Here is a 72,089-nt window from a genome sequence, read left to right on the forward strand (position 1 = left end):
TTGGGCCTAGAGGAAGGCATTGGGAAGTAATAAGTAGATGATGGGTTGCTAGAGTGACAGAAGCTTAAACCCTAGTTTATGCGTTGCTTCGTAAGGGGCTGATTTGGATCCATACGTTTCATGCTATGGTTAAGTTTACCTTAATACTTTTGTTGTAGTTGCCGATGCTTGAAATAGAGGTTAATCATAAGTGGGATGCTTGTCCAAGTAAGGACAGTACCCAAGCACCGGTCCACCCACATATCAGATTATCAAAGTACCGAACGCGAATCATATGAGCGTGATGAAAACTAGCTTGACAATATTCCCATGTGTCCTCGAGAGCGCTTTCCTTTATATAAGAGTTTGTCCAGGCTTGTCCTTTGCTACAAAAAGGATTTGGCCACCTTGCTGCACTTTATTTACTTTTTGTTACTTGTTGCTCGTTACCAATTATCTTATCACAAAACTATCTGTTACCACTTATTTCAGTACTTGCAGAGAATACCTTGCTGGAAACCGCTTATCATTCCCTTCTGCTCCTCGTTGGGTTCAACACTCTTACTTATCGAAAGGACTATGATAGATCCCCTATACTTGTGGGTCATCACCCACCGGATGCGATTCCAGGGGCCTATATGGCTCCAGAATCAAGGAGGAAGCCTCCTTCGGCTGGAGGGGGCGTGCCTGTTCCGCCGGCAACCTTTGTCCATCCAGAGGTGTCGGATGCTTTGTTGGTGGCCTTACAAGACGCCTCCATCATTGACGAACACCGTGCCCTTATGGGTGCGGTGATTGAGAAGATTCGGTCAACTGAGAGTGGACTGAACGAAGCCTGTATCAGCCTTATAAGAGGCTTTGAGGTATGTTTTATAAGTTGTCGAAGAGTGTCATAGTATAGATAGTAGCCCCTGATACACTGTTCGGTGAAAGAATGAATCAGACAGGGGATCGCATTGATGATCACAGGAAGACTCATTGAATGATATTGAGTTCTCTTCTGTTTCAAGCAGATACCTGTAGCGGCTGCTGCCTCTCGTACTACCGAGATCTCCGGACTGAATCAAAGTCTGGAGCGGGCCATAGAAGAAATTGGCCAATTGAAAATGCAGTTGAGGGATAAACAAGGTATGCACAAGTGTTGCGCGCATTTATTGTGAAATGAATGTTCAGTATGAAATAAGCCGCATAATTTGTGCTAGGGATTATGACCGAAGTCGAGGCCCTCAAAAGGGTCATTGCCGAGGCCGAGGAAAAGGCAGCCACGGAGCGGACTCTTCGTGAGAAACACGAGGCCAGATTTATTAAAGCTGAGTAGGAGCTGCAAGAGGTCGTAAGTAAATGCGAGACCTTGGAGCAGAGTTTAACAGAGAAAGAGTCCGAAGTCACCAAGGCGCATCAAGCCACGAGTGACGCCCGGGGGGAAACCCAAAGCGCCCTGCAGGGGATCCAAGAGGCGAGGAAGATCACGATGTGTAAGCTTTTCCAATGTAAAGCAAGTATTTGATGGGAAAACTATGTTTCTGATTGTGAATCCGGACTTCTCAGGTGTATTTGCCGAGCTACCTCACAGCATATCAGATGCCGCTCAGTTCTACCAAGTCAAAGGAAGGAACACCGCCGATAAGCTCTTTTGGTCGCAGTATTTGGCGCCGAATTATCGGGTGCCTTTTGCCGATCAACTGAAACAGCTAATCGAACTGCATAAGGCGGCGGAACTAGCCATTAAAGATATGGTTGTCCGGCTATGGCCTGCCGAGCCGATTCCAAGTAGCTACTTCGGGCTCGTGAGGCGGCTTGTAAGCGCTTGCCCTCGACTTGACGTCATCAAGTGGCCGGTCTGTATAGAAGGAGCGCGAATGGCCTTCGCCCTCGCAAAGGTGCACTGGGGGAAGATGGATGCCGAAAAGCTAGTGACCGAGGGACCGCCAGAGGGGAAGGAGCACCGCAAGCCCAAATTATATTATAAGAGTGTCCTCAAAGGATCCTACCTTGCAGCGGAGCTATGCACCAAGGACATTATATTTCCATGAATGCCGATCATGTTGTCCTTTGTAATGTTTGAACAAGGTCGTTTATATGTCGCATGTTATATAAAAGTTTACCCTCCTGTGTGGCCGTTTGTATGTTAAGGCTGAGAGATGGCCAGTCGTCGGCTTCTGCCCCCACATAAGAAGTACGAGGGTTCTCGGGATAAACCTGAGCACTCTTTATCCCAGTTTTGGGTCCTCCGAAGGAGGTACTCTGCACAATGAACCAGGCAATCGGACTATAGGGCTTTATCGCTCTCACTTAGCCATAGGAGCTTTAGTATGATCGGCGCAACCCCTTGTGTTCGGGAGACCGTACTGGGGGCTCTATAAGCGTCTGATCGGAGAAAAAGCCGATCCATCACACGCTGCATTGGTTATGGCATTATGCGGGAGAAATCCTTAAAGATTTTGTGACCGCTCGAACAGCTGACCAGCTCTCGCCGTATCATGACAGTCAGTTTTCGGCTTTCTCTACTGAGGTGCTCATCCGGAAGAACCGAGACACAATCACAGTAGTTCTCCCAGTGCTACCTTAGCTGATATAGCGGAACGTAAGGTACCAAAACATGGGAGCCGGGCAAACCCAACTATTGACTCAAGACATGATTCGGAGCTGATGCATATGATGTTATAGGTTCGGGGTGCCGAACTTACACGAAGGTGTTCGGACTTTTATTGCCGTGTTACGGGAAAAACGAAGCCCCTGGCATATTTAAGGCATATCGCTGCGTACGGATGCCACTTGACGAAATGATTTCGATAAGAAATAATCAGTAGGTAGACGTCATATAAATCCACATGTTGTATTTGAATAATACGTATATGCGTATGGGTACAAGTAATGTGATAAAAAAAGGAGTTGTGATAGCAGAACCTGCTATGACCAGGGGGAAGAGGTTGAGTGCGGATCCCTATTATAGACGGGCGTTCGCTGCGGGGAATGTCTAAGGATCCCCTGACGCGTTCGAGCTGCCTCTGTGGAGTCCGTCCTGGTCGGTGCAAAGGTGAACCTGTGAAGGAAATATAAGAAATGTTTGCGTGCCGGAGGGCAGTTGAACTGCTGAGTTCGGCCTGTCATGGCCTTCGCCGGAGTGTTTAGTTGAGCTCTGGACGAGTCGGGGTATCCGTCTGTGAAGTAGTTCGGAGCCCCTTGATGGTGTCCAGGAGCCTGGGCGTCAACTCGAGGTTCGGCTGCAATGTGCTGCTCATTGTTTCTGCTGCTAAGGCAGTGATGTATTTGTTGGTACCGAAGGAAGGTTTGGCCTTGCCATGAACCATGATGACGCCGCGTGGACCGGGCATTTTGAGCTTACGGTAGGCATAATGTGGCACCGCGTTGAATCGAGCGAACGCGGTTCGCCCGAGCAGTGCTTGATAGTCACTGCGGAAAGGGGCGATTTCGAAGAGTGACTCTTCGATACGGTAATTTTTTGGTGATCCAAAGATTACCTCGAGGGCAATGGAGCCTGTACAGCTAACCTCCATACCTGGTATGATGCCTCTAAAAGTGGCTTTAGTGGGCTTGATCGTTGAATGATCGGTGCCCATCTTGCGCATTGTGTCCTGGTAAAGCAGATTTAAACTGCTACCTCCATCCATAAGGACTCGAGTGAGGTGGAACCCGTCTACTATTGGGTCGAGGATTAGTGCGGCTGGATGATAACCCACAAGTATAGGGGATCGCAACAGTTTTCGATAAGTAAGAGTGTCGAACCCAATGAGGAGCTAAAGGCGGAACAAATATTCCCTCAAGTTCTATCGACCACCGATACAACTCTACGCACGCTTGATGTTCGCTTTACCTAGAACAAGTATGAAACTAGAAGTACTTTGTAGGTTTTGTTGGATAGGTTTGCAAGATAATAAAGATTACGTAAATAAAAAGTAGGGGCTGTTTAGATCAAGACACAACTAAGTTAGTTTTAGTAAAGAGCTTTTTGTTACGAGAAAGTTATTTGTCCCTAGGCAATCGATAACTAGACCGGTAATCATTATTGCAATTTTATATGAGGGAGAGGCATAAGCTAACATACTTTCTCTACTTGGATCATATGCACGTATGATTGGAACTCTAGCAAGCATCCGCAACTACTAAAGATCATTAAGGTAAAACCCAACCATAGCATTAAAGTATCAACTCCTCTTTATCCAATACGCAACAACCCCCTTACTCAGGTTTGTGTTTCGGTCACTCACGCAACCCACTATAAGCGAATCATGAACGTATTGCAACACCCTACAGCGGGGATCCCTCATGCTTGCGCGACACGGAGAGCACCATAGGACAGCACCAATAATAAAACATGCAACTCAAACCAATCTTGATCATCAAATAGCCCATAGGACAAAACGGATCTACTCAAACATCATAGGATAGCCATACATCATTGGGAAATAATATATAGCGTTGAGCACCATGTTTAAGTAGAGATTACAGCGGGTAAGAGAGAGGTTACACCGCTGCATAGAGGGGGGGAGAGTTGGTGATGATGGCGGTGAAGTTGTTGGTGAAGATTGCGGTGATGATGATGGCCACGGCTGCGTTCCGGCGCCACCGGAAGAGAAGGGGAGAGGGGCCCCCTTCGTCTTATTCTTCCTTGACCTCCTCCCTAGATGGTAGAAGGTTTTCCCCTCTGGTCATTGGCCTCCATGGCGTGGGAGGGGCGAGAGCCCCTCCGAGATTGGATCTGTCTCTCTGTCTCTCTTTGTTTCTGCATTCTCAGATTCTACCCTTTCACCGTTTCTTATATTCCCAGAGATCCGTAACTCTGATTGGGCTGAAATTTTAACACGATCTCTATCCGGATATTAGCTGTATTGCGGAAAAAGAAGGGCACCAACCGCCTTATGGGGTGGCCACAAGGATCAGGGGCGCGCCTACCCCCCTTGGGCGCGCCCCCCTGCCTCGTGGCCCCCTCGGGCATCGTCTCGTGTGGACTTTCACAAAGCACATACCTTGACAATGTTTTGAAGAAGTTCAAAATGAACCAAGCAAAGAAAGGGTTCTTGCCTGTGCTACAAGGTGTGAAGTTGAGTAAGACTCAATGCCCGACCACTGCAGAAGATAGAGAGAAAATGAAAGATGTTCCCTAAGCTTCAGCCATAGGCTCTATCATGTATGCAATGCTGTGTACCAGACCTGATGTGTGCCTTGATATTAGTTTAGCAGGGAGCGAGGTACCAAAGTAATCCAGGAGTGGATCACTGGACAGCGGTCAAGAACATCCTGAAATACCTGAAAAAGACTAAGGATATGTTTCTCATTTATGGAGGTGACAAAGAGCTCATCGTAAATGGTTACGTTGATGCAAGCTTTGACACTGATCCAGACGATTCTAAATCACAAACCGGATACGTGTTTAGATTGAACGATGGAGCTGTCAGTTGGTGCAGTTCTAAACAAAGCGTCGTGGCGGAATCTACGTGTGAAGCGGAGTACATTGCTGCTTCGGAAACAGCAAATGAAGGAGTCTGGATGAAGGAGTTCATATCCAATCTAGGTGTCAAACCTAGTGCATCGGGTCCAATGAAAATCTTCTGTGACAATACTGGTGCAATTGCCTTGGCAAAGGAATCCATATTTCACAAGAGGACCAAGCACATCAAGAGACGCTTCAATTCCATTCGGAACCAAGTCCAGGTGGGAGACATAGAGATTTGCAAGATACATACGGATCTGAATGTTGCAGACCCGTTGACTAAGCCTCTTCCACGAGCAAAACATGATCAGCACCAAGGCTCCATGGGTGTTAGAATCATTACTGTGTAATCTAGATTATTGACTCTAGTGCAAGTGGGAGACTGAAGGAAATATGCCCTAGAGGCAATAATAAAGTTATTATTTATTTCCTTATATCATGATAAATGTTTATTATTCATGCTAGAATTGTATTAACCGGAAACATGATACATGTGTGAACACATAGACAAATAGAGTGTCACTAGTATGCCTCTACTTGACTAGCTCGTTGATCAAATATGGTTATGTTTCCTAGCCATAGACAAAGAGTTGTCATTTGATTAACGGGATCACATCATTAGGAGAATGATGTGATTGACTTGACCCATTCCGTTAGCTTAGCACTTGATCGTTTAGTATGTTGCTATTGCTTTCTTCATGACTTATACATGTTCCTATGACTATGAGATTATGCAACTCCCGTTTACCGGAGGAACACTTTGTGTGCTACCAAACGTCACAACGTAACTGGGTGATTATAAAGGTGCTCTATAGGTGTCTCCAAAGGTACTTGTTGGGTTGGCGTATTTCGAGATTAGGATTTGTCACTCCGATTGTCGGAGAGGTATCTTTGGGCCCACTCGGTAATGCACATCACTATGAGCCTTGCAAGCATTGCAACTAATGAGTTAGTTGCGGGATGATGCATTACGGAATGAGTAAAGAGACTTGCCGGTAACGAGATTGAACTAGGTATTGAGATACCGACGATCGAATCTCGGGCAAGTAACATACCGATGACAAAGGGAACAAGGTATGTTGTTATGCGGTTTGACCGATAAAGATCTTCGTAGAATATGTGGGAGCCAATATGAGCATCCAGGTTCCACTATTGGTTATTGACCGGAGACGTGTCTCGGTCATGTCTACATAGTTCTCGAACCCGTAGGGTCCGCACGCTTAAAGTTCGATGACGGTTATATTATGAGTTTATGTGTTTTGATATACTGAAGGTAGTTCGGAGTCCCGGATGTGATCACGGACATGAAGAGGAGTCTGGAAATGGTCAAGACATAAAGATCCATATATTGGATGACTATGTTCGGAAATCGGAATGGTTTCGGGGAGTTTCGGGCATATACCGGAGTACCGAGGGGTTACCGGAACCCCCCAGAGAGACTAATGGGACTATTGGGCCCTAGTGGAGAAGAGGAGGGGCGGCCAAGGGCAGCCGCGTGCCCCCTCCCCCCCCCCCAATCTGAATTGGACAAGGAGGGGGGCGCCCCCATTTCCTTTCCCCCTCTCTCTCCTTCCCTCTCCTCTCCTACTCCCACATGGAAGGGGGGAGTCCTACTCCTAGTGGGAGTAGGACTCCTCATGGGGCGCGCCTAGGGTGGCTGGCCCCTCCCTCTCCTCCACTACTTTATATACGGGGAGGGAGGCACCCCTTGGAGACACAACAATTGATCTCTTGGATCTCTTGGCCGTTTGTGGTGCCCCCCTCCACCATAATCCACCTCGATAATATTGTAGCAGTGCTTAGGTGAAGCCCTGCATCGGTAGAACATCATCATCGTCACCACACCGTCGTGCTGACGGAACTCTCCCTCAAAGCTTGGCTGGATCGGAGTTCGAGGGATGTCATCGAGTTGAACGTGTGCAGAACTCGGAGGCGCCGTGCGTTTGGTACTTGATCGGTCGGATCGTGAGGACGTACGACTACATCAACCGCGTTGTGCTAACGCTTCCGCCTTCGGTCTACGAGGGTACGTGGACACACTCTCCCCTCTCGTTGCTATGCATCACCATGATCCTGTGTGTGCGTAGGAATTTTTATGAAATTACTACGTTCCCCAACACATCCATGCTTGGATCCAAATACTAAAGAGACTAAAATCAAGTCAATGAGCATTTATTATCCTACAAACCCTCCAATCCAGAACTCGCCTGTGTTAAAGGAGATGACTTAAATAACGAGAGAGAGGACTAATCTACATTTTAGTAGGGGTACCCCTGACTAAAAAATTTTAGTCTCCAGACTAGTTTTAGCCCCTCTTTAGTCAAGGGTGCTTGGAACTTTAGCCTCTTAAAGAGACTATTTTTAGTCAGACTAAAATAAGTCTCTTGGATCCAAACACCCTATAATAGTAGCACTTGGGGTACTCATCATTACCATCATGAGAACTTTAATCCTTTATGTCAGAATATGTTCTTCACACACAAGCATGCGTTCGTCTAGGTATTTTTTTACTGAATCGAGAATATTTCGGTACTGCACTACCACTCTCAAACTGTAGGCATTTTTAGATCAAACCAAGGGACTGATACAGTAGTGAATCGAGAATATGAGTGCAAGATATAATACATCTATACCCAAGTAATTAAGTTAGGTATTGAGACGATCCTGCAATAACGATGCTCCCCCCCTCCGCCCCCGCGTCGTCTCCTTTGAGGCGACTCGGGGGTTGCCCTAACCGCTGTCGCTGCCACCCCTCCCTCCCCCTTCCCTATCCTTCGCCGCCGCCCGAGGTGCCCTACGGCATGCGCGCGCGACACCGATGAAGGTGGCGGTAGGGATCTGGTGGCTTCACCTGCGTGGAGGGCCTAGGCAGCCGGGGCGGCGGCCCCGGATATGGCAAGGCGGCGGTGCCTGGGCGGCAGGTGATACGTCTCCAATGTATCTATAATTTTTGATTGCTCCATGCTATATTATCTACTATTTTGGACATTATTGGGCTTTATTTTCCAATTTTATATTATTTGTGGGACTAACCTATTAACAGGAGGCCCAACCTAGAATTGTTGTTTTTTGCCTGTTTTAGGGTTTCAAAGAAAAGGAATATCAAACGGAGTCCAAACGGAATGAAACCTTCGGGAACGTGATTTTCTCAACGAACAAGACCCGGGAGACTTGGACCCTACGTCAAGACACAAAAGAGGAGGCCACGAGGTAGGGGGTGCGCCTACTCCCCCAGGCACGCCCTCCACCCTCGTGGGCCCCCTGTTGCTCCACTGACGTACTCCTTCCTCCTATATATACCTACGTACCCCCAAACGATCAGATACGGAGCCAAAAACCTAATTCCACCACCGCAACTTTCTGTATCCACGAGATCCCATCTTGGGGCCTGTTCCGGAGCTCCGTCGGAGGGGGCATCGATCACAGAGGGCTTCTACATCAACACCATAGCCCCTCCGATGAAGTGTGAGTAGTTTACCTCAGACCTATGGGTCCATAGTTATTAGCTAGATGGCTTCTTATCTCTTTTTGGATCTCAATACAATGTTCTCCCCCTCTCTTGTGGAGAACTATTTGATGTAATCTTCTTTTTGCGGTGTGTTTGTTGGGACCGATGAATTGTGGGTTTATGATCAAGTCTATCTATGAATAATATTTGAATCTTCTCTGAATTATTTTATGTGTGATTGGTTATATTTGCAAGTCTCTTCGAATTATCAGTTTGGTTTGCCCTACTAGATTGATCTTTCTTGCAATGGGGGAAGTGCTTAGCTTTCGGTTCAATCTTGCGGTGTCCTTTCCCAGTGACAGTAGGGGCAGCAAGGCACGTATTGTATTGTTGCCATCGAGGATAACAAGATGGGGTTTTCATCATATTGCATGAGTTTATCCCTCTACATCATGTCATCTTGCTTAAGGCGTTACTCTGTTTTTAACTTAATACTCTAGATGCATGCTGGATAGCGGTCGATGAGTGGAGTAATAGTAGTAGATGCAGGCAGGAGTCGGTCTACTTGTCTCGGACGTGATGCCTATATACATGATCATACCTAGATATTATCATAACTATGCTCAATTCTGTCAATTGCTCAACAGTAATTTGTTCACCCACCGTAGAATACTTATGCTCTCGAGAGAAGCCACTAGTGAAACCTATGGCCCCCGGGTCTATCTTTATCATATTAATCTCCTACTACTTAGTTATTTCCTTTGCTTTTTTACTTTGCCTTTATTTTACTTTGCATCTTTATCACAAAAATACCAAAAATATTATCTTATCATATCTATCAGATCTCACTCTCGTAAGTGGCCGTGTAGGGATTGACAACCCCTATTCGCGTTGGTTGCGAGGATTTATTTGTTTTGTGCAGGTACGAGGGACTCGCGTGTAGCCTCCTACTGGATTGATACCTTGGTTCTCAAAAACTGAGGGAAATACTTACGCTACTTTGCTGCATCATCCCTTCCTCTTCGGGGAAAACCAACGCAGTGCTCAAGAGGTAGCAAGAAGGATTGCTGGCGCTATTGTCGGGGAGGTCTACGCAAAAGTCAACATACCAAGTACCCATCACATACCCTTATTGTTGGGGAACGTAGCAGAAATTCAAATTTTTCCTACGTGTCACCAAGATCTATCTATGGAGAAACCAGCAACGAGGGGAGGGAGAGTGCATCTACATACCCTTGTAGATCGCTAAGCGGAAGCGTTCAAGAGAACGGGGTTGATGGAGTCGTACTCGTCGTGATCCAAATCACCGATGATCCTAGTGCCGAACGGACGGCACCTCCGCGTTCAACACACGTACAGCCCGATGATGTCTCCCACGCCTTGATCCAGCAAGGAGAGAGGGAGAGGTTGAGGAAGACTCCATCCAGCAGCAGCACAACGGCGTGGTGGTGGTGGAGGAGTGTGGCAATCTTGCAGGGCTTCGCCAAGCACCACGGGATATGAGGAGAAAGAGAGGGAGGGCTGCACCAACGAGAGAGATCAAATCGCGTGTATTGGGCAGCCCCTAGGCCTCATATATATAGGGGAAGGGGAGGAGGGTGCGCCCCCTCTAGGGTTCCCATCCCTAGAGGGGCGGCAGCCCTAGATGGGTCTTGGGGTGGCGGCCAAGAGGGGGAGAAGGGGGGCGCCTCCTAGGGTGGGCCTTAGGGCCCATCTAAGCCTAGGGTTTCCCCTTCTCATCCTTTGCTGCGCCTTGGGCCTTGTGGGAGGCGCACCAGCCCACTCAGGGGCTGGTCCCTCACCACTCTTGGCCCACGCAAGCCTCCGGGACTGGTGGCCCCACTTGGTGGACCCCCGGGACCCTCCCAGTGGTCCCGGTACGTTACCGATAAACCACGAAACTTTTCCGGTGACCAAAACAGGACTTCCCATATATAAATCTTTACCTCCGGATCATTCCGGAACTCCTCGTGATGTCCGGGATCTCATCCGGGACTCCGAATAACATTCGGTAACCACATACAAACTTCCTTTATAACCCTAGCGTCATCGAACCTTAAGTGTGTAGACCCTACGGGTTCGGGAGACATGCAGACATGACCGAGACATTCTCCGGTCAATAACCAACAGCGGGATCTGGATACCCATGTTGGCTCCCACATGTTCCACGATGATCTCATCGGATGAACCACGATGTCAAGGACTTAATCAATCCTGTATACAATTCCCTTTGTCTATCGGTACGATACTTGCCCGAGATTCGATCGTCGGTATCCCGATACCTTGTTCAATCTCGTTACCGGCAAGTCTCTTTACTCATTCCGTAACACATCATCCCGTGATCAACTCCTTGATCACATTGTGCACATTATGATGATGTCCTACCGAGTGGGCCCAGAGATACCTCTCCGTCACACGGAGTGACAAATCCCATTCTCGATTCGTGCCAACCCAACAGACACTTTCGGAGATACCCGTAGTGTCCCTTTATAGCCACCCAGTTACGTTGTGACGTTTGGCACACCCAAAGCACTCCTACGGTATCCGGGAGTTGCACAATCTCATGGTCTAAGGAAATGATACTTGACATTAGAAAAGCTTTAGCATACGAACTACACGATCTAGTGCTATGCTTAGGATTGGGTCTTGTCCATCACATCATTCTCCTAATGATGTGATCCCGTTATCAATGACATCCAATGTCCATGGTCAGGAAACCGTAACCATCTATTGATCAACGAGCCAGTCAACTAGAGGCTTACTAGGGACATGGTGTTGTCTATGTATCCACACATGTATCTGAGTTTCCTATCAATACAATTCTAGCATGGATAATAAACGATTATCATGAACAAGCAAATATAATAATAACTAATTTATTATTGCCTCTAGGGCATATTTCCAACAGTCTCCCACTTGCACTAGAGTCAATAATCCAGTTCACATCGATATGTGATTAACACTCAAGGTCACATCCCCATGTGACTAACACCCAAAGAGTTTACTAGAGTCAATAATCTAGTTCACATTACCATGTGATTAACACTCGATGAGTTCTGGGTTTGATCATGTTATGCTTGCGAGAGATGTTATAGTCAACGGGTCTGAATCTTTCAGATCCGTGTGTACTTCGCAAATCTCTATGTCATCTTGCAGATGCAGCTACTACGCTATATTTGGAGCCATTTCAAATAACTGTTCTACTTGGAGCTATTCTAAATTGTTGCTCCATTATACGTATCCGGTATCTCTAATCAGAGCTATCCGGATAGGTGTTAAGCTTGCATCGGCGTAACCCTTTACGACGAACTCTTTTACCACCTCCATAATCGAGAAAATTCCTTAGTCCACTAGTTACTAAGGATAACTTTGACCGCTGTCTGTGATCCATTCTTGGATCACTCTTGTACCCCTTGACTAACTCATGGCAAGGCGCACTTCAGGTGCGGTACACAGCATAGCATACTGTAGAGAGCCTATGATAAAAGCATAGGGGACGACCTTCGTCCTTCCTCTTTCTTCTGCCATGGTCGAGCTTTAAGTCTTAACTTCATACCTTACAACTCAGGCAAGAACTCCTTCTTTGACTGATCCATCTTGAACACCTTCAAGATCATGTCAAGGTATGTGCTCATTTGAAAGTACTATTAAGCGTTTTGATCTATCCTCATAGATCCTAATGCTCAATACTCAAGCAGCCTAATCCAGGTTTTCCATTGAAAAACATTTTTCAAATAACTGTGCATGCTTTCCAGAAATTCTACATCATTTCTGATCAACAATATGTTAACAACATATACTCATCGGAAATTCTATAGTGCTCCCACTCACTTCTTTGGAAATACAAGTTTCTCATAAACTTTGTATAAACCCAAAAACTTTGATCATCTCATCAAAGCATACCTTCCAACTCTGAGATGCTTACTCCAGTCCTTAGAAGGATTGCTGGAGCTTTGCATACTTATTAGCATCTTTCAGGATTGACAAAACCTTCTGGTTGTATCACATACAACCTTTCCTCAAGAAAATGTCGAGGAAACAATGCTTTGACATCCTATCTGCAAGATTTCATAAATAATGCAGTAGTTGCTAATATAATTCCAACAGACTCTTAGCATCGCTACGAGTGAGAAAGTCTCACCGTAGTCAACTCCTTGAACTTGTCGGGAAACTTCTTAACGACAAGTCGAGCTTTCTTAATGGTGACATTTACCATCATTGTCCGTCTTCCTTTTAAAATCCATATGTACCTAATAGCCTTACGACCATCAAGCTGTTCTGCCAAAGTCTACACTTTGTTTTCATACATGGATCCTCTCTCGGATTTTATGGCCTCGAGCCATTTATCAGAATCCGGGCCCACCATCGCTTCTCCATAGCTCGTAGGTTCATTGTTGTCTAGCAACATGACTTCCAAGACAGGATTACGTACCACTCTGAAGTAGTATGCATCCTTGTCATCCCACGAGGTTTGGTAGTGACTTGATCTGAAGTTTCATGATCACTATCATAAACTTCCACTTCAATTGGTGTAGGTGCCACAGGAACAACTTCCTGTGCCCTGCCACACACTAGTTGAAGAGACGGTTCAATAACCTCATCAAGTCTCCACCATCCTCCCACTCAATTCTTTCGAGAGAAACTTTTCCTCGAGAAAGGACCCGATTCTAGAAACAATCCCTTATTGCTTTCGAATCTGAGACAGGAGGTATACCCAACTGTTTTGGGTGTCCTATGAAGATGCATTTATCCGCTTTGGGTTTGAGCTTATCAGCCTGAAACCTTTTCACATAAGCGTCGCAGCCCCAAACTTTTAATAAATGACAGCTTAGGTTTCTCTAAACCATAGTTCATACGGTGTCATCTCATCAGAATTATGTGGTGCCCTATTTAAAGTGAATGTGGTTGTCTTTAATGCCTAACCCATAAACTATCGTGGTAATTTGATAAGAGACATCATGGTATGCATCATATCCAATAGGGTGCAGTTATGATGTTCGGACACACCATCACACTATGGTGTTCCAGGCTGTATTAGTTGTGAAACAATTTCCACAATGTCTTAATTCTGTGCCAAACTCGTAATTCAGATATTCATCTCTATGATCATATCATAGATATTTTATCCTCTTGTCACGATGATCTTTCAACTTCACCCTGAAATTACTTGAACCTTTCAATAATTCATACTCGTGATTCATCAAGTAAATATACTCAATATCTACTCAAATCATCTGTGAAGTAAGAACATAACGATATCCACTACATGCCTCGGCACTCATTGGATTGCACACATCAAAATGTATTACTTCCAACAAGTTGCATTCTAGTTCCATTTTACTGAAAACGAGGCTTTCAGTCATCTTGCCCATGTGGTATGACTTGCATGTATCAAGTGATTCAAAATCAAGTGAGTCCAAACGGTCCATTTGCATGGAGTTTCTTCATGCATATACACCAATAGACATGGTTCGCATATCTCAAACCTTTCAAAACAAGTGAGCCCAAAGATCCATCAACATGGAGCTTCTTCATGCGTTTTATACCGATATGACTTACGTGGCAGTGCCACAAGTAGGTGGTACTATCATTACTATCTTTTGGCATGAACATGTGTATCACTACGATCGAGATTCAATAAACCATTCATTTTAGGTGCAAGACCATTGAAGGTATTATTCAAATAAACAGAGTAACCATTATTCTCCTTAAATGAATAACCGTATTGCGATAGACGTAATCCAATCATGTCTATGCTCAACGCAAACACCAAATAACAATTATTTAGGTTTAAAACCAATCTCGATGGTAGAGGGAGCGTACGATGCTTGATCATATCAACATTGGAAACACTTCCAACACATATCGTCAGCTCACCTTTAGCTAGTCTCCGTTTATTCCGTAGCCTTTTGTTTCGAGTTACTAACACTTAGCAACCGAACCGGTATCTAATACCCTGGTGCTACTAGGAGTACAAGTAAAGTACACATCAACATAATGTATATCCAATATACTTCTATCGACCTTGCCAGCCTTCTAATCTACCAAGTATCTAGGGTAATTCTGCTCCAGTGGCTGTTCCCCTTATTACAGAAGCACTTAGTCTCGGGTTTGGGTTCAACCTTGGGTTTCTTCACTAGAGCAGCAGCTGAATTGCCGTTTCATGAAGTATCCCTTCTTGCCCTTGCCCTTCTTGAAACTAGTGGTTTCACTAACCATCAACAATTGATGCTCCTTCTTGATTTCTACTTTCGTGGTGTCAAACATCGCGAATATCTCAAGGATCATCATATATGTCCCCGATATATTATAGTTCATCACGAAGCTCTAGCAGCTTGGTGGTAATGACTTCGGAGAAACATCACTATCTCATCTGGAAGATCAACTCCCACTCGATTCAAATGATTGTTGTACTCAGACAATCTGAGCACAAGCTCAACAATTGAGCTTTTCTCCCTTAGTTTGCAGGCTAAGAAAATCGTTGGAGGTCATATACCTCTTGACGTGGGCACGAGCCTGAAATCCCAATTTCAGCCCCCAAAACATCCCATATGTTTCGCGACGTTTCAAAACGTCTTTGGTGCCTCAACTCTAAACCGTTTTAACCGAACTATCACGTAGTTATCAAATGTGTATGTCAGATGTTCGCAACATCCACAGACAACGTTCGAGGTTCAGCACACTGAGTGGTGCATTAAGGACATAAGCCTTCTATGAAGCAATGAGGACAATCCTCAGTTTACGGACCTAGTCCGCATAATAGCTACTATCAACTTTCAACTAAATTTTCTCTAGGAACATATCTAAACCGTAGAACTAAAGCGCGAGCTACGACATAATTTGCGAAGACCTTTTGACTATGTTCAGGATAATTAAGTTCATCTTATGAACTCCCACTCAAATAGACATCCCTCTAGTCATCTAAGTGATTACATGATCCGAGTCAACTAGGCCATGTCCGATCATCACGTGAGACGGACTAGTCATCATCGGTGAACATCTTCATGTTGATCATATCTACCATACGACTCATGCTCGACCTTTCGGTCTCTTGTGTTCCGAGGCCATGCCTGTACACATGCTAGGCTCGTCAAGTCAACCTAAGTGTTTCGCGTGTGTAAATCTGTCTTACACCCGTTGTATGTGAACGTTAGAATCTATCACACCCGATCGTCACGTGGTGCTTCGAAACAACAAACTGTCGCAACGGTGCACAGTTAGGGGGAACACCTTCTTGAAATTTTAGTGAGGGATCATCTTATTTACTACCGTCGTTCTAAGTAAACAAGATGCATAAACATGATAAACATCACATGTAATCAAATAGTGACATGATATGGCCATCATCACTTTGCTCCTTTTGATCTCCATCTTCGGGGCTCCATGATCATCATCGTCACCGGCATGACACCATGATCTCCATCATCATGATCTCCATCATCGTGTCTTCATGAAGTTGTCTCGTCAACTATTACTTCTACTACTACAGCTAACGGTTAGCAATAAAGTAAAGTAATTACATGACGTTTATGTTGACACGCAGGTCATAAATAAATTAAGACAACTCCTATGGCCCCTGCCGGTTGTCATACTCATTGACATGCAAGTCGTGATTCCTATTACAAGAACATGATCAATCTCATACATCACATATATCATTCATCACATCCTTTTGGCCATATCACATCACATAGCATACCCTGCAAAAACAAGTTAGACGTCCTCTAATTGTTGTTTGCATGTTTTACGTGGCTGCTATGGGTTTCTAGCAAGAACGTTTCTTACCTACGCAAAAACCACAACGTGATATGCCAATTGCTATTTACCCTTCATAAGGACCCTTTCCATCGAATCCGATCCGACTAAAGTGGGAGAGACAGACACCCGCTAGACACCTTATGCAACTAGTGCATGTCAGTCGGTGGAACCAGTCTCACGTAAGAGTACGTGTAAGGTCGGTCCGGGCCGCTTCATCCCACGATGCCGCCGAATCAGGATAAGACAAGTAACGGCAAGCATATTGAACAAAATCAACGCCCACAACTACTTTGTGTTCTACTCGTGCATAGAAACTACGCATAAACCTAGCTCATGATGCCACTGTTGGGGAACGTAGCAGAAATTCAAAATTTTCCTACGTGTCACCAAGATCTATCTATGGAGAAACCAGCAACAAGGGGAGGGAGAGTGCATCTACATACCCTTGTAGATTGCTAAGCGGAAGCGTTCAAGAGAACGGGGTTGATGGAGTCGTACTCGTCGTGATCCAAATCACCGATGATCCTAGTGCCGAACGGACGGCACCTCCGCGTTCAACACACGTACAGCCCGACGATGTCTCCCACGCCTTGATCCAGCAAGGAGAGAGGGAGAGGTTGAGGAAGACTCCATCCAGCAGCAGCACAATGGTGTGGTGGTGGTGGAGGAGTGTGGCAATCCTGCAGGGCTTCGCCAAGCACCACGGGATATGAGGAGAAAGAGAGGGAGGGCTGCACCAACGAGAGAGATCAAATCGCGTGTATTGGGCAGCCCCTAGGCCTCATATATATAGGGGAAGGGGAGGAGGGTGCGCCCCCTCTAGGGTTCCCACCCCTAGAGGGGCGGCAGCCCTAGATGGGTCTTGGGGTGGCGGCCAAGAGGGGGAGAGGGGGGGCGCCCCCTAGGGTGGGCCTTAGGGCCCATCTAAGCCTAGGGTTTCCCCTTCTCCTCCTTTGCTGCGCCTTGGGCCTTGTGGGAGGCGCACCAGCCCACTCAGGGGCTGGTCCCTCACCACTCTTGGCCCACGCAAGCCTCCGGGACTGGTGGCCCCACTTGGTGGACCCCCGGGACCCTCCCGGTGGTCCCGGTACGTTACCGATAAACCCCGAAACTTTTCCGTGACCAAAACAGGACTTCCCATATATAAATCTTTACCTCCAGACCATTCCGGAACTCCTCGTGACGTCCGGGATCTCATCCGGGACTCCGAACAACATTCGGTAACCACATACAAACTTCCTTTATAACCCTAGCGTCATCGAACCTTAAGTGTGTAGACCCTACGGGTTCGGGAGACATGCAGACATGACCGAGACGTTCTCCGGTCAATAACCAACAGAGGGATCTGGATACCCATGTTGGCTCCCACATGTTCCATGATGATCTCATCGGATGAACCACGATGTCAAGGACTTAATCAATCCTGTATACAATTCCCTTTGTCTATCGGTACGATACTTGCCCGAGATTCGATCGTCGGTATCCCGATACCTTGTTCAATCTCGTTACCGGCAAGTCTCTTTACTCGTTCCGTAACACATCATCCCATGATCAACTCCTTGATCACATTGTGCACATTATGATGATGTCCTACCGAGTGGGCCCAGAGATACCTCTCCGTCACACGGAGTGACAAATCCCATTCTCGATTCGTGCCAACCCAACATACACTTTCGGAGATACCCGTAGTGTACCTTTATAGCCACCCAGTTACGTTGTGACGTTTGGCACACCCAAAGCACTCCTACAGTATCTGGGAGTTGCACAATCTCATGGTCTAAGGAAATGATACTTGACATTAGAAAAGCTTTAGCATACGAACTACACGATCTAGTGCTATGCTTAGGATTGGGTCTTGTCCATCACATCATTCTCCTAATGATGTGATCCCGTTATCAATGACATCCAATGTCCATGGTCAGGAAACCGTAACCATCTATTGATCAACGAGCCAGTCAACTAGAGGCTTACTAGGGACATGGTGTTGTCTATGTATCCACACATGTATCTGAGTTTCCTATCAATACAATTCTAGCATGGATAATAAACGATTATCATGAACAAGGAAATATAATAATAACTAATTTATTATTGCCTCTAGGGCATATTTCCAACACTTATCTCCCGCATTACATTATTTGCCATTTGCCTCTCGTTTTCCTCTCCCCCACTTCACCCTTGCCGTTTTATTCGTCCTCTCTCTCTATCCTCCATATCTTTCTCTATTTGCCTCTTTTTGCCCGCTTATTTTTTGTTTGCTTGTGTGTTAGTTTGCGTGCTTGTCACGATGGCTCAAGATAATACTAAATTATGTGACTTCACCAATACCAACAACAATGATTTTATTAGCACTCCTATTGCTCCTTTTACCGATGCCGAATCTTGTGAAATTAATACTGCTTTGCTGAATCTTGTCATGAAAGATCCGTTTTCCGGCCTTCCTAGTGAAGATGTCGCTACCCATCTAAATAGCTTCGTTGATTTGTGTGATATGCAAAACAATAAAGATGTGGATAATGATATTGTTAAATTGAAGCTATTTCCTTTTTCACTTAGAGATCGTGCTAAAGCTTGGTTTTCGTCTTTGCCTAAAAATAGTATTGATTCATGGAATAAGTGCAAAAATGCTTTTATCTCTAAGTATTTTCATCCCGCTAAGACCATCTCTCTTAGAAACGATATTATGAATTTTAAGCAACATGATCATGAACATGTTGCACAAGGTTGGGAGAGAATGAAACTAATGATACGTAATTGCCCTACTCATGGTTTAAATTTGTGGGTGATTATACAAATTTTTTTGCCGGATTGAATTTTGCTTCTAGAAATCTTTTAGATTCGGCCGCGGGAGGCACTTTTATGGAAATCACTTTAGGGGAAGCTACTAAACTCCTATATAATATTATGGTTAATTATTCTCAATGGCATACTGAAAGATCTACTAATAAAAAGGTGCATGCGATAGAAGAAATTAATGTTTTGAGTGGAAAGATGGACGAACTTATGAAATTATTTGCTAGTAAGAGTGTTTCTTCTGATCCAAATGATATGCCCTTGTCTACTTTGATTGAGAATAATAATTAATCTATGGATGTGAAATTTGTTGGTAGGAACAATTTTGGTAACAACGCGTATAGAGGAAATTTTAATCCTGGGCCTTATCCTAGTAATCCCTCTAATAATTATGGTAATTCCTACAACAATTCCTATGGAAATTATAATAAGATGCCCTCTGATTTTGAATCTAATATTAAAGAATTTATTACTTCGCAAAAGAATTTCAATGCTTTGATTGAAGAAAAATTGCTTAAGATTGATGAGTTGGCTAGGAACGTTGATAGAATTTCTCTTGATGTTGATTCTTTGAAACTTAGATCTATTCCACCTAAGCATGATATCAATGAGTCTCTCAAAGCCATGAGAATTTCCATTGATGAGTGCAAAGAAAGAACTGCTAGGATGCGTGCTAAGAAAGATGCCTTTATAAGAGCGTGTTCTCCTAGTTCCTATGAAAATAATGATGAAGATATCAAAGTTATTGATGTGTCCCCTATTAAATATTTGTTTTGCAATATGAATCTTGATAATGATGGGACTGAATATGATCCACCTTTACCTAGAAGGCGTTCCAAGAATTCGGAATTTTTTGATCTTGATGCTAAAATTGATAGAAATGGGATTGAAGAAATTAAAACCCTAAATGTTGCTAAACACACTATTATGGACTTCAAGGAATTTAACTATGAAAATTGCTCTTCGATTGATTGTATTTCCTTGTTGCAATCCGTGCTAAATTCTCCTCATGCTTATAGTCAAAATAAAGCATTTACTAAACATATCGTTGATGCCCTGATGCAATCTTATGAAGAAAAACTTGAATTGGAAGTTTCTATCCCTAGAAAGCTTTATGATGAGTGGGAACCAACTATTAAAATTAAAATTAAAGATCATTAATGCTATGCTTTATGTGATTTGGGTGCTAGTGTTTCCATGATTCCAAAGACTTTGTGTGATTTGTTAGGTTTCCGTGATTTTGATTTGCTCTTTAAACTTGCACCTTGCGGATTCCACTATTAAGAAACCTATGAGAAGAATTAATGATGTTCTTATTGTTGCAAATAGGAATTATGTGGACGTAGATTTTATTGTTCTTTACATAGATTGCAATCCTTCATGTCCTATTATTCTTGGTAGACCTTTCCTTAGAACGATTGGTGCAATTATTGATATGAAGGAAGGAAATATTAGATTCCAATTTCCATTAAGGAAAGGCATGGAACACTTTCCTAGAAAAAATTTAAATTACCTTCTGAATATATTATGAGAGCCACTTATGGATTGCCTACCAAAGATGGCAATACCTAGATCTATCCTTGCTTGTTATGCCAAGCTAGGGGCTTAAACGATAGCGCTTGTTGGGAGGCAACCCAATTTTATTTTTATTCCTTGATTTTTGCTCCTGTTTAGTAATAAATAATTTATCTAGCCTCTGTTTTGGTTGTGTTTTTTGTATTTAATTAGTGTTTGTGCCAAGTAGAACCGTTGGGAAGACTTGGGGAAAGTCTTGTTACGCTTGCTGTAAAAAACAGAAACTTTAGTGCTCACGAGAACTACTGCAATTTTTATTTGGAAAGTGATATTTAGTTAATTATTTTTGAAGATGATTAATAGATAAATTCCTCACGTCCAGCAATTTATTTTAGAATTTTTGGGGTTCCAGGTCTTGCGCTAGCTACAGATTACTACAGACTGTTCTGTTTTTGACAGATTCTGTTTTTCGTGTGTTGTTTGCTTATTTTGATGAATCTATGGCTAGTAAAATAGTTTATAAACCATAGAGAAGTTGTAATACAGTAGGTATAACACCAATATAAATAAATAAATAATGATTTCATTACAGTACCTTGAAGTGGTCTTTTGTTTTCTTTCGCTAACGGAGCTCATGAGATTTTCTACTTTAAGTTTTGTGTTGTGAAGTTTTCAAATTTTGGGTAAAGATTTGATGGATTATGGAACAAGGAGTGGCAATAGCCTAATCTTGGGGATGCCCATGGCACCCCCAAGATAATCTAAGGACACCTAAAAGCCAAAGCTTGGGGATGCCCCGGAAGTCATCCCCTCTTTCGTCTACTTCTATCGGTAACTTTACTTGGAGCTATATTTTTATTCGCCACATGATATGTGTTTTGCTTGGAGCGTCTTGTATGATTTGAGTCTTTACTTTTTAGTTTACCACAATCATCCTTGCTGTACACACCTTTTGAGAGAGCCATACATGATTTGGAATTTGTTAGAATACTCTATGTGCTTCGCTTATATCTTTTGAGTTATGTAGTTTTGCTCTAGTACTTCATTTATATCTTTTAGAGCACGGTGGTGGATTTGTTTTATAGAAACTATTGATCTCTCATGCTTCACTTAGATTATTTTGAGAGTCTTAAATAGCATGGTAATTTTCTTAAAATCCTAATATGCTTAGTATACAAGATTAATAATAAAACTTTCGTATGAGTGTGTTGAATACTATGAGAAGTTTGATGCTTGATAATTGTTTTGAGATATGAAGATGGTGATATTAAAGTTGTGCTAGTTGAGTGGTTGTGAATTTGAAGAATACTTGTGTTAAAGTTTGTGATTCCCATAGCATGCACGTATGGTGAACCGTTATGTGATGAAGTCGGAGCATGGTTTATTTTTTGATTGTCTTCCTTATGAGTGGCGGTCGGGGACGAGCGATGGTCTTTTCCTACCAATCTATCCCCCTAGGAGCATGCGCGTAATACTTTGCTTTGATAACTTGTAGGTTTTTGCAATAAGTATATGAGTTCTTTATGACTAATGTTGAGTCCATGGATTATACGCACTCTCACCCTTCCATCATTGCTAGCCTCTCTAATACCGTGCAACTTTCGCCGGTATCATACACCCACAATATACCTTCCTCAAAACAGCCACCATACCTACCTATTATGGCATTTGCATAGCCATTCCGAGATATATTGCCATGCAAATTTCCACCGTTCCGTTTATTATGACACACTCCATCATTGTCATATTTCTTAGCACATGTAGTCGACATCGTATTTGTGGCAAAGCCACCGTTCATAATTCTTTCATACATGTCACTCATGAGTCATTGCATATCCCATCACACCGCCGGAGGCATTCATATAGAGTCATATTTTGTTCTAAGTATCGAGTTGTAATTGTTGAGTTGTAAGAAAAATAAAAGTGTGATGATCATCATTATTAGAGCATTGTCCCAGTGAGGAATGGATGATGGAGACTATGATTCCCCCACAAGTCGGGATGAGACTCCGGACGAAAATAAATAAATAAAAGAGGCCAAAGAAGCCCAAATAAAAAAAGAGAGAAAAGAGGCCATAAAAAAGAGAGAGAAAAGGCCCATATAAAAAAATGAGAGAAAAAGAGAGAAGAGGCAATGCTATTATCCTTTTACCACACTTGTGCTTCAAAGTAGCACCATGATCTTCATGATAGAGAGTCTCCTATGTTGTCACTTTCATATACTAGTGGGAATTTGTCATTATTAAACTTGGCTTGTATATTTCCAATGATGGGCTTTCTCAAAATGCCCTAGGTCTTCATGAGCAAGCAAGTTGGATGCACAACCACTTAGTTTCTTTTGTTGAGCTTTTATATACTTATAGCTCTAGTGCATCTGTTGCATGGCAATCCCTACTCACTCACATTGATATCTATTGATGGGCATCTCCATAGCCCATTGATACGCCTAGTTGATGTGAGACTATCTTTTCCCTTTTTGTCTTCTCCACAACCACCATTCTATTCCACCTATAAGTGCTATGTCCATGGCTCACGCTCATGTATTGCGTGAAGATTGAAAAAGTTAGAGAACACCAAAAGTATGAAACAATTGCTTGGCTTGTCATCAGGGTTGTGCGTGATTTAAATATTTTGTGTGGTGAAGATGGAGCATAGCCAGACTATATGATTTTGTAGGGATAACTTTCTTTGGCCATGCTATTTTGAGAAGACATAATTGCTTTGTTAGTATGCTTGAAGTATTATTATTTTTATGTCAATATTAAACTTTTGTCTTGAATCTTTCGGATCTGAATATTCATACCATAATTAAGAAGAATTACATTAAAATTATGCCAAGTAGCACTCCGCATCAAAAATTCTGTTTTTTATCATTTACCTACTCGAGGACGAGCAGGAATTAAGCTTGGGGATGCTTGATACGTCTCCAACGTATCTATAATTTTTGATTGCTCCATGCTATATTATCTACTGTTTTGGACATTATTGGGCTTTATTTTCCACTTTTATATTATTTTTGGGACTAACCTATTAACCGGAGGCCCGGCCCAGAATTGTTGTTTTTGCCTGTTTTAGGTTTTCGACGAAAAGGAATATCAAACGGAGTCCAAACGGAATGAAACCTTCGGGAACGTGATTTTCTCAACGAACAAGACCCAGGAGACTTGGACCCTACGTCAAGACACAAAAGAGGAGGCCACGAGGTAGGGGGCGCGCCTACCCCCCCCCCCCCAAGGCGCGCCCTCCACCCTCGTGGGCCCCCTGTTGCTCCACCGATGTACTCCTTCCTCCTATATATACCTACGTACCCCCAAACAGTCAGATACAGAGCCAAAAACCTAATTCCACCGCCGCAACTTTCTGTATCCACGAGATCCCATCTTGGGGCCTGTTGCATAGCTCCGCCGGAGGGGGCATCGATCACGGAGGGCTTCTACATCAACACCATAGCCCCTCCGATGAAGTGTGAGTATTTTACCTCAGACCTACGGGTCCGTAGTTATTAGCTAGATGGCTTCTTCTCTCTTTTTGGATCTCAATACAATGTTCTCCCCCTCTCTTGTGGAGAACTATTCAATGTAATCTTATTTTTGCGGTGTGTTTGTTGAGACCGATGATTTGTGGGTTTATGATCAAGTCTATCTATGAATAATATTTGAATCTTCTCTGAATTCTTTTATGTATGATTGGTTATCTTTGCAAGTCTCTTCGAATTATCAGTTTGGTTTGGCCTACTAGATTGATCTTTCTTGCAATGGGAGAAGTGCTTAGCTTTGGGTTCAATCTTGCGGTGTCCTTTCCCAGTGACAGTAGGGGCAGCAAGGCACATATTGTATTGTTGCCATCGAGGATAACAAGATGGGGTTTTCATCATATTGCATGAGTTTATCCCTCTACATCATGTCATATTGCTTAAGGCATTACTCTGTTTTTAACTTAATACTCTAGATGCATGTTGGATAGCGGTCGATGAGTGGAGTAATAGTAGTAGATGCAGGCAGGAGTCTGTCTACTTGTCTCGGACGTGATGCCTATATACATGATCATACCTAGATATTATCATAACTATGCTCAATTCTGTCAATTGCTCAACAGTAATTTGTTCACCCACCGTAGAATACTTATGCTCTCGAGAGAAGCCACTAGTGAAACCTATGGCCCCCGGGTCTATCTTTATCATATTAATCTCCTGCTACTTAGTTATTTCCTTTGCTTTTTTACTTTGCCTTTATTTTACTTTGCATCTTTATCACAAAAATACCAAAAATATTATCTTATCATATCTATCAGATCTCACTCTCGTAAGTGGCCGTGTAGGGATTGACAACCCCTATTCGCGTTGGTTGCGAGGATTTATTTGTTTTGTGCAGGTACGAGGGAGTCGCGCGTAGCCTCCTACTGGATTGATACCTTGGTTCTCAAAAACTGAGGAAAATACTTACGTTACTTTGTTGCATCATCCCTTCCTCTTCGGGGAAAACCAACGCAATGCTCAAGAGGTAGCAGCAGGCGCGCCCGCAGGTGTGGGTCTTTATCCTCGGCCGCGCGGGCGCGAGCGACGGGGGACACGGTGCATGGTCGGTGGGCTGCTCCGGTGGCCCTCTGACCTTAGATCTGAAGGTTGCTTCTCCTCTTCCCTCTAGCCCGCTCACAACCTGTGCTAGCGCCGGTGCTTCTTTGTCGGTCTGTTGGTAGCTGGTTGCGGTGGTGTTTGTCGGGACCGGGAGAAATCCCTGGTTGGTGTCCCCGACCACGGCGGTGGCCAGGCCCTCGGGCGCGGCTCCCCTTCTTGAAGGCACCGTCGAGATCCCTTCTTCCCACCCCTTCCCCTCCATTTCAAGGTTAAATCATGTAATCCCTTGCGGATTCGGCGACGGCGGCGCTCGGCGTCGTAACCTCCCTGAGGGCATCGTCTGGTTAGAAGGGTGTTGGTGTGCGGTGCTAGATCCGAGGTTTGCAATTGCAACGGGGGTCCGTGTGACAACTTGGTTTCCAACAATGTCGGGCTTGCCATTGTCTGATTGGTGCTTGCTGGCCGTCCCCTGTTCGCCGGTGCTCGGCTCCCTTGAGCCTGGGTGGAAGAGGAAAGGGTTCCCCTTCACGGCAACAGGGTCGTGGCAGCTCAATGAGCACCAGGGCCGTGGCAGCTCAATGAGCACCAGGGCCATATCCCTCGCATCCTATGCAAGATTAGTTTCCTTGTTGTTCGCCGCAAGCTCGCTGCTTCTTCAGCTCCGATGTGCCGTTTCTTGCAGCTTACTCTATTCTTGTTTGGACACCGGCGGTCTGTGCTTAATTTCATAGTGAGGTATGCCCGTTGTCGCGACACGGATGTGTGCAAATGTTCTGTGTCTTCTACCCCAAGATCGTGTCTTTTCTTGTTCTAGGGTGAACTCATCCCTCGCTCGACGGTGCGGCGTCCTTTGAGCCAGGACGAGGGGGTAGGGACCCTCTTCGGCGAGGGAGAAGGAAGGTGTGGTATCTTTCTGGTCCAGTGCAGGAGCTTTGGCATGTTTGTGGCCAAGGCGGTCGGCAATGCCATTGTTGCTGATGTTTCCTTGGGCGCCGGTGTTTCGAGCTTCAAGGACGGTCCTTTCTTCAAGTGGTTCTTCATATCTATCTAGTTTAGGTGCTTGTAGTTTGGGATTGTGTTGTAAGCTGTATCTTCAGCACCCATGTATATTTGGGCCGCTCGTGTTTTATTTTCTTTGTAAGTGGCGTTGGGCTGACTCTTGTTGGTTGTAATACCTGGCGGTTGTTGCTTTGTTAATTTAAAGCCGGATTCGTCCTTGAGCCTTCGTTCTAAAAAAAAGATATAATGCATCTGCTCATAGAGATCCCAAGGATTATCTCACTTGGTGTGGAAAAATCTTTTGTTTGATTTGAGACTAAGTTTGCCTAAGATTGCCATATCTAAGGTTAGATAAGTTTGACTAACTTGAGTGGGTGTATGGTTCAAGCCACACTTTAGGCAAGTCATATTAGGATCTCACATCACATACACTCAAAAAGTATGGTAAGATTCTCTTAAGCTTACCAACTTATGGCTTTCATTTCGAAAACTAACCTTAGACAAATATGATAAGATTGTATGACAAAGTGTGATATAATTAGTCCTAGAACCAAACGGTCCCGACTACTAGTACTTCACACTTGCGGCATGGAAAGCTTCACCTGTCTGAAATCTGAAATAAGTTGAGATCTAGTCAGCAGAATACCAGTCCAACACCTCGAATTCTCTCTCTGAAATAGCTGGATCCATCATTGCAAACCAGTACAGTATGCATGCATGGGCCAATTAATTAGGAATTTAACACGATCAGGCAATTAAATGTAGGATAACATCAACATGCATGTTTCTGTCCCTACAGGGTACTGCAGAGACTTCAGATTGGTTTCAGATTACTAGTTTTGATTACTCACAGAATGCATCCCAAGTACTTCCTCCGTCCTGATTTATTGGTCCTTTTATATTTTGTGTCAAATTTTAACCAACTATTTAACTAACAAAATATTAGTACATGTTAAAAAAATTATATCGTTCCATTCGTATTTGAACATAGTTTTAATGATATAATTTTTTGTAACATGCATAAACATTTTGTTAGTTAAATTTATGATCAAAATTTGATAAAAAATACAATGGGACTAATAAACCAAGAGGAAGATAGTACTAGTGTATACTAAAAGGTCAAAGATTTTAATACCCTGGCATTGTCAGGTCAACTTAGGGCGTGTACAATGATGACATATAGATACAGATGCCTCATGACAAAAAGTAGCTTGAAGTAGCTGAGTTGATTTTTCTTTCTCCCCGATGTAAGCTGCCGCTAGTGGACCTTATCAAAGAATAAAAAATAAAGACTCTCATTACACATGCATCTGTACTATTCATTTCAACCTTTTCAGCTTTATGCATCGGTTCACATTTTTTCTTTCCAAGCAACCACCTTCTATAGAGGATCCTGCTGCTATATCCGAATTTACTTTTCCTTACATCTGATCCTACGTGGCCTACGAGGTATCACCCTAAAGCTATGCATTGGTCATGCCCTCACAAAACAGCCTTGTGCGACTGTACAAAGGGCTTCTCGGCACAATCGAACCACACAACACTAGCTCAATTGATGGTAAATCATAAATAGATATAAGGTGGCTGAAAATGACACCACGCATGCAGGAACACTAGATTTATTGTACTCCTATTTATCATTTAGAAACACTACTAGTAACCCTGGATTTGGACTAGTCTATGGATATCAGGGGGAATTTAAGAAGTTAACAAGAAGGACCGAAGACCACCAGAAAATACTGCAAATCAACATTAATGACAGAGACAGCACTGCGTGCCTTAATAGGAGTACTATTTATTTATTTGTACACACATCAGCTGGGTCCCAATCCTTGTGTTGACATGACACTACTGTACGCGGATCACACAAGCTGCTATATCTAGGACGCGAATTTGGTAAACATGGATGCGCGTGCCCCCTTGATGAATAGTAAATTCGAAAAAATGTTAGAAAAAATCAAAGAAAAGGAATTTATTTTTGTAATGTACATAGTCAATTGGTATACTCACATATGTATTTTCTTCACAAAAAATACCATAGGTGTCAATACATCATGAAACTTCATACATGAGTAAAATGATCGACTAAGTTTCATACCGTGAAATTTCAGAATTTTTAAAATTTTTCTAGTAATTTTTATGAATTTACTATTCACTTGGGTACATGCGCACCGTGTTCACTTTTGTATTTTCGCTATATGAGTAGTATACATTAGAAAATACTATTAGCAAGTACTACTGGAGTAGTATTATATTTTGATTGCCCAGGGGTGGATGGAGTGGTCTAGGCAGAGCAAAGCAGAGCAGAGGGGTGGCGATGATGATGATTAGGAAGGAATCAGTGTTCCTCGTGGGGATCCTTTTTAATTATGGGAACCTCATGCCGTTAAAGAGAGAAGACACGGACGTACTATGCAAAGAAAAGAAATTGAAAAAGAATGCGAGATATGCAGGCATGTCATCGCCTGGCCGGCTGGCCCCCATCACATGATGTCCCCGTTGATGCCACTCTCCGGGAGGCAAACACGCGGCCTGTCCAAACCAAAACCTCACTTAGAAGTAGTATATTGCCATCATACAATTCGTGCGCGCATTGCATGCATGTTCGGAGTGCACGCGGCAGATGGACTCGTCGAGTCATTGGCCAATTGCATGCACCGCATGCTCATGATTAAACGTATCCATGAGTGTATGAGAGATCGGGTTACAGTGAACGTATCATGTGCACTGTTGTTATAAATGGCACGCATCATGGCATGGCATGGCATGAACAAGCTCGCACTCGACGGCGAGTCGGACTTGTGCATGCGTGGTTGTGATAATTAAGCATTTGAATGAACACAAGATTAAGGTCTAGAGAAGCTAGCCAAACTGAGTCATGCGGCATACGGCGACTGATTCGTTGTCAAGAGAAGACGGCCAATGGGTAGCACCGTAGTAGTCAGCATCATCTGCTTTTTCGCCCACGGTAGGGTAGGGCGTGCATATCCGTTGTTGCCTCTTGTGTTGTCGACACGCACGCATGCGCATTTAGCTAGCGTCGCGGCCGTGCGCGAGGGTCAAAAAGCAGTTGAAAAGAACGACGGGCCGCAACCACGACGAGCACTGCAGTGCAAGCAAGATCTCCCTCCCCGATCCATTTCCAATTGGCGACTCAACTTTCACTCGTTTTCTCCTCTGTCTTTCTGTCTCTCTCCCTGACGCCGATATATCATATGGAATTATGGATCTTCGAGACCCACATGGCACCAGCACCACACTTCCACCGCATTGAGCAGCAAGCATTTTTTTTTTTGTCTCGACTGAAGGAGCACAAAGCTCCCAATTTCAATGCGTTGCATGAAATTGACCTGCAAGCGAACAGGAGCTGCGCGTGCTCCCACCGGCCACCATGCAGGCCGGACGCACGATATTTTTTCCTCTTCTCTTCCCGTCCGTGTGGCTGCACGGCCTGCCTAGGCGCCTTGTCACGGCACAACGTCGTGGACGGCATCTTGGGTGCCCAGAACATGTGCACCGATGTTTGACATGCACGTAACGTATGGGGTAACAGCCATGTCTTGCACGTTCGGGCTCACTCCCAGGGCCGCGCTTGCTTTTACTGAGTTTCAAAAGGAGCACTGTTCGTTCCGTTCGTTTGTCTCGCGTCGGCGTCTCGAGAAGGAGAGATGGAGCGCGTGTTGAAGAATGCTACAGGCGTGAGCGTGAGCTGTCTGTCAGGACACGGTGACCGATGCGCAAACCGTGAGAGCCTCGCAGTCGCAAGCAGGCAACTGCAAGCGGCGCCGGCGCGGCGCGAGTGATGAGGGCGACGCAGCATGCATGCATGATGCATTCATAGAGGCAGGCAGGCACCCAGGCAAGCTGCAGACAGGCAGACACGCAGGGGCTTGCAAAAACCACTCAAAAACAAAAGAGACGCCGACCTCGAACTCCAAGCCGGTGAACAAGGAAACAGGCACGTACCCAAATCCGGGGCAGGCCCCTCATGACCGTGTAACCAATGGCACTACACCTCAGCAATGCACGCAGGCTGCAAAGTGCAGCGAGACCAAAAGGGTAGCTTTTATGGATGAGGCAAAGCTTTTGCCTCCGTTTAAAAAAAAAAAAGAGGTAGCTTCTCTTATCTTGTTCTGCATGCCTAAGGACGGGCATGCAGATGCATGCCTGCGTGGAGCAGCTATAGCAGGATATGTGTTCTTTATTTATCTTCTTTTTTCCTTTTCTGAATGGCTGTGTTCTTCATTTCTTTGTGGCCTCACTAGTCTCTGGATGTGCATCCTGCTGCCATATACTCACTTTGTTCAAAATTACTTGTCGCAGAAATGGGTGTATCTAGATGTATTTCTAGATACATCCATTTCTGCGACAAGCAATTTTGAACGAAGGAAGTATCTCTCTAGTCCTGTCAGATTACCTATCTACGTGTACTGTATCTCACACTAGAAGAGGAAATTAAGAGTGACAACGCAACGCATGGGAAATGTACGTGGTATACTGGTACTGTATGTGATAAGCGTATCTTCCTCTTCTTTCTTGATGATGGGGCAAACAGTTGAACTGTTGGCGCACATGTGCGCCCATGGCACACTCCATGCAGCACAGTTTGAGTGGCCCTCTCAGCCGAGGCACACGAGTCCAAAGATCTCCAGCCAGCCTGAGCCTGCAAAGTCACCAGTCGTAGCAGGGAAGCAGTCGCGCAGTACTCGGGGTGATCAATGCGCGCCATGCATGGCCGGCAGCATGGGCGTACGATCACAGAATATGCACAGAGACACGCACACGCAGCAGAGAGGCAGAGACCAAAATTGACAAATTTAGGGCTAGTTTGGTTGGGCCAACTCCACCAAGCGATCCCAAACGGATGTCCGTTTTGTTCGAATTCTGTCTGTTTGGATAACGATTTGGGTTCATGTCCGGACGTGTCCTGGGATGTAGTCGCCGTACGCCCAGCGCGCGGCCGCATCCATTTCCCAATCCTGTCCGCATCTATTTAAAAAAGCAGAAGCAACGTTTCAAATGCCAAGCCTAGTTCAGGCCAGCGGCCCCGGTTCATCACGCCGGCAACAGAGCCAGCGGCCTACACGTCCATCGCCGGCATCAGCCAGCGGCCGGCAACACAGCTAGCCTTCAAAAATGAATAGTTGTCCTCGCCGGCAACACAGCCAGCGGCCGGCAACACAGCCGGCCACCAAAATGAATGTTTTCTCGCCGGCACACAGCCAGCGGCCCAGCGGGCAGGCGGCACCCATGCCAGCCTCCAAAAAGAACGACCACGGCCGATCGGACGACCTAGTTCAGGCCTTCGGTTTCGAGCATCTCCTTTTACTTGGCCTCGAACCAGACCCTCGTCTTGTCGCTCATCTTCGACAAGTTCACGCTCGTGATCGCAAGGGTCACCTCTTTCGCTTTGGTGGCGGCGTTCGTGGCCTCGATGTCGAGCTGCCTCTGTCTGGCCTTGACGTTGTCGGCCTCGATGTCGAGCTGCCTTTGCCAGGCCGCCTCCTTCATGTCGATCTTCCTCCTCTTGGCCGCATCCTCCATCTCAAGCTTCTTTGTTTGAAGGTCTAGGTATTGCTTCATTTGCTCCTCCTTGCTTTCCCGCTTCTTCTCGTCCCTCACATCCTTTTGGGATATCATGCCATGCAAACTGTCATGCAATGCCATGGATGAGGCATCACGTATGTCATCAACCTTGGAGTTGGTCTTGCCCCTCGGCCTCTTCAAGGCCTCGCCATCTCCACCTCCGGCGTACTTGGCTGTCTTTAGTCCTCTCTTCCTTTGTAGTTCACGGTATTGGTCCTTGAACTTAGGGCAATTGTTGATAATCGTCCAACAATGGGTAAGAGTGAATGGCTTGTCATTGTGCCGGGCCTTGAATGCCTCCAAAGATTGAAATGTCTAAATCACATGATCAACAACAAGTGAACATGCAAACATATACACGGCCGAAGTGTCATGGCCATAGCAAGAAAAGGGCTAGGAAGAGGAGAGCATACCATGTCCCCAACGCCGAGACCACTCACGGGCCGTGCTTCAGCGCTCTCAAATGCGGCGCAATACTTGTTGCACTCTTGTTGGATGAACAACCATCTCTTTTGAATCGAGCCGATGCCACGGTTACTTGTAAATTGGTAGGGCTCAAACATCTTCCTTTCATGAAATGTTTTGTGGACTCTCGTCCAAAAAACAATGCCCTTTTGTTGCGCGCCGGTCCTCGGATCTTGGCTAATCTCCATCCAAGCTTGGCAAATCATCTTGTCCTCATCTTGTGTGTATGAACCCGTGCGAATGTTCTTCCTCTTCTTTTGTGCTTCCGCTCTTTGGGTGAGCTCATCGATGAACAATGGCTCGCCACTAATATCAACGCCATTGCCTTCTTCTTCATCACCTTCGACATAGATGTCATCGTCTTCATGCCATGAGTCACCATGGTCGTAGTCAGCACGATCGTCGGCCTCTTCATCGGGCACGTACTCGGCGCGGCCATCTTGACTTTGGGTCTCCTCGGGGTCGTAGGCACGGCCATGCCCACCCTCGAAGATCACATCCTCCATGTACTGGTTGTAGAAGGGGTCGTCGACCGTTGGCGTTGGGGTTGGCATTCCGTCAAACAAGACGCGCGGGGGAGGGGCGGCATGGTGCCCGTGAACGGTGCACGTGCCCGCTTTCTTTGCATCTCGACGGACGGCCGCCCGCCGCTGCTGGACCCAGGCGTGACGTTGAGGTCGATGACGGTCGCGGGGCGCGGTGTGGACGGCGCGAACAAGCCCACGTCCGGCGACACCGAGAAACGGGTCTGGCCGTCGTGCCTTGGCGGAGGAAAGTCGGGCGACATGGGCGCGGCGCGCGACGTCGGCGATTGGCAGTGCATAGGCTGGGCGACCGACGAGCCTGTGCTCACCGGGTCGACGGCCGCTGCAGGGAACCCGGCCGGACGGCCCATGCCAAGCATGGGGATGGCGTGCGCTTTGTTGACGAGGTCCTCCTTCTCGTCGGCAGCGGCCTTGCGCCGCACGGCCTCCAGCTCCTCGCGATGGGCGGCGAACTTGGCCATGGCGGCATTGACCTTGACGGCCGCTCTCCGTTCGCTCCTCTTCGTCGATTCCGCGTCCAACTTGGCGATCTCCTCCGGCGTGCACTCCGATCGCGGCTTCCTTGGCGCCTTCTTCTTCACCTTTGTAGGCGAGTCGACGGCCAGGCCGCCGGAACTCGGCGGGGCATCGGTGATGGCCTGGGGAGAGAGGGGCGGCGGGAGGGACGTGGAAGGGTTTGAAGAAAATGGCGGCAAATGGGCGTGGGGGGTTTTGGTTTCTCCCACCGACAGGCGGGCCAGGGGAGGACAAGCGCGCGCGTCTCGCCCGTCCGCGCACTGTCCGTTTCACCCCAAAACTGCGCAAACTTGGGCCGGTGATGGGTCGAAAGCGGACACAAAGCAGACAAAAGTCCGTTTGCGCCCGCGTGCTGGGCCGTCTCGTTTGTCCCTTTTACCTCAAACGGACGGGGGCGGACAGGATAGGGTCGCGCGGTGGAGTTGGCCTTACTAGCCTGGAGACCGTGCCTGAAGAGGCAAAATTTTGTGTTTTGACCTTTTTTTGAAACCTATTCGAAATTTGACCCTAATATAAATTTTTTTCGAGATCTGATCCTTTTACTACCGCCAGGGTCCATGGCGGTAGGGTGTAACAGCCTACCACCAGGTACCTTGGCGGTAGGAAACATCCCTACCGCCAATCATACTGGCGATAGCATGTACAACCCTACTGCCAAGGTGCTTGGCGGTAGGCATGAGCACGCACTGTGTTCAACATTTAGAAGAATTTTGCGGTAGGGCATGCAATCCTACCGTCAGGGACCTGGCGGTAGGCTGTTAGACCATATCCCATGGACCTTGGCGGTAGCAAAAGGGTGAGATTTCGAAATTTTATCAGACTGGGGCAGATCTCGAATAGATATCAGAAAAGGGTCAAAACACGACATTTAGCCGCCTAACGAATATAGTCGCCTGGACTTTGCTGAGAATTTGATATTTCATGCCAGGAGGACGTATGTTTGATTACTGCCTGGCGGGGTGTACTAGTATCAATAAATAATTATAGCAAAAGAGCTAAGAAAAGGAAGGTATTGACTGGCACGAGTCCCCACACTAGCATTACGCGTTAGGCTGGTCATAGTGGGGAGTAACATATACTAGTATCATGCATATGATACTAGTGTATGATACTACATCTATAGTGCATAGTATCATAAAGTAGTATTATAGGTGGTCTCATTTATTGCCATGCATGACACATAGTAGCATAACATTTATTATGTTACTGTATCTACCTATGTTACTATGACCTTCTCTCTTTTCTTTAATTTCCTGCCACGTAAGCATGTTTGCGAGTCCCAAGTATATGATACTAGTTATGTTACCCCCACTATGGCCAGCCTTAGGCAGTTGTTAGCCTGTGTCCAGGCATGGGAAATCAGAAGCCTGGCAGGCTAATGAAGATGCCTGGTTATCCAGGCCAGGCAACCGCTACTTTTTCCAGGAATCAAACCAAACAGCTCCCAGGCAGGTCACACGCATGGTCCAGGCCAGGCTTGAAACACTCAGGACGCAAACCAAACTAACCCTTAACCTTAGAGCGAAAGTATTTCACAAACAAAATTGTTTTTTAAGTATTTCACATATTTTATCCTAATGTGCAGCACCTGATAGCAAGGCGCTGCACTCTACTATGTAGTTTCTTACAGCTAGGCGCTGCACAGTGTAGTGCAGCTCCTAACTGTCGGGCGTTGCACAGGTGTGGCGCCTGAGTGTTAGGTGTTGCATAGTAGATTACAGCGCCTTGCTATCAGGCGCTTGATACGTCCATTTTGCATCATGCTTTTATATCGATATTTATTGCATTATGGGTTGTTATTACACATTATGTCACAATACTTATGCCTATTCTTTCTTACTTTACAAGGTTTACATGAAGAGGGGGAATGTCGGTAGCTGAAATTTTGGTCTGGAAAAGGAGCAAATATTAGAGACCTATTCTGCACATCTTCAAAAGTCCTCAAACTTCACGGGAGCATGTTTCAGAATATATAAAAAATATTGGGCGAAAGAAGTTCCAGGGGAGGGCCACTCACCGTCCACGAGGGTGGGGGGCGCGCCCCCTGCCTCGTGGGCCCCCTGGTGGCCCTCCGATGTCCATCTTCTGCTATATGAGGTCTTTCGTCCGAGAAAAAATCATAAGCAAGCTCACGGGACGAAACTCCGCCGCCACCAGACGGAACCTTGGCGGAACCAATATAGGGCTCCGACAGAGCTGTTCTGCCGGGGAAACCTCCCTCCGGGAGGGGGAAGTCATCACCAACGATTCTCTCATCGAGAGGGGGCCAATCTCCATCAACATCTTCACCAACACCATCTCATCTCAAACCCTAGTTTATCTCTTGTATCCAATCTTTGTATCCAAATCTCAAATTGGTACCTGTGGGTTGCTAGTAGTGTTGATTACTCCTTGTAATTGATGCTAGTTGGTTTACTTGGTGGAAGATCATATGTTCAGATCCATTATGCATATTAATACCCCTCTGATTATGAACATGAATATGCTTTGTGAGTAGTTACGTTTGTTCCTGAGGACATGAGAGAAGTTTTGCTATAAGTAGTCATGTGAATTTGGTATTCGTTTGAAATTTTGATGATATGTATGTTGTCATCCCTCTAGTGGTGTCATGTGAACATTGACTACATGACACTTCACCATTATTTGGGCCTAGAGGAAGACATTGAAAGTAATAAGTAGATGATGGGTTGCTAGAGTGACAGAAGCTTAAACCCTAGTTTATGCGTTGCTTCGTAAGGGGCTGATTTGGATCCATATGTTTCATGCTATGGTTAGGTTTACCTTAATACTTCTGTTGTAGTTGCGGATGCTTGCAATGGGGGTTAATCATAAGTGGGATGCTTGTGCAAGTAAGGACAGTACCCAAGCACCGGTCCACCCACATATCAAATTATCAAAGTATCGAACGCGAATAATGTGAACGTGATGAAAAGTAGCTTGACGATGATTCCCATGTGTCTCCAGGAGCGCTTTCCTTCATATAAGAGTTTGTCCAGGCTTGCCCTTTGCTACAAAAAGGATTGGGCCATCTTGCTGCACCTTATTTACTTTTATTGTTTGCTACTCGTTACAAATTACCTTATCACAAAACCATCTGTTACCGATAATTTCAGTGCTCGTAGAGAATACCTTACTGAAAACTGCTTATCATTTTCTTCTGCTTCTCGTTGGGTTCGACACTCTTATTTATCGAAAAGACTACGATAGATCCCCTACACCTGTGGGTCATCAGCGCTGCACATTAAGATCAAATAGGTGAAATACTTTAAAAACAATTTAGTTTGTGAAATAGTTTCATACTGAGATTAAATTTGTGCCTTTTGCCGCCTCTGCATGTTGCGTTGTGCTCGTCCATGCGTGCGCAAGTCGGTGGGATCTGGCTGGCAATATAGCCCGGTTCCGCTAAAGATAGATTCCCCTTCTGGCTCAGGTTCAGATTCAGGTGTGCCTGTGTGCTTGACTTGGACCAGCAGCGCAGGTGTAGACCCCATCCGCGCATACATGTCCATGGCCAGCCAGCTCCCAACAGCAACTTGCCATGACATATTTTCTTCTGCTGCCAATGGCATCGATGAATCAGATCGGATCGGATCTCCTTCCTTCAATTTTGCATTTCCATTTACACTTCGTGCAGAAATCGTCAAACTCACACACGAAAGAACACGGTAAATAAAAATCACAGAATGAGAATACTAGCATGACAAACGAACTGAACTTCGATCACCAGGGCCCTCTCGCACACAAAGCATGACAGAGACAGACCATACAACCCAACCTAATCATATCATTATCTTGTGGAAAATCACAGACTATAACACGGCGCGGCAAGGTGTTCTTGATTAACACTGCGTCAACATATGAGTCCTGACCGGACATACTATTGTTAGATATAAACATTTGCAACATCTCAATGTAGTCTCAACTACTTTTATCTCTATCCTCCCCCTGTATCTATCTCTTGTAACAGATTGTCGTATCTAAACAGCCGGTCATATCGGGCATGTAAAATGGTTGATAAGACAGTCTTATCTTAAGTCTTGCATGTAATTTAGAGATGACAATAAAAATATGTCTATAATGGTTATCTCTTAGTTCTTATCTTCAATAACTAGTTATTCCTAAAAATATGATGAGATATATTATGCTAAGTGATCATACTTTAAATAAGAAAAGACATGTTTTTTTTAATGATTTCTACCTCCTCCACCCCAACATTTATCCTACATAGAGCTTCTAAGACAACCACCATTTTACATGCCCTTATACGCCACAACAAGGTTGTTTTGAAGAGATAAAATAAACCTCACATGGCTCTACGGAAAGTAGGAACACTTCTATCTACAAGTCATACAGAGCCATCCTCCTTCCATCGATCTAACTACCAGAAACCTATCCACCATCGTCATGTCTTCCACCTCGGTTGCCATCATCCCGTCTGGGCATATGATCTGCGCGCCTTGTAGGGCCGGCATGACCCGGGTCTTCCATAGGAGTAAATCTTTGTCACAACCTCTCGTGGAACCTGGGCCACCATCGTCACAACTTCGCGCGGCTACTACATTGGAAACATGGTAAAATTTTGTAGTCTGATGACTTGTCCCAATTTAGTAGCTGGGCGATGTTGTTGCATCATTTACGTTTATGTCGCGTGTTTTTGTATGGATTAGAGGCTTGCTAATTAAGGTGTCTAATTTTGTGAAGCAAGATTTGAGATGTTACAGGTCAATGCCCGTGAACGCGCCCGGGCAAGTGCGCTGCCGTTTAGAGGTTCAAGTTAGCAAGTTGTGGCTGTAGATGCTCTAAGGAGCCATCTTTTCCCTTGTGGTTGTGGACGAATGAACCAAAATGAAAAAGGATTGTGATAAGATTAATTGGGTATGTATCATTAGTGGAGTAGAGCATGGAACTCGCTTGAAATAGCTTAGGTTAGCTTAGGTAGTAGACTAGCTGCTAGCAGATTTGTTAATGAGGCCGAGCTAGATGACCTTAACAGCACTTGCGCACCCATCATTACCATCATGACAACTTCAATCCTTTATGTGTCACCGTATGTTCTCAACAGCGAATCATGCATTCGTGTAGTTTTTTTTTTGGAACTGAATCGAGAATAGTTCAGTACTTTATTGCCACTCTCAAACTGTAGGCATTTCAGACTGGAGCAATCGATAGTACTACCTCCGTCCGGGTTTATTAGTCCTTATTGCATTTTGAGTCGAATTTTGACCTTTAATTTTACTATAAAAAATAAGTTCTATAAGATAAAAATAGTATCATTGTAAACCTCTTTTGAATATAAATTCAACAATACAAGTTTTGTGACATATAACTTAGATTTTGTTAGTCAAATCTACGGTCAAAGTTTGACCCAAAATACGAAGGGGGGCCAATAAATCAGGACGGAGATAGTGTAAATTACCAAAGAGCACATAAAATGAATATGAGTGCAATAATGCATCTGCCTATTAGGATGCCAAGGATTCACCTCACCTGGTGTGGAATTTCATCTCTCAGATTAGTACATGTGGGCATGACTAGTATAGAATCTGAGCCTAGGGTGCAAAAATAGAAAAAATGGATGTGTACCATCGGATGGGAAATTGATGGCCCAGATTTGGGTGGGTCGCTGTGTGCGCAAAATTTGCAAGAAAGTCCCTCCCTGCAAGCTATTTCATTCCCCATGCCCCTCGTCGTTCAAACCCAAATCCACTCGGCAGAGAGCTAGATACTACAGCGCACGAACCAAAATCTCCCCGACGGCGGCCACGGCGGCAGCCCAGATCTCTCCTCCAAGCTGAGCGAGTACGCCCGGTAGAGGCGGCACAGATCCCTCCTCCATGTTGTTCCAACTCTTGACGGCTCCCTACCATTGTGTGGGTGGCGTCCCGGTTTGAGGCGGACCAGATCGGAGCTCGTCGGCAATCTCCGCCCCGCTGCTCGTCGCAGCCTCCCTTCTGAAGCTCCGGCGGCGGTGCCTTCGTCGCCTCTCTCCCGCGCTCTCTCTCTCTCTCTCTCATGCTCTAGTATTAGCTCGCATCCGGCATCCTCCTCCCTCACGTCGCGGCAAGCCGGTGGTGGTCTCCTCGGCTCCTTCCCAACCGGCCCGTGCGACGAGGTGGTTCACCTTTAAATACGTGCTAACTTTTGTTTGTTAGTAAATTTGTGCTACATCCCAATTTTATTATCATGTAGATTTGTACTGCATCTCTCTAGTTCTGTTTTCTTGTTCATGTCGAGTGAATGATGCAGTTTAACAACTCCGATTTGATGGTGCATTGCTAGTGTTTTAGGTGTTTTGGTAATCTCTTTGAACATTTTGATTCGCTGATTAGTATTCTGGAGGATCAAGTTGGAAGGTTGAGGATGGTTAGATAATCGCGACGGCGTGAACTTCAGGAAAATTAAGTAAAAATATTAGTACCTGTAGTTCTTATACAGAGTCAATAGCTTGAAAAGCTGGAAAGAAAATAAATTGATTCTGCTAGGCAAAAAAATGAAATTGGTCCATTTGTCAGCATATCAAAATTTTGATTCATGTATACATGATTCACCGCTGGAAATAGTACAAAGTTGAGTCATCTATTTTGGAACGGAGGGAGTATGAATTATGATTCCCAAAGATGGTGGCATCGTGGGTCAACAATTTATGCATACAGGGCCAACAATTGGAAGTGTCCTAGTATACATTCAAATATATAGACTGTTGCCCTAGGCTGCGTCCTTTATCTGATGCTTGTGCCTAACGTCTGAACTACAAAAGATAATCTCATTTTTGACTTTGCAATTCTCAATTCAGGACAAGTGAAAAAAATATCTCATCTGAGGATTCAGTAATGGAGGGGAGCAGCGCTACTTCGCCATTAGGAGAGCCCATAGTTGCAACGGCCACAACATATGCACCGGCACTATCAGGTGAGAAATCCGTCTAAGAAAGTAAATAATCTGTTGAGATACCTAACATTTTGTTAATCCCTTGTGTGATGTTGTTTCCTACAAAATTGTTTGCAGCCATGGAATCGGTCAATAGTGCTCAAAATCAAGATTTCAGCAATGGGAGCTCGTTTGCAGAGATTACTTCCCCAATGCTTGTCATTACTGATTCTAGTACACTGAAAAAGAAACAATCGTGCTTTCAAGAGGTACACACACTTCTGGATTTTATGTAATGTAAAACTTTCACTTCTGTCCATGTTCCATGATTTCGTTAATGTTGCATAGGAAAATATACGGCCTTATCATGTATCATGTCCATGCCACACCATAGGTGCGGAACAGGCCGTAGGCGCTAATGTGAACAACCGAGAGATTTCATGGTTGAAACTACAAGGTCCTATAAATGTTCACAACCTGTGTTTAGTACTATTGGTCATGTTGTGTGTAGTACTAGTTACTACAAAGCATAATGTAATGCATGCCATCATTCTTTGTTTTGTACTGTTGAATTAGAATAATAATCTGCCTTTTTGTTCATTGCCATTTCTTCGCATTGCTATTTCTGCTTTTACGTGGTTCTCTTGTAATTTGCTTGAGCCTATGTTAAAACTTCATCAAGTGTGAACATATGACACTTGCATGGACCTGTGCTAACTTAACTTTATTTGTTAGGTTTGATCTCTCCCAGCACAAGAAGCATGATGAGCAAGAAGCACTAGAACTGGAGGCAAAAGGATGCAACTTTTCTGTTCTGTAACACCATTCTAGGAAAGTTGATGCAGTTTCTAATGGCACTGCTTGTTGAGTTGTGATTTATTTTCGTCGTTCATAGTCAGTCTTGCCCATGATGTACCACAAATGATCCTCTAATCCAATGTAACACTTGATATGTATTCATGTCTCTTCTGTTGGCTCATGATTGTGATTGTGCAGTTTGGAATCTATGTTTGCTTGAAGGTGAATTAATTCTCATGTACTGAAAGATGTTTCTGATGATGCTCACATACTTTTTGGTGACCAACATGTTTGAATTTCTTGCATGATTCGTGATAACACAAGTTACTGAAAAAATTAGGTACACAGAAGCTTCACGCAGTACATATGTGCAGATTTTTTATAAATCTAAGACGAGAGGATTTTTTATAAATCTAAGACGAGAGGGCATCTGTACAGATCTGAAAAGTAGTCTTATTAATGAAGAATTGTATGATTGATATATGAGAGCTTTGAGGTGGTTACTGCAAAAGTTATCTTCTATATGTAACTAGTTGTAGGGGGGTTTCTTGAAATGTACATTGAGAACCCTGCACCTCAATCTGTACCAATGATTCAGCATCTAATGGCTCAGGTTTGTTTTTCTATTTTTGCACCCTAGGCTCATTTTCTATACTAGTTGCTTCCAGTACATGTAGACACTTGTGCATGGCATGGGCAGCTTCACCTGTCTGAATTCTGAAATAAGTTGAGATCTGGTCAGCCTCGAATTCTCTCTCTGAAAGAGCTGGCTCCATCATTGCAAACCAGTAAAGCATGCATGGGCCAATTAATTAGGAATAAACAACTCTCAGGCAATTAAATGCAGGATAACATGTGCATGCATGTAGGCTGCATGCTTCTGTCCCTACGTACATACTCCATCAGTTCCATAATACAAGATCGTTTTTCAAGTAAAGATAGATTAAAAAACGATCTTATCTTATGATACGGAGGGAGTAGATTGCAGCTTAATTTCATATTAGGTTCGCTTATTCACTGCAGAGGAGGTCCTTCCTTGTGCCTAACCAACTGTTATTTTTTCTACAGAGTGTATATATAATCTCACAAACAGACTGTACAAACAGCTTCTCAGCACGAACCACACCAGTAAGCACACAAGTCCAATTGATCATATACAAAAACAGTATAATCGGCTGAAAATGACACTATGCATGCACGAATCCTGGTTTTATTTTATCACTTACTAAAAACATGTACTCCCTCCGTAAACTAATATAAAATCATTTAGAATACTAAAGTAGTGATCTAAACCTTTTTACTATATTAGTTTACAGAGGGAATGGTAACTCATGATTTGGACCACTCTGTGGATCTCAGGGGGAATTTAATTGGTTAACAACAACATAGGACCAAAGACCACCAGAAAATAATGCAAAGCGACATTAATGACAGAGACAGTAGTGCATGCCCTAATAGTATTTTTTTTGCATGCAAATAAGCTGGGCCCAATCCTTGTGATGACACTATTGCAGTTGTTAATCACCTGGACATAGGTGCATCACACAAGCTGCTCTTTATAGAAAGTATACTTTAGAAAATAAGCACTATTAGCAAGTACTGCTCGTACTATTATTGTATTACTGATTGCCCTGTGGTGGAGTGGTCTAGGCAGAGCAAAGCAGCGCGGAGGGGTGTCGATGATGATGATTAGCTAGGAAGGAATCAGTGTTCCCCGTGGGGCTCCTTTTTAATTGTGGGAACCTCATGCCGTTAAAGAGAGGAGACACACTATGCCGGCCCCCATGATGTGTCCGCTGATGCCACTCTCCAGGAGGCAAAAACATGCGGCCTGTCCAAAGCTAATCTTCACTTAGTCGTGCGTCGCGGCAGCAATTGGCCAATTGCATCATGCGTCGCATGCGCGTAATTAAACACACACGAGTACAGTATATGAGATCGAGTTACAGTGAACAGATCGTGTGCACTGTTGTTACCCATGGCACGCATCATGGCATGAGCAAGGTCGCGCTCGAGGGGCGAATTGGGCTTGTGCATGCATACATTGTGGTGATAATTAAGCATTCGAAAACACAACAGCAGCAGCAGATCGAGAGCAGCAAGACTGAATCTTCGAGCCAGCATACGGCGGCTGGTCTGTCAAGAGTGAACGGCCAATGGCCAGTGGAAGTAGTCAGCATCGTCTCCTTGCCTGTCGTGTTGTCCACGCGCACGCATGCGCACTAGCAAGAATGACGGAGATGCGCGCGAGAGTCAAAAGGCAGTTGAAAAGAATGACGGGCCGCAAACACGACGAGCATTGCACTGCAGTGCAAGCAAGATCTCCGTCCCCGATCCAATATTGACGACTCGACTTTCACCCGTTCGTCTCCTCTGTCTTTCTGCCTGATACCGACGTGTGTATGATATCAGGGACGGGATCTTGGACAAGCGCGCGTTATAATACATGGGTGGCACGATATAGATAGACCCAGCGCGCGTTGACGGCGAGCTGCTGGCTGCTGCCGCGCATGCTTCCTCCATGCATGGCCAAGGCGCCGGTCCCTTGTACTATCTCGTGCCGTGCCTTGACGGCGAGCAGGCATGGTGCGCAGAGCACAGCATTCGTTTGACAGAGGAGGGCCGCGCTTGCGCTTGCACTTGCTGAAGGCTGAAGACCGAAACGGAGCAAGGGTAGCACTGTGGTGTGTCTCGTCCTCACCGTCGGCGTTTCTCAAGGAGAGATGGAGCGCGTGCCGGAAATTACAGGCCCGAGCTGTCCGTCGGCGCGCAGCGACGCAGGGACGGAGGCGCAGAGATTGTCAGAGGCAACTGCGAGTCGGCGTGAGTGAGGGTGACGCAGCAACAGCATGCATGCATGTATGTAGAGAGACAAGGGGTCAAGCGGCGGGAAAAGCTTCCTGCAGCCAGAAAGACGCGAGGAAGCTTATAGGGAAAAAAATCAGTCGAAAACAAATGGCCGACCTCGCAGCGTCACGTACGCGCTGAACAAGGAAGGAAACAGCCACATGCCCAATTCCGGGGCAGGCGGCCGGCAAGCTCACTCAACAGACGAAAAGGCGAGCTTCACCTCTCTCGTTCTGCGGCATGCCCGAGGAAAGGAAAACCCATGCATGCATGCATTGCATGCCTGCGGGAAGCAGCCAGCATCAGCAACAGGATAGTAGCTTTTCTTTATCTATTTCCTCCGGCCTCTGCGTATTATAATATAATCCGTGATGATGCGCCCATGCCGGCCATGCCATGCATGGCACGCATTGATCGTCCGGTGAGTACTGGTATCGCGGGCTGGCTGGGGATCTTTGGGCTGCTACGACTCAGCTGAGCCATTGAACGCACATGTGCATCAACAGTTCAACCGTTGGCTGCTTCATCATGAGGAAAGAGAGACACGTACGCACGTACACTGGTTATACCACATAGTACATTTCCATGCATTTCTCCCTCCTTCTCGCGCACACGTACTGGCGAGATGACCAGAGAGATACTATGGCAGCAGGATGCATGCAGATGCAGTGTATGGACATATCATCCGTCAGTCTCTGGACTCTGCGCGCCCGTGTGTGTGTGTGTGTGTGGTGGTGATGCAGATGGTCAGTCGGTGCTGTGCCTCTGCATGCATGTTGCGTTGCGCCCGCCCATGCGTGTGCAAGTTATGGGACTGAGAGCTGGCAAGCAATTGCCCACTTGAGCTACGCTGCTGCACACGTTGCGCCAAAGATTCAGATTCAGGTTCAGGCGTGTGTGTGCGCGCGCGCTTGGCTTGGACTTGTCAAAATACATGCACAATAGCGCAACTGCAGATCCATCCGAGCACAAATGTCCATGGCCAGCCAGCCCCCACCATCGAACTAGCCATGGCATGTTTCCTTTGGCATGTGTGCTGGCAATCAGTGGCGGAGCTTCATGGGGGCCAACCTGGGCCATGGCCCCCCCAGCTCACAAATTTTCTTTGTATATATTCCTTTGTATTAGGCCCATTTTCCACTAAAAACAGCTCAAATAGTTAAGTTTGCCCCCCCTCCAGCCCATGCCCCCCCCCCCCCCCCCCCCCCCCCCCCCCCCCCCCCCCCATATATTCGGCTCAAGCTCCGCCACTGCTGGCAATGGCGTCCAAGATTCGGATCGAACCTCCTTCCATTAATCTTGCATTTCCATCTACAACTCGTACACAAAACCTTAATGTCAGACACAAAAATATAGAGCCTCTTCTATAACATGCATGCATGCATGTTGGGAGTGCACGCGGTAACAATTAGCCAATTGCACGCGTCGCATGCGTGCAATTAAACACATTAGTACATGAGTATATGAGATCGAGTTACAGTGAACATATCATACGCACTGTTGTCTTCCACGGCGTGCATCATGGCCTGAGCAAGCTCGCACTCGACGGCTAGCTAGTCGGGCTTGTGTATGCAGAGTAGCACGTAGTAATAATTAAGCATCCGAACACACGCCGGCAGATCGAGAGCAGCAAAATTGAATCATCCTTCCAGCATATGGCGATTGATTTGTCAAGGGGAAACGGCAATGGGAAGTAGTGAGCATCATCTTCTTTTACACCGACGGATCGATGACGGGAGGGCCGAGGGCGTGCACATCCGTTGTTGCCTGTCGACACGCGCGCATGCGCATTAGCTAGCGGCCGTGCGCGCGCGAGTCAAAAGGCAGTTGAAAACAATGACGGGCCGCAACCACAAGCAGCAGTGCAAGCAAGATTTCCCTCCCCGATCCAATTGGCGACTGGCGACTGGCGACTGAGCTTTCACTCGTTTCCTCCTCTGTCTTCCTGTCTTTCTCCGTGATGCCGATATGTACGTAGCATCTGGACCTTGGAGACCCACATGGCTGGCACGGTACATAGCCGCGCATGCTTCCACCACGCGGGCCGTGCACACGATATTTTCTTTCTTTCTTTCTTTCCGCTGCATGCATGCATGCTCTTCCCGTCCGTGGCTCCACGGCCTTGCCGCCTTCCTTGTCACGGCACATGTCGTGGACGGCATCTTTGCGCTCGTGCGCACGCGCGCGTGCAGGAGAGAGAGAGCGAGAGAGAGACAAGAGAGGATAGCTGTAGCTCACCTCCTGTCACTGTGGGTCAGATGGAAATATCGCCTCGTGTTGCGGCCTCTGCAGCATGCGCGCGCGGGAGGCGGGGCCAACCGACCGGCCTTGCTCGCTAGCTCGACCACGCATGGGGGACAGACCATGGCATTCGTTTTCGTACGTACGCCGAGGCCATGCATGTGCACGTATGTGTGGACGCCGTAGCGGCGTTGGCTTGCACGCTAGAGGCCACACCTAGAGCTAGGGCAGCGCTTGCATTTGCTGAATTTCCAAACTGAGCAAGGGTAGCGCTGTGCGGCAGCGTCGGCGTTTCTGGATGTACTCCTACATGCGTGAGGTGTGTATGGGAAGCACACGTTGGCGCAGGTAACTGCAAGCCGGGGCGACATGCATGTAGTAGTATTCAGAGAGGCAGGCCCTCAGGCGGCGAGCAAAGCTAGCTGCATACAGGCCGACACGGAGAGGTTTACAAAGACCACTTGGAAACAAAAGGCCGACCCCGAAGCCGACGCATCACGTACGAACTGAACAAGGAAACGGCCACATGCCCAAATCCGGGGCGGGGGAGGGGAGCTTTAATTTACGTCTCTCATTCTGCATGCCTGCGGGGAGCAGCCAGGATATCTTTTATTACTACTGTATTTATTCTTCTCGATCGGGCCTCTCCTTTCGACGTGTGCGTACCTCGGTGCATATTCTGTGATCGTGCGCCCATGCTGCCGGCCATGCATGCATGGCGCGCATTTTTTTTTTTTGAAATGTTGGCAAGAGAGTTATCAAATTCATTGATCAGAAAGAAATATTACAAGTAATATCCCCAGAGGACGAATGCACTGCATAAGGCGAGTGCTAAAAAGGAAAAAATGAGAAAGGGTTGCTCAGTTTATCAAGGAAAACCGGACGAAAACTTTAGCAGCGCCTAACAAGACTAGACCTAAAGCACCACAACACATACAACATGTCAGAAGGCCAACACCCCATGACACACCCGGCCGGGCACTCGAGCGCTTACGCGGCTACCAAGGTGCACACCGACAACCGTCGTATCAATCCGGGCTGCCACTAGCATATCCACCAAACTCGACGACATGCGTCTCCACTGTGAGCACTGCGCGACTGCTTCCACTGGCGTCTTGGGGCCGGCTGGAGATCTTTGGACCCATGCGTCTCCGCTGAGCATGCCTGGCAGTGCCTGAGAAAGGTCATTCGGACTGCAGTGTGTGATACGGGAACAGGCATGTGCACCAGCAGTTCAACTGTTGCTCCATGAAGGAAGAAAGATTTCCGCGCTTATCATACATTTCCATGCGCTGTCTTCTCTTTTAGTTTCTTCTAGTACTACTCCTATATGAGATGCAGCACACGTACACGTACACATTGATAGGTGAGAGGGCCAGAGAGAGATGGCAGGAGATTGCATGCATGCAGGGTATGGTATGGGCACATATCTCTTCAGTCGGTCTCTGGCCTCTGCGTGCGTGGTGATGCCGGTGGTCAGTGGGTGCCGTGCCTCTGCATGTTGCGCTGTATGCGCCCATGCGTGCGTGCGCAGGCCAGCGGGAGCTGTCTTGCGCTAAAGGTAGATTCCTTTCTGGCTCGGGTTCAGATTCAGGTGTGCGTGTGCGTGTGCGTGCTTGACTTGGACCAGTCAAAGTACATCGCACAACAGCGTAAGTGCTGGTCCATGGCCAGCCAGTCCCCGTCGTGAACCTGCCATGCCACATTTCCTTCGCATGTGTGCTGGCAATGGCACATTTTGCAATCTCCATTTACACTTCCTAAAGAAACCATCAAGCTCAGACACGTAAAAAGATGGTAACAAGCACAGAATGAGAAAACTGGTAGTATTAAGAACGAACTGAACTTCACTCATCAGGCCCATCTCGCACACACATCATGAGAGACAGAGACAGAGACAGACCATATAGTCCAGCCTAACCATGTCACAATATCATCCAAGTCACGGACTATAACACGGCGCGGCAGGATGTTTTAAGTAACACTGCATTTGTCATATGAGTCCTAACTGGATATATTATCAACCAACCCGATCAAGCGATCAATCTCAACATGTCACAAAATTATCTCTCACGGTCTTGCCGCATCAGTATAAACACTCAATGACCACAACACGGGTGGGGCAGACCACCCAGCAACCAGAGTCGACGACACCATCCGGTTCTAATCTGAGTATAAAACAAATATGTAACAACAGACAACATCTATTGCTCCTGTTCGAGCTCGCTTCTCAGTTCACGGCAGAACTTGTCTCGGCGGAGAGGAGAAGATGATCAGTCTCCACGGATCAAAGGTTGGTTTCTCGAGCACTCGAGTTTGCCGCCCTATCGCTTCCTTGACCGCCTGGGTGCCGCCTCCTCGTCGCTCTCGCTGTCGTCGTCCCGGAAGGCGCTCCTGCCAAACCTGTCCCCGGACTGGGACCTGTTCCCGTCTGCTCCGGAGTTGCCGGCATTGTTGTCATGGCCCCTGCTCCCCTGGTCAGACCCTGTCTCGTACCTGTCACCCCTGTTGTCGCCGCCCGGCCTCCTCTGGTCCCGTTTCACGGGACGGGGTGGCGGCGGCGGCATGAAGGGGGCCATGCCGATGGGGCGGTTCGGCCGTCCTGGCCCGCCCATTCCCATGAGCGGCCCTCGGCCGGGGCCCATCATCATCTCGAGGCCCATGGGAAACATGCCGCCGGGCTGCGGAGGCCTTCCGGGGAAGACCATGCCAGGCATGGGACCTCTGGGGAAGTCACCGGGGAACCTTGGGCCACCGAATGGTGGGAAGCCACGCGGCATGCCGAACGGATCGGGCATGCCAAAGCCGAAACCGCCACCAAAATCGCCCATCATGTTGGGAGGGAAGCCGCGCGGTCCCATCATTGGTCCACGTGGCATCTGCATCTGAGGCGGCCACATCATTCCCCTTCCCCGCCCCCTTCCCTGGGATTCTTGGCCATTGTTTTCGTCTTCCTCCTCACTTTCCTCTTCCTCCTCTTCTTCATTGTCCTCAAACAGCACAATATCTTGGTTGTCAGCTGCTTCGTCGGCACTGACTCCCTTCGCCTTTTCCTCTTCTCTCTTGGCCTCTGCTGCAACTAGCATAGCCTGAAAAATCCCATGTTCAAGCATCAGACGGTACACATGGCATCACCTCAAAACAGTGAAAAGGAAAGGGATATGCAACATGTGATTGCCAAAAATTGTTGAAACAAGAAAATACAAGTGGGTTAGACCTTTCAGCAAAGGAGCCAGCCAGTTACCATCATACACAATTATTCACATGTACCAGTACCACAAACTATCTTCAGGCAAAAACAGTACCGATCACCACAAAATAATGGTGCTGCACCCTGTTGCTTCTACAAGAGGTCATCATGTGTGCAACCATACACAAACTCCAATTTTATCATGTGTGTACAATATTACAATATGCCGCTATTAATTTTCAGTCAATTTTAAAACTGCAAATCTATTATGACCTTTCATCAATGATATGTATCCCTAGTACTTACTGACTTTGTAACAAAATATTATAAATGTTGGTAATATACTCCACATCCTGACACCTTAAATCTTATATGTGCACTTGTACAGATTCTAACATGTGGCTATTGGTTACCCATCATGATTTAACTGGTAACTAAAAGAACACCAGTCTGTCTCCAAGTGCTGAATGAAAATGGTTAAGCTATACATGTAAATTCTTCTGCAGTAAGAAACATGGTGGTGTGATGCTACTTCTTCTGCAGTTTAAATCACGTTTAGTGAGCAGGAATACTAGCTCAAAGCAAATCCGTTAGTATCCCCACAATGGTACATTCATACTTGTGACGGCTCAAGCTGACATGCCCACCAATAAGAAACAAGCCAATGGCAATATCGAGCAACATGGTAATAGGCAAGAAATATGTTGCATACCGTAAGTTCACTATCTGGCTCCAGATAAAGCAGAGAAGCCAATTGCTCACCAATGAAAGGTTCTAATTCCTGGCAATCTCGACTGATCTGCAAAAGTCAAAGGTGAATTAAATAAGTAGGAATGTAGGAGATATCAAACAGCCCAGGCAAACACACATTTGGGACAAGGTGATGCTCTGAAATAGTACCTTGACAGGGAGATTGTCATTGTATGGGTTGCGAAGATGATGAGTTTTCTGAAACGACAATTCGCAAAGCTGCAGTGCAAAAACTGTTGTAAATATACACATACCAAGATGGTAGGAAGACAGGCTGGACCCAAATTAAGGCAAAATATTTCCACGTGACATGGTACAAACTATCAACTATATATTGCGCTTGTCAGCTCTAGTAAGGTCCTGGAGAGGACCAAGCGGCAAAAAAAGGTGATAGCCAACACCAACACAGAATGTATAAGAAAACATGTACCTTAAGCCACTGTAGTGAGAAGTTCCGACCATAATGTGCTGTTCCATTAGCAGATTTCCAGTTTCCGCCACCAATGTAGCCACCAATCCTAGAAGTCATCTTTGCACAACCCTTGAAAAACGTAACAGTATTAGAGCTAAATATGCATCTCTTACTGAATGGCCTCGAAATAGTATTCTCAACTCTCAACAATGAGTTTGAAAAAAATGTCAGTCAAGAAAAATAGCAAAGATGAAACCTCAGTCTTACCTGGAAATTACGTGTTCTATTGATTGAGAATATTAAAATAACATTGTCCATGGATTCAAAAGCTTCATTTAGTTTAGCCTCATTACTCCTTTGAGTAGCCCAGATTCCCTGCTGAACTGATATTTCCAGGTTCTCCCGATTGCAACTCTTAACAATGAAGTACCTGATTTTTCAAGTTTACAAACCCGAGACTAATTAGAGAACTGTTATAGTATCAGAAGACACCTCATACTACGAAACAACAAAGAGAACTTCTAACAGAGGAAACACTGTGTTCTGGTGATGGAGTTATGAACTATGGGTGCAAGATTATCCGGTATCCCTTAACCATAACAATAGATCAGATAACAAGTACTGGAATAATTTATCCATAAGAATAAGATATGTATCAATCAACAATTGAAAAATGACTATGAAGCACAACATCAATAGTAGAAGGTCAACCTGTAGTACTGTATTCATGAAGCACAATAACCCCAAATACAACAATTGATGCGCATTTAGATTTACTTATGTCAATTGTTCTGTATGGTTTTGCAACTATAATATCACATAATCGTGTGAAATCTTGGCTGCTTAAGTATTAGAGCACATCACCTAGAGATGATAAAAACTGAAACACATACATACAGTATTCTTTTAGAACAAATACATAAATAATGTAGTCAGCGAGAAACTACAAGGAGTTCATAGAAAGTATTCGAATGACTCAAAGAGATACATAATTGAGTTATATATATGTGCGCACTACCCCCTCCAGGAACTGCAGAGGTATGCTCCTTACTATGTACACTTTGTTATCAAATGTCAGAACATATAACATAATGTTTGTATTTTATGATATATATGCTATGGGAGCTGAAACTATGTATATTGTTTTCACAGAGTATGCTAAAAGCTTTACAAGATTGACTAGAAACTCCACACACACCTAGACGACCCTTGCGGGAGGGGTGTTGCAAGTCTGGTGGGTTGATTAGAGGAGCCATTTGGAACACCTTGAACCTGGTCGTTTGTATTTGGCTTCTGCTGCTGCTGCACCTGCTGCTGCTTCTGTTGGGGCTGTTGATTCATTGTTTGAGCTTGTTGCCCAGCAGCTGGTTGCATTGTTGAAGCATTGTCTGTCGAATTTTGGTTAGGTAAGCCTGAACCAGGTGGAGGTCGAGGCCTGTCCCCCTGCTGATTATAATTATTGTTCCTGTGCTGATTAAACTTGTTGAAATTGGAAGACCGCATCTGCAAAATCTTCGCGAGAACTTCCTCGACAGGAGGTGGTGGTCCAGGTAACTTGACATGCTTGTATCGGCAATTTGGGCCATTAGGGCAAAATCCCATCTTATACCTGCAAACCACCATGAGATACGCAATGTCAGATTGGGTGAATGCCTATAATGAACCGTTTTTCGCATTTTAACAATATACTCCCTCCGTCCCACAATATAAGAACGTTTTTGCTACTAGTGTAGTGTTAAAAACGTTCTTATATTATGGGACGGAGGGAGTATATGACTACACAAAACAGCTCATTAGTGTCACAGTACATTTGAACTAGCATCTTGCATCAACCATGGTCTACAAGTCATACTATGGTCACTCTCCGTTGCAACCAACTTCATGTACAATGTGTTTCGATATATATTATCAGTAGGTTCAATCAGCAGCAATCAAAACCACATTCTATACACTAAATTTCCTCATATTGAATTGAACTACAGGATAACAATTGAAGACCGATCCATGGATTTTGGTCACAGCAATCTCTAAGCCTAAATTCCCCAATCAACCAATGAATTGAACACCCTAGTAGGTAGCTTGCCAGGTTAACAAATCCTAATCGCCAAATTCGACCAAAATTGGTCAGCCATACATCTCCAAGAGCTAGAACGAACCCATCAGAGTGACAAAAATTAACTACTTCCCGACCAAATTAGAAAAAACAATAGCTTTGGGGGTGCAGAGCGAATTGGGGATCTCACATGTTGCACTCCTTGACGTCGTCGTAGGAGTGCTTGTAGGCGCAATCCGGCTCGCGGCACTCGCCGTAGTCGCGGAAGAAGCGGCACACGGGCATGCGGGCCTTGTCGAACTGGTGGAGGAACCCGCACGCCTCGCCCTTCATGCACAGCCCGCGCAGCCAGTGCCGGCACACCGTCTGCCTGTAGCTGCCGCGCCCGCGGCCTCGCCCGTGCCCGCCCCCATCTCCGCCGCCGCCGCCGCCGGTCGCGCCGGCGTCGGCCGAGGACAGCGCTAGCCCGCCCGCCGCTGGGCCCGTGTCGAGGCCGCCCTCGAAATCGAAGCTGAGGCCGCCGTCGCCGTCGTCCATGAGGAGCTGAAGCTAGGGTTTGGCAATCTATTTTTTCCTCTCTTTCGACTAGAGAAGGGTTTCAAAGTTTGGCAGCAGGAGTATTTGACTCGGTTTCTTCTCAGCCGTCCGATCTTTCATATCCGTGATCTCTGTTTTCAATCATCAATAGAAAAAAAAGGCGTATTTTTAAGGCGTGGTAGGCGTTGGTCGGATGATTTTTTTCACCTAAAGTATTAGGTCCGTACCTAATGTTGGTCGAAAAATATTTTCGATCAACATGTGTATCCCTATCATTAATTATTTTTAAATGATAATATGAATCTTCCATCAGCACGACTTCAAACTCCTGCACGCAGTGTCTTTTTATTCATACATAGGGGCTGTTTGGTTTGTGACTAACTTTGCCAAAAATTATCATACCTAAAGTTAGACAAGTTTGACCAACTTAGGTGAGTGTTTGGTTCAAGCCACACCTCAGGCAAGCCATACTTGAATCCACATGGCATATACACAAAAAGTGCGGCAAGATTCCCTGGCTTGCCAACTTGTGGCTCTCATTTTGATGAACTAATCTTAGTCAAGTTTGGCAAAAATGTGTGACAAAGTATGTCAATGCTAGTCCTAAAACCAAACAGCCCCATAATACGCTTGCAACATCTCTTCTCTCCGACCCTATAGTAGCGGAGGGAGCAGAGAAAGAGCCCCTGCCGTGGATGAGGAGCACAACATCTTTATGTAGAGAAGAAAAGGTCAAAAAGCTCGAGAAAGATCCGTTCGGCCGTTTATATGGCCGCAAGCATTCGAGAAATAAGGGATCTTATGAAAGACAAGCTCAAACACATTGTTCAAGAAAACCTATGTGTTGGGACAATTATTAAATGTATGTGATCTTATGAAAGGCTATCGTTTTCGACACAGGTGGCGTGGCGAAGTCGATTGTTAGCAGATCGATCGTTGAGGCAGCTTGCTTATCACCTGAAGGATGGCGAACAACGTCCGGTGGCGCGTGACTTACGCGTCGGACTTCGAATGCGCCTGTCTCATTACCTTCGACGATGACGAGCTCTTCCTCCGCCGGGAGGCGCTCCGCCTCGTCCTCTTCAACGCGACGAGTAGGGGTGGTGGATGCTCGTGCGCTACGCAAGCACGAGTTTACCGATATTGGTCAAATCGTTTCATTCTCGTGTTTTTTGCGAGGATTTGCGACATGATCCCAGTGATCGCCGCTGCTGATCCACGATGAGACCAAGGAGATGGTGGTGCTGGTGCAAGTCATGGTGATGCGGTATGATGTCTACTACACAACCTTCTTCTTGTAGACGTTGTTGGGCCTCCAAGTGCAGAGGTTTGTAGGACAGTAGCAAATTTCCCTTAAATGGATGACCTACGGTTTATCAATCCGTAGGAGGCGTAGGATGAAGATGGTCTCTCTCAAGCAACCCTGCAACCAAATAACAAAGAGTCTCTTGTGTCCCCAACACACCTAATACAATGGTAAATTGTATAGGTGCACTAGTTCGACGAAGAGATGGTGAAACAAGTGGTATATTGATAGTAGATAAAGGTATTTGTAATCTGAAATAATAAAAACAGCAAGGTAGCAAGTGATAAAAGTGAGCGTAAATGGTATTGCAATGATAAAGCCTAGGGTTCATACTTTCGCTAGTGTAAGTTCCCTCAACAATAATAATATCATAATTGGATCACATAACTATCCCTCAACATGCAACAAAGAGTCACTCCAAAGTCACTAATAGCAGAGAGCGAACGAAGAGATTATGGTAGGGTACGAAACCACCTCAAAGTTATTCTTTCCAATCAATCCGTTTGGGCTATTACTATAAGTGTCACAAACAGCCATAGAGTTCGTACTAGAATAACACCTTAAGACACAAATCAACCAAAACCCTAATGTCACCTAGATACTCCAATGTCACCTCAAGTATCCGTGGGTATGATTATACGATATGCATCACACAATCTCAGATTCATCTATTCAACCAACACATAGAACCTCAAAGAGTGCCCCAAAGTTTCTACCGGAGAATCACGACGAAAACATGTGCCAACCCCTATGCATAGGTTCATGGGCGGAACCCGTAAGTTGATCACCAAAACATACATCAAGTGAATCACGTGATATCCCATTGTCACCACGGATATGCACGGCAGGACATACATCAAGTGTTCTCAAATCTTTAAAGACTCAATCCGATAAAATTACTTCAAAGGGGAAACTCAATTCATTACAAGAGAGAAGAGGGGGAGGAGAAACATAAGATCCAACTATAATAGCAAAGCTCGCGATACATCAAGATCGTGCCAAATCAAGAACACGAGAGAGAGAGAGAGAGAGAGAGAGAGAGAGCAAACACATAGCTACTGGTACATACCCTCAGCCCCGAGGGAGAACTACTCCCTCCTCGTCATGGAGAGCACCGGGATGATGAAGATGGCCACCGAAGAGGGATTGCCCCCTCCGACAGGGTGCCGGAACGGGTCTAGATTGGTTTTCGGTGGCTACGGGGGCTTCTGGCAACGGAACTCCTGATCTATTGTGCTCACGGATGTTTTTAGGGTATATGGAGATATATAGGTGGAAGAAGTACGTTAGGGGGGCCACGAGGGGCTCACGAGGGTGGAGGGTATGCCCAGGGGGGTGGGCGCGCCCCCCTGCCTCGTGACCTCCTCGCAGATCCCCTGACGTGCACTCCAAGTCTTCTGGGCTTCTTTCCTTCCAAAAAAGAGTTCCGTGAAGTTTCAGGTCAATTGGACTCAGTATGATTTTCCTTTTCTTCGAAACCCTAAAACAGGGTAAAAACAGAAACTAGCACAGGGCTCTGGGTTAATAGGTTAGTCCCAAAAATGATATAAAAGTGTATAATAAAGCCCATAAACATTCAAAACAGTAGATAATATAGCATGGAGCAATCAAAAATTATAGATACGTTGGAGATGTATCAGCATCCCCAAGCTTAATTCCTGCTCGTCCTCGAGTAGGTAAATGATAAAAGAAAGAATTTTTGATGCGGAGTGCTACTTGGCATAATTTCAATGTGATTCTTATTAATTGTTGCATGAATATTCAGATCCGAAAGATTCAAGACAAAAGTTTATATTGACATAAAAATGATAATACTTCAAGCATACTAACTAAACAATTATGTCTTCTCAAAATAACATGGCCAAAGAAAGTTCATCCCTACAAAATCATATAGTTTAGTCATGCTCCATTTTCGTCACACAAGAATGCTCTCATCATGCACAACCCCGATGACAAGCCAAGCAATTGTTTCATACTTTAGTAATCTCAAACTCATAAACCTCCACGCAATACATGAGCGCGAGCCATGGATATAGCACTATGGGTGGAATAGAATAATGAGGGGGTTATGTGGAGAAGACAAAAAAGGATAAAGTCTCACATCAACGAGGCTAATCAATGGGCTATGGAGATGTCCACCGATTGATGTTAATGCAAGGAGTAGGGATTGCCATGCAACAGATGCACTAGAGCTATAAATGTATAAAAGCTCAACAAAAGAAACTAGTGGGTGTGCATCCAACTTGCTTGTTCACGAAGACCTAGGTCACTTGAGGAGGCCCATTGTTGGAATATACAAGCCAAGTTCTATAATGAAAAATTCCTACTAGTATATGAAACTGACAAAACAAGAGACTCTCTATCATAAAGATCATGGTGCTACTTTGAAGCACAAGTGTGGAAAAAGGATAGTAGCATTGTCTCTTTTTTTATTTGGCCTTTCTTTTTTTATTTGGCCTTTCTTTTTTTTCTTTTTTTTTCTTTTTTTTGGCCTTACTTTTTTTCTTTGGCCTTTTTGGGACAATGCTCTATTGAATAATGATCATCACACTTCTATTTATTTACAACTCAATGATTACAACTCGATACTAGAACAAAGTATTACTCTATATGTATGCCTCCGGCGGTGTATCGGGATTGCGATGAATCAAGTGTGACATGTATGAAAGAATTATGAACGGTGGATTTGCCACAAATATGATGTCAACTACATGATCATGCAAAGCAATATGACAATGATGATGCGTGTCATAATAAACGGAATGGTGGAAAGTTGCATGGCAATATATCTCGGAATGGTTATGGAAATGCCATAATAGGTAGGTATGGTGGCTGTTTTGAGGAAGATATAAGGAGGTTTATGTGTGAAAGAGCGTATCATATCACGGGGTTTGGATACACCCGCAAAGTTTGCACCAACTCTCAATATGAGAAAGGGCAATGCACGGTACCGAAGAGGCTAGCAAGGATGGAAGGATGAGAGTGCGTATAATCCATGGACTCAACATTAGTCATAAAGAACTCACATACTTATTGCAAAAATCTACAAGTCATCAAAAACCTCGGCACTATGCGCATGCTCCTAGGGGGGTAGATTGGTAGGAAAAGACCATCGCTCGTCCCCGACCGCCCCTCATAAGGAGGACAATCAAATAACACCTCATGTTTCAAATTTGTTACATAATGTTTACCATACGTGCATGCTACGGGACTTACAAACTTCAACACAAGTATTCCTCAAATTCACAACTACTCAACTAGCACGACTTTGATATTATTACCTCCATACCTCAAAACAATCATCAAGCATCAAACTTCTCTTAGTATTCAATACACTCATAAGAAAGTTTTATTATTAATCTTGTATACCTAGCACATTTGGATTTTAAGCAAATTACCATGCTTTTTAAGACTCTCAAAATAATCTAAGTGAAGCATGAGAGTTCATCTATTTATTTTAAAATAAAACTACCACCATGCTCTAAAATATATAAGTGAAGTACTAGAGCAAATGACAAACTACTCCGAAAGATATAAGTCAAGATCAATGACTAGTTGAATAATTATGCAACTATAAGAAGACTCTCTAACATTTAAGAATTTCAGATCTTTGTATTTTATTCAAACAACAAGCAAAACAAAATGAAATGACATTCTAAGAATAGCAAACATCATGTGAAGAAGCAAAAACTTAGGATCAACCGATACTAACCGATAGTTGTTGAAGAAGAAAGGTGGGATGCCAATCGGGGCATCCCCAAGGTTAGACGCTTGAGACTTCTTGAAATATTATATTGGAATGCCTTGGGCATCCCCAAGCTTGAACTTTTGCGTCTCCTTAATTCCTCTCATATCACGGTCTCCCTAAATCTCAAAAGCTTCATCCACACAAAACTCAACAAGGACTCGTGAGATAAGTTAGTATAAACCATTGCAAAAACCTTATCATACTCTACTGTAGCAAATTAAAATTATTATTCAACATTGCATACTAAATGCCTCTGCATATTTAATAGTCCTATCCTCAAATAGAATCATAAAAGAAGCAAACATATGCAAACAATGCAAACATAACAGCAATCTGCCTAAACAGGATAGTCTGTAAAGAACACAGAAACATCCATACTTCCCTAGCTCCAAAAATTATGAAAGAAAATTACCACTGTAGTAAATTTATCAGAGCTTAATATGCAAAAGGTTTCAATATTTTATCACATTCTGACTTTTCTAGGGAATTATTACAACAACGGTAAACTTTCTGTTTTCAAACAGCAACATGTATACTTGTAACATAGGCATAGTAAAGGCTATCAATGCCACTTTTATTGAAATAAACGATGCAAAAAATTGTTCTAAATAAAAGCAAGCAAATACTAACAAAATAAATTGACACTCCAAGCAAAACAAATATCATGCGGCGAATAAAAATATAGCTCCAAGTAAAGTTACCGATGAACGAAGACGAAAGAGGGAATGCCATCCGAGGCATCCCCAAGCTTAGACGCTTGGTTGTCCTTAAATATTACCTTGGGGTGCCTTGGGCATCCCCAAGCTTAGGCTCTTGCCACTCCTTATTCCATAGTCCATCAAATCCTTATCCAAAACTTGAAAACTTCACAACACAAAACTTAACAGAAAACTCGTAAGCTCCGTTAGTATAAGAAAATAAATCACCACTTCAAGGCACTGTAATGAACTCATTCTTTATTTATATTGGTGTTAAACTTACTGTATTCCAACTTATCTATGGTTTATAAACTATTTTACTAGCCGTAGATTCATCAAAATAAGCAAACAACACATAGAAAACAGAATCTGTCAAAAACAGAACAGTCTGTAGTAATCTGGATCAAACGTATACTTCTAGAACTCATAAAATTCTGAAATAAGTTGCTGGACGTGAGGAATTTATCTATTAATCATCTTCAAAAATAATTAACTAAATAGCACCCTCCAAATAAAAATGGCAGCAATTCTCGTGAGCGCTAAAGTTTCTGTTTTTTACAGCATGAACAACAAGACTTTCCCCAAGTCTTCCCAAAGGTTCTACTTGGCACAAACACTAATTAAAAGTATAAAACCACATCTAAACAGAGGTTAGATGAATTATTTATTACTAAACAGGAACAAAAAGCAAGTAATAAAAATAAAATTAGGTTGCCTCCCAACAAGCGCAGGGCCGGCCCTGAGGGGGGGCAGGGGGGGCGGCCGCCCCGGGCCCCCGATTGATTGGTTTCCGTATATAGGTCGATTGATTAGCCTGTAATAGGTTGATTGATTCTTCAAAAGGAAACAAAAGTTATTTGATCAATTAGCACGCCGTGCAATCTTCTCAGCTTATACTCCTCCTCCCCGATTGGCAACAAATCAGCCATACCATGGATGATGCCGTGTAATTTTTAGTTGTTGGGCGTCATTAGTGGAAGAAGGTACGCGATTTTCATATTCCCATCAATCTTCACTTCAACATAAAATTCTCTTTCTTTATTCTTGTTAGATCGTCTGTTCGTTTGCTGAAGATTATTCTCTCGTACATATCTCTTTCTCACACTCCAATTTCTTCTATTGATTAGGAGCAGAAAAGAGAAACTTGGACTTCTGTTCATGACGCAGCAGCAAATTCTTGCGATTTCGAATTTTCTAGCCATCCAGGTACCTTGTTCCATGCCTTTCTTAGCACTTTTATTTAATTAGCAGTACTCTTAATTTCTTGTATCATATATTGTGTGCTGATCAGCAGGATTGCTATTCATTTAGCAAGATGCTATCTAGAAAGAATCCATCTGATAATGGGGAAAAACATGCATATGAGTTGATCGAGTCCCACATGAGTTGTTGGCAATTTTTTAGAGAAGATACAAGTGCTCTGCCGATTCACTGCAAAAAGTTGTTAGCTTTAGTTGTTATCAAGAACAACTAGTGAAAACTGCAGGAAGATAAAAAAATAGTAGGCATGAAAGTGCTACTAATTCACCTAACAATACAAATATATATAAGGGTAGATTGACAAGATCGATCAACTTTTACTGTGAATGTTTATGACCCCTGTTTTTTAATAGTCAAGAAGACAAGGCACCATAAAATATAGCCTGCCAAATATTTATTTGCGGTTGAAATAGAAAGGAAAATGTGAGTATATATATGTTTATTGTGGCTTTAGGGCCCCTCCGTGTTGTCTCGCCCCGGGCCCCAAAAATCTCAGGACCGGCCCTGAACAAGCGCTATCGTTTAACGCCCCTAGTTAGGCATGATGATTTCAATGATGCTCACCTAAAAGATAAGAATTGAAACATAAAGAGAGCATCATGAAGAATATGACTAGCACATTTAAGTCTAACCCACTTCCTATGCATAGGGACTTTGTGAGCAAACAACTTATGGGAACAAGAATCAACTTGCATAGGAGGGCAAAACAAGCATAACTTCGAAATTTTAAGCACATAGAGAGGAAACTTGATATTATTGCAATTCCTACAAGCATATGTTCCTCCCTCATAGTAATTTTCAGTAGCATCATGAATGAATTCAACAATATAACTAGCATCTAAAGCATTCTTTTCATGATCTACAAGCATAGAAATTTTATTACTCTCGACATAAGCAAGATTCTTCCCATGAATAGTAGTGGGAGCAAACTCAACAAAGTAACTATCATGGGATTGAAAATTGAAATCAAGATGACAAGTTTCATTTTTATCATTATTCTTTAAAGAATACATGTCATCACAATAATCATCATAGATAGGAGGCATGCTTTCATCATAATAAATTTGCTCATCAAAACTTGGGGGACAAAAAATATCATCTTTATCAAACATAGCTTCCCCAAGCTTGTGGCTTTGCATATCATTAGCATCATAGATATTCAAGGAATTCATACTAACAACATTGCAATCATGCTCATCATTCAAATATTTAGTGCCAAACATTCTAATGCATTCTTATTCTAACACTTTGGCACAATTTTCCTTTCCATCATACTCACGAAAGATATTAAAAATATGAAGCGTATGAGACAAACTCAATTACATTTTTTTGTAGTTTTCTTTTGTAAACTAAACTAGTGATAAAACAAGAAACTAAAAGAATCGATTGCAAGATCTAAAGATATACCTTCAAGCGCTAACCTCCCCGGCAACGGCGCCAGAAAAGAGCTTGATGTCTACTACACAACCTTCTTCTTGTAGACATTGTTGCACCTCCAAGTGCAGAGGTTTGTAGGACAGTAGCAAATTTCCCTCGAGTGGATGACCTAAGGTTTATCAATCCATAAGAGGCGTAGGATGAAGATGGTCTCTCTCAAGCAACCCTGCAACCAAATAACAAAGAGTCTCTTGTGTCCCCAACACACCCAATACAATGGTAAATTGTATAGGTGCACTAGTTCGGCGAAGAGATGGTGAAACAAGTGGTATATGGATAGTAGATAAAGGTATTTGTAATCTGAAATAATAAAAACAGCAAAGTAGCAAGTGATAAAAGTGAGCGTAAACAATATTGCAATGATAGGAAATAAGGCCTAGGGTTCATACTTTCGCTAGTGTAAGTTCCCTCAATAATAATATCATAATTGGATCACATAACTATCCCTCAACATGCAACAAAGAGTCACTCCAAAGTCACTAATATCGGAGAACGAACGAAGAGATTATGGTAGGGTACGAAACCACCTCAAAGTTATTCTTTCCAATCAATCCGTTTGGGCTATTCCTATAAGTGTCACAAACAGCCATAGAGTTTGTACTAGAATAACACCTTAAGACACAAATCAACCAAAACCCTAATGTCACCTAGATACTCCAATGTCACCTCAAGTATCCGTGGGTATGATTATACGATATGCGTCACACGATCTCAGATTCATCTATTCAACCAACACATAGAACCTCAAAGAGTGCCCCAAAGTTTCTACCGGAGAATCACGACGAAAACATGTGCCAACCCCTATGCATAGGTTCATGGGCGGAACCCGCAAGTTGATCACCAAAACATACATCAAGTGAATCATGTGATATCCCATTGTCACCACAGATACGAACGGCAAGACATACATCAAGTGTTCTCAAATCTTTAAAGACTCAATCCGATAAAATTACTTCAAAGGGGAAACTCAATTCATTACAAGAGAGAAGAGGGGGAGGAGAAACATAAGGTCCAACTATAATAGAAAAGCTCACGATACATCAAGATCGTGCCAAATCAAGAACACGAGAGAGAGAGAGAGAGAGAGCAAACACATAGCTACTGGTACATACCCTCAGCCCCGAAGGAGAACTACTCCCTCCTCATCATGGAGAGCACCGGGATGATGAAGATGGCCACCGGAGAGGGATTGCCCCCTCCGGCAGGGTGCCGGAATGGGTCTAGATTGGTTTTCGGTGGCTACGGAGGCTTCTGGCGGCGGAACTCCCGATCTATTGTGCTCATGGATGTTTTTAGGGTATATGGAGATATATAGGCGGAAGAAGTACATCAGGGGGGCCACGAGGGGCTCATGAGGGTGGTGGGCGCGCCCAGGGGGGTGGGTGCGCCCCCTGCCTCGTGACCTTCTCGCAGATCCCCCAACGTGCACTCCAAGTCTTCTGGGCTTCTTTCCTTCTAAAAATGAGTTCCGTGAAGTTTCAGGTCAATTGGACTCCGTTTGATTTTCCTTTTCTTCGAAACCCTAAAACAGGGTAAAAACAGAAACTGGCACTGGGCTCTGGGTTAATAGGTTAGTCCCAAAAATGATATAGAAGTGTATAATAAAGCCGAGAAACATTCAAAACAGTAGATAATATAGCATGGAGCAATCAAAAATTATAGATACGTTGGAGACGTATCACGGTACGAAGCTGCGGTAGACGGGGTGGGCGCACCGTCGCGATGCACGGGCGCTTCCCTGGATGCGGGACCTGGGTGGAGGAGAGGGCCAGCAATGGCGGATGCACACCACATGGATGGAGATCCAGGCCTTAGTGTGACCCGCTGCGACAGTGTAACTAGTATAAGACCCAAATCCCATTCCCCAGTTGACCTAGAAGCCGCTCTCTCCCACCCGTGGGCTGCGCCTCAAAACCCTAGATCAATCTCTCCTCCATCCTTCTCCTGGCTAAGAGGAAAAATCTACGGCGAGTGCAGATCATTCACGGAGGTGGCTGCCTCCCCTCCGTGATCACCAGATACCATGGTGGACAAGGCCGAGCATGGGTTCCGTGGGGACCGCCGAGAGGGTTTCGGTGTTGGGCGAGATGGCTGTTGGGCTGGCCGTTTTGACCACGGTAAGGGCCAGTTTGACCGTGGCGCTGGCAGATCTGAGCGTGGCGGCGACCGATTCTCATGGAGGAGAAGCGGCATCGACAACTCGTACAAGGCAAACTATCCTTTCTCTTCCGACATGTCACGCTAGAAGGCGGCGGCGGTGGAGCAACAAAGCTCAAGTATGGGGGGCGTCTGGGTGCAGAAGGCCCAGAAGTCCTCTGGATCTGGTGCGGGGAGCAACGTGTGACAAGATCAAGGCAGAGATCCAAGCCCAGCTAATTTGCAAGTCAAGCAGAGAACCGTTGCTAAAGATCAGGTGCCTTCTACCAATGCTAGCGACTCTTGCCTTATGTGTAAAATTGTGGGTCACCTTCCAGTTCATTGCATGTGTGCTTTTTGTGAGAGATGTAGTAATCTAGGACACTTAGCTCCTGTGTGTGTGAAATTCCTTCCATGGGAGATCATTGCTCCAATGTGTGCCTTCCAGGCCCGTAATCAAGGGTTTTACTACATTCATGATATTTGCACTGTGAGGCCGGCAAATGAGTGTTCATTTTTTGTTGCTGTCACGGTCCTGGAAGGATATCCTACTGCCAAAATGATGAATGATGCATTCTTTTTGTATCTAGGTAAAACTTAGAGATGCGCAACCAACTTGATAGGCCATGGGGTGTTTTTGATGAGGTACCCTAATACTAGAGAGGTTGATAAAGCTTGTCACAATGATCGTATGACTATGAAGCCTTGATACTGTGGTGAGGGTTACTAGATGTGAGCAGAATGTGGGAGCAAAAGGGTTATTGAAAAAAACTTGGGTTAAAGTCGGTAACATACCATCTGATAACATTGCGAAAGAAATGTTGCTTTTGTTGCCTCTCTTGTTGGAGTCCCTCTTGAAATTGATATGTCTACTTTATACCGTCCAGAATTGGTGAAAGTAAAACTGGGATGATGCAATGTGGAGGAAATACTACCAGCGGCTGAGCCAGTCCCAGGGGATCACTTCTTTGATTTCACTTATGAGGTGGATCAGGTTCTTGCCAGAGATCCTGATAGAGAGAAAAATTAAGAACAAGGCTGAGACAGGAAACCCACTCCAAAAAGACAAAGGAGGCTGGGCATGGGTAGCTCCTCGAATAGCAAAATGACTTGGGAGGGAAGCCCTCGATGGGGAAACAGTGCATACCTACGCTGCCTGAATCTCCCGCATCTGTGAACTCCGTTAGTTCAAACCACAACACTTTACTTATTCACAGCTTGGAGCTAGAAGCTCTTATTGTTGCTGCTGATATCCCCGATGATGATGTGAGTGATTTCTCTTTGGTGAAAAAGTGGTTAAAATTGCAGACATCTATATCGTTGAAGATGTTGGGGCTGACTCTTATGATACTGTGATGAGGAAATCCATTCAGGTGACCGAGCTGGTGGGTCATTTGGAGAAAAAGAAGACCATGCAGTTGAGTATTGTGTTCAATATCTCGACTCTTCCTTTGAGCACTATGGTGAAGTGATCCCCACACCGTCTCTTTTATCTAAGAATGCTCTCAGAATCAGTGTGAGGAACGTGCAAATCAACTTAGAGAAGATAGAGGACAAGGCTATGGATGCCAACAATATTAGATATCTGGAAGGTATTACCTCCTCATCTAATTCCTTTGTTGTTCTTTCTGATAATGATATTATGCTTAGGACCATAAAATGGGTGTGATTATTCCCGATTAAATTTTAATAAGATTGATGTGCTGAAGACACTAGGTGTAATAATATTGAGAACAAAATTCCTGTTGTTTCCATATGTTTATAACAAATGAGAAAGAGGATGAGACACCCCTCAATCTGAATTGGGGGGGGGGTGATTGTGTTGATAATGATATAACTGATTTCACTGTTGTTGGGTTAAGAAAAATAAATTCTAAGAAGGTAGAAGTTAATATTTCTAGGCCCAAAACTAGAAGTCAAAAAAATATGGTGGAGCCCACCATTGGAGTTGGTAATGCTATTGAATCTCCTAGCAGAGTGACCAGGGGGGAAGAAGAAAGAACCACCTTTAAAATGAATGGTATCTTTTGGAATTGTAGGGGAGCAGGAAAGAAAGGAATGCCTTCATGTTTCTCTGACCTTATCGAAGATCATTGCCTTGATTTTTTATGCCTCCAAGAAACTATGAAAAAGGATTTTTCCTCTAGTTTCTTGAGAAAAATTGATGTTCATGATGTTTTTGAGTGGGACTGGATACCCTCGGTTGGTTAAGCTGGTGGTATACTTTGTGGAGTTAGAAAAGAAAATTTTGGAGATTATTTTCTGGTAGAGTGGTAAATACATCATGCAGATTACTTTTTTTATGTCAAACTCCAAAAAGTGTGGGCTCTTTTCTCTACTCCTAATGGAGCAGTTGGCAGGATTGCGTCCAGGTTTTTTTTGCCTCACCACTTTCCTCCGGGTTTTTTGACTATGTTTTTCGTCCCCCCCCCACCGGTTTAGGTTTGCGTCACCCTCTCACACAACGGAAAAAAATGGAACGGATCAGAACTTTCCATGCTGGCGCAAGTTATTTAGTAATATCTTTATATGAAAGAATCAATCACGATCAATTTCTAAAGATCAAATCTAAACCAATTAACCTTACCTTAAATCGCTCGGCCAGATCAAATCTAAATTAATTAGCCTTACATTATTTAAATCTAAATTAATTAGCCTTACCTTAAATCACGACCAATCACGCTTTATTTTTATACGGTTTTATCTCGTCCCACCTCCCACCACCTCCCCCACGGGGTTTTTTCACATCCCGCATGATGTCTACTATGCAACTTTATTCTTGTAGACACGTGTTGGGCCTCCAAGTGCAGTGTTTTGTAGGATAGTAGCAATTTTCCCTCAAGTGGATGACCTAAGGTTTATCAATCCGTGGGAGGTGTAGGATGAAGATGGTCTCTCTCAAATAACCCTGCAATCAAATACAAGAAATCTCTTGTGTCCCCAACACACCCAATACAATGGCAAATTGTATAGGTGCACTAGTTCGGTGAAGAGATGGTGATAAAAGTGTAATATTGATGTTAGAAATATATTTTTATAATCTGAATAAATAAAAATAACAAGGTAGCAAATAGTAAACGGGCACAAAAACGGTATTGCAATGCTTGAAAATGAGCCCTAGGATTCGTACTTTCGCTAGTGCAATCTCTCAAATAATGCTAATATATTTGGATCATATAACCACCCCTCAAAGTGCGATGAAGAATCACTTCAAAGTTCCTATCTAGCGGAGAACATAAGAAGAAATTATTTGTTGGGTACGAAACCACCTTGAAGCTATTCTTTCCGATCGATCTATCCAAGAGTTCGTACTAAAATAACACCAAATAATTTCATATTCATAATACTCAATCCAACACAAAGAACCTCAAAGAGTGCCCCAAGATTTCTACCGGAGAAGCAAAGACAAAAACGTGCATCAACCTCGGGAATCCGCGAGTTGAGTGCCAAAACATATATCAAGTGAATCAATACGATACCCCATTGTCACCATGAGTATTTATATGCAAGACATATATCAAGTGCTCTCAAATCCATAAAAGTATTCAATCCGATAAAATGAAATCTCAAAGGGAAAACTCAATTCACAACAAGATGGAGAAGGGAAAACACCGTATGATCCGACTATATTAACAAAGCCCGCGATACATCAAGATTGTGACATCTAAAGAACACAAGAGAGAGAGAGAGATTAAACACATAGCTACTGGTACAAACCCTCAGCCTCGAGGGTGGACTACTCCCTCCTCATCATGGTGGTCGCCGAGATCATGAAGATGTCTACCGGTGATGATTCCCCCTCCGGCAGGGTGCTGGAACAGGGTCTAGATTGGTTTTTGGTGTCTACAGAGCCTTGCGGCGGTGGAACTTCTGATCTAGGTTAACCCCGAGGGTGTTTGGAATATTTCGGATTTTATAGGGCAAAGAGGGGTGCGGGAGGCCACCGAGGTGGGCACAACCCACCTGGGCGCGCCAGGGCCCCCAGGCGCGTCCTGGTGGGTTGTGCCCACCTCGGGGCACCCCCCAGGTGATGCTCTGGCCCATCGGGAATCTTCTGGTCCATAAAAAATCCACAAAAAGTTTTGCGGTGTTTGGACTCCGTTTGATATTGATTCCTGTGATGTAAAAAACAAGCAAAAACAGCAACTGGCACTGGGTCAATAGGTTAGTCCCAAAAAATGATATAAAGTTGCTATAAAATGATTGTAAAACATCCAAGAATGATAATAAATCAGCATGAATACTTCATAAATTATAGATACGTTGGAGACGTATCACCGCACAACAACAACAACAAAAAGTACACCCCGACGCCTCCTCACCCTTCTCTCTTCCTCCCAACCCGATTAGGGTTCCCATCCCTCTCCTCCGCAATCGTTCCCTCCGCCATGTTGTTTCCTAAAAGCCGCCGCCATGGGCTACGTCGCCGTCTGCCTCTCCTACCCAATCACTTGTAGCGACGGGTCATGCCCACCCCCTTCCCCGCGATCTACTCCTAATGGAGCAGTTGGTAGGATTGCCCCCTGGGTTTTTTGGTCCCATTGTAGGATCTAGAAGTAGATGTGTCTAGAGGGGGGTGATTAGACACTTAGTGCTAAAGTTGCAATTTTTAAGCCTTTTCGGTTTAAGTGGAGTTTAGGCACAATTTCAACACACACGATACATATCAAGCAAGCATGCAAAGAGTATATGAGCAGCGGAATGTAAAGCATGCAACTTGCAAGAATGTAAAGGGAAGGGTTTGGAGAGATCAAACGCAATTGGAGACACGGATGTTTTTCCCATGGTTCGGATAGGTGGTGCTATCCTACATCCATGTTGATGGAGACTTCAACCCACGAAGGGTAACGGTTGCGTGAGTCCACACAGGGCTCCACCCAAGGGCAACGGGTGCGCGAGTCCACACAGGGCTCCACCCACGAAGGGTCCACGAAGAAGCAACCACCCACAAAGGGTCCACGAAGAAGCAACCTTCTCTATCCCACCATGGCCATTGCCCACACAGGACTTGCCTCACTAGCGGTAGATCTTCACGAAGTAGGCGATCTCCTTGCCCTTACAAACTCCTTGGTTCAACTCCACAATCTTGTCGGAGGCTCCCAAGTGACACCTAGCCAATCTAGGAGACACCACTCTCCAAGAAGTAACAAATGGTGTGTAGGTAATGAACTCCTTGCTCTTGTGCTTCAAATGATAGTCTCCCCAACACTCAACTCTCTCTCATAGGATTTGGATTTGGTGAAAAGAGGGTTTTTGTGGAAAGCAACTTGGGAAGGCTAGAGATCAAGATTCATATGGTAGGAATGGAATGTCTTGATCTCAACACATGAGTAGGTGGTTCTCTCTCAGAACATATGAGTTGGAATGGTGTGTGTGTTCTGATGGCTCTCTCATCGAATGAGAAGGAGGTGGAGGGGTATATATAGCCTCCACACAAAATCCAACCGTTACACAGTTTTCCAATCTCGGTGGGACCGAATCAATAAACTCGGCCGGACCGAAAATGTAAACCTAGTGACCGTTAGAGATTTCGGTGGGACCGACTGGATCAACTCGGTGGGACCGATGTGCTAGGGTTAGGGTAAATCCAAAACTTGATTTGACCGATTACTCAAACTCGGTGGAACTGATTTGGGTAATAAGTGAAACTGAGATTTGGTCAAGCAAACTCGATGGGACCGATTGCATATCTCGGTGGGACCAAGAATATTGCAATGGGTAACAGAGAGTTTGCAAGCCCATCTTGGTGAGACCGAGATCCCATCAGTGAGACCGAACTGATTAGGGTTTGGCAGTGGCTTATGACAGGTGAAACTCGGTGGCGCCGGATAGGAAGAATCGGTAGGACCGAGTTTGGCTTAGGGTTTAGGTCATATGTGGATATGGGAAAGTAGTTGAGGATTTTGGAGCATATCATTAAGCACATGAAGCAAGAGGCTAATTAAGCAACACCTCATCCCTCCTTGATAGTATTGGCTTTTCCTATGGACTCAATGTGATCTTGGATCACTAAAATGTAAAAGTGAAGAGTCTTGAGCTTGAAGCTTTAGCCAATCCCTTGTCCTTAGCATCTTGAAGGAGTTCCCACAACCTTTAGTCCATGCCACTCCATTATTGAACTTATCTGAAACATGCTAGATAGAAGTGTTAGTCCAATAAGAGATATGTTTTCATCAATTATCAAAACCACCTAGGGAGCACTTGTGCTTTCAATCTCCCCCTTTTTGGTAATTGATGGCAACATACATCAAAGATTTAGATAAAGATATAAAGAACAACAAGTAAAGCTTTGGAAGAACATGTAGCAAGCATAGGCTCCCCCTACATGTATGCACTCATGTAAATATGAAATATAGAGGCATGTGAGAGCATAAACATGACAGAGTAGGCAATGTGTTACATGTATCTTGGCCATATGCATCAGAGCAAAAGATTATCAAGGAAAATACCTTCATGCTCATGAGTCCTTCTTGCAAGTAGTATGTACATAAGCAAGAACTCCTCATACTCATGATTTTGATGCATATACTTACCTTGTGGTCTCGAGTTGGCTTAGGATGGAATGAACCTGCACAAATAAGGTTAGATAACACAGGTACGTCCACTAGCCAGAGCAAACAAAAGAAACCACAAGAATACCAAGACTGGGATGACATGTAGAGAGTGAGTACAAGGTACCACATTGGATTCAACATGTCCCCAAGAATAAAGATATGCAATGAATTTGGCTGATTTCTTTTCCCTTAGGTGTCTTGCTCCCCCTGAATCTTACATGGGTTATTGGGAGAAGATAGGAAACAAAAAATCAGAGCTGAAGGTTATCAATAGAACTAAATTCAAATGAGTTCATATGAACATGTCTTTCCCCCAAAAAAGACATGTGGCATCTCTCCTCTTGAACATCAAGCATCTGGGATCCTTGAGTATTCTCTCCCCCTTGGAGATTTCTTTCTCCCCCTTAATATATGGGATCCTTGAGTATTCTCTCCCCCCTTGGAGATTTCTTTCTCCCCCTTAATATATGGGATCCTTGAGTATTCTCTCCCCCTTGGAGATTTCTTTCTCCCCCTTAATATATGGGATCCTTGAGTATTCTCTCCCTTGATGTGATCTCTCTCTCCTACAAGCTTTGATGCGATCTCTCTCTCCCCCTTTGACATCAATTTCCAAGAAGGTTTCTCCTGGAATCCGTCGAATAGGTTTGGTCCTTGAGATTCAGTACAAAGCAGGGAATAAAACTGTGATGCTTGTAGAGGACAAGATTCATTGAGTGGAGCTGGATCAGAAGAAATATATAATATGTGGCAGACTGTTTTTCCTGTTGCGAAATCGGTGGCACCGAGTGGCATATTTCGGTAGTACCGAAAGGATTCGGTTGGACCGAAAATGGCAATTCGGTGAAACCGAGTTCATCACAGAGAAAAACACTTGTCACCTCAGCTCACTAGTCAGGTAAGATCTCACAAAGATTTGCAATGAATTAGCTGAAGGATTTGCAGGGAATTTGATGCAGAAATATGCAGAACAAAAAGGGTAAAAGGTTTCTAGATGAAGTTTTTTTGATTGAAAAATAAAGAAACAAATATGCAAGGGACAAATGCAATAACTCAGAAAGGAACACAAGAGAACTTCATCTAGAATTGGGCGGTGACATAGTCACCTATGTTAGAGTATGTAGACTTAGGAGTCAAGTTAGAACACTTGATCATAGGTCATACTCATCGTTTAAGCTCAAGATGGGGTTACCATTTTTCGTTTAAGCATTTTGTTGTATTCACATCTTGTTGAGTTGCTTTGACTCATGTCTTGGAGTAAAGCTTCTCAAAGATGGAATAACATACCTTGGGTAGTGATGTAGTTCTTGCTCATGTAGTTGAACTTGTGTGGGTGCTCAAGGTTGATGTAGTTCATCAAGAGTTGGGAGCACCACTTGGAGTTTGAGTTCATCTACCTACATGGGTTAGTTCTTGCAAGGAAGAGCACTTGTGTATCCAAAAATGACAATCATGAAGCTTAATATAGAATTTATCAAAGGATATGTTTGAATGGTTTTGTGCTTCCTTGTCTTCAACCACTATTGTGTAGAGTCTTGGTCTTGTAGAGATTGCTCAAGATGTGAGTGAGTCGCAATCTCATGGAATTAGATTCAACCAAGCACCTACATGGGTTAGACAACATGC

At 44.6% G+C, this 72,089-nt stretch overlaps 1 protein-coding gene across 1 annotated transcript; it reads right to left on the reverse strand.

Annotated features, from left to right (window-relative positions):
- Nucleotides 1–48,380: 48,380 nt before the first annotated feature.
- Nucleotides 48,381–53,410, reverse strand: LOC123149073 (zinc finger CCCH domain-containing protein 45). The gene is made up of 7 exons (XM_044568608.1): nucleotides 52,978–53,410; nucleotides 51,933–52,343; nucleotides 51,002–51,164; nucleotides 50,753–50,863; nucleotides 50,473–50,541; nucleotides 50,285–50,371; nucleotides 48,381–49,471 (listed from the first exon to the last, which is right to left on the reverse strand). Exons 1-7 carry the CDS (start codon nucleotides 53,322–53,324, stop codon nucleotides 48,707–48,709), a joined length of 1,953 nt encoding a protein of 650 aa, XP_044424543.1. The 5' UTR covers nucleotides 53,325–53,410; the 3' UTR covers nucleotides 48,381–48,706.
- Between the last annotated feature and the right edge of the window lie 18,679 nt (nucleotides 53,411–72,089).

Source organism: Triticum aestivum, chromosome 7A, assembly GCF_018294505.1.
Source record: "Triticum aestivum cultivar Chinese Spring chromosome 7A, IWGSC CS RefSeq v2.1, whole genome shotgun sequence".
NCBI classification, from domain to species: Eukaryota; Viridiplantae; Streptophyta; class Magnoliopsida; order Poales; family Poaceae; genus Triticum; species Triticum aestivum.

What these genes read in the sequence shown, in the direction of transcription:
- LOC123149073 (XM_044568608.1), bottom strand. Translation starts at nt 53,324, where the DNA reads ATGGACGACGGCGACGGCGGCCTCAGCTTCGATTTCGAGGGCGGCCTC. An exon ending in CTCCCGCAAGGGTCGTCTAG is followed by an intron (nt 51,165 to 51,932) that starts GTGTGTGTGGAG and finishes TTGAAAAATCAG; the next exon opens with GTACTTCATTGTTAAGAGTT. An exon ending in TCTCACTACAGTGGCTTAAG is followed by an intron (nt 50,542 to 50,752) that starts GTACATGTTTTC and finishes TTTGCACTGCAG; the next exon opens with CTTTGCGAATTGTCGTTTCA.